General features: G+C 37.8%; 1 protein-coding gene across 1 annotated transcript; it reads right to left on the reverse strand.

Annotated features, from left to right (window-relative positions):
* Window positions 1-11,605: 11,605 nt before the first annotated feature.
* MYSM1 (Myb like, SWIRM and MPN domains 1) lies at window positions 11,606-49,095 on the reverse strand. Its single transcript, XM_079697249.1, has 20 exons — window positions 49,016-49,095; window positions 45,477-45,552; window positions 43,552-43,622; window positions 41,515-41,592; window positions 41,398-41,421; window positions 39,624-39,702; window positions 36,765-36,863; window positions 33,311-34,083; window positions 29,411-29,541; window positions 28,196-28,299; window positions 26,886-26,963; window positions 25,345-25,433; window positions 21,936-21,990; window positions 21,536-21,586; window positions 20,740-20,814; window positions 19,920-20,108; window positions 19,073-19,205; window positions 14,641-14,746; window positions 14,405-14,462; window positions 11,606-12,499 (listed from the first exon to the last, which is right to left on the reverse strand). The coding sequence occupies exons 1-20, from the start codon at window positions 49,078-49,080 to the stop codon at window positions 12,332-12,334; spliced, it is 2,502 nt and encodes an 833-aa protein (XP_079553375.1). The 5' UTR covers window positions 49,081-49,095; the 3' UTR covers window positions 11,606-12,331.
* Between the last annotated feature and the right edge of the window lie 22,994 nt (window positions 49,096-72,089).

The raw sequence follows: 72,089 nt of genomic DNA on the forward strand, positions 1-72,089 counted from the left end.
TAGTATCACGTCATCTGCAAACAGTGACAGATATACTTCTTCTTTTCAAATTTGTATTACTTTTTTTCTCTTTCTTCTCTGACTGCTGTGGCTAGGACTTCTAAGACTATGTTGAATAAGAGTGGTGAAAGTGAACATCCTTGTCTTGTTCCTGATCTTAGAGGAAATGCTTTCAGTTTTTCACCATTGAGAATGATGCTGGTTGTGAGTTTGTTGTATATGGCCTTTATGATGTTGATGTAGGTTCCCTCTATGCCCACTCTCTGGAGAGCTTTTATCATAAATGTGTGTTGAATTTTGTCAAAAGCTTTTTCTGCATCTATTGAGATGATCATATGGTTTTTATTCTTCAATTGGTTAATATGATGTATCACATTGATTAATTTGCATATAGTGAAGAATCATTGCATCCCTGGGATAAATCCCACTTGGTCATGGTGTATGATCCTTTTAATGTGTTGGATTCTGTTTGCTAGTATTTGGTTGAGGATGTTTACATCTATATTCATCAGTGATATTGGACTATAATTTTCTTTTTTTGTAGTATCTTTGTCTTGTTTTGGTATCAGGGTGATGGTGGCCTCGTAGAATGAGTTTGGGAGTGTTTCTTCCTCTGCAATTTTTTAGAAGAGTTGGAGAAGGATGGGTGTTAGCTCTTGTCTAAATGTTTGATAGAATTCACCTGTGAAGCCATCTGGTCCTGGACTTTTGTTTGTTGGAAGATTTTTTATCACAGTTTCAATTACTTGTGATTGGCCTGTTCATATTTTCTATTTCTTCCTGCTCCAGTCTTGGAAGGTTATACCTTTCTAAGAATTTGTCCATTTCTTCCAGATTGTCCATTCTATTGGCATAGAGTTGCTTGTAGTAATCTCTCAGGATGCTTTGTATTTCTGCAGTGTCTGTTGTAACTTCTCCTTTTTCATTTCTAATTTTACTGATTTGAGTCCTCTACCTCTTTTTCTTGATGAGTCTGGCTAAAGTTTTATCAATTTTGTTTATCTTCTGAAAGAACCAGCTTTTAGTTTTATTGATCTTTGCTATTGTTTTCTTTGTTTCTATTTCAATTACTTCTGCTCTGATTTTATTATTTCTTTCCTTCTACTAACTTTGGATTTTGTTTGTTCTTCTTTCTCCAGTTCCTTTAGGTGTAAGTTTCGATTGTGTTTTTTCTTGTTTCTTGAGGTAGGATTGCATTGCTATAAACTTCCCTCGTAGAACTTCTTTTGCTGCATCCCATAGGTTTTGGATCGTCGTGTTTTCATTGTCATTTGTCTCTAGGTATTTTTTGATTCCCTCTTTGATTACTTCAGTGATCTCTTGGTTATTTAGTAACGTATTGTTTAGCCTTCATGTGTTTGTGTTTTTTACATTTTTTCCCTGTTATTGATTTCTAATCTCATAGCATTGTGGTCAGAAAAGATGCTTGATATGATTACAATTTTCTTAAACTTAACTGAGGCTTGTTTTGTGACCCAAGATGTGATCTATCCTGAAGAACGTTCTGTGAGCACTTCAGAAGAAACTGTGATATCTGCTGTTTTTGGATTGAATGTCCTATAAGTATCAATTAAATCTATCTTATCTATTGTGTCATTTAAAGCTTGTGTTTCCTTATTAATTTTCTGTCTGGATGATCTGACCATTGGTGTCAGTGAGGTGTTAAAGTCCCTCACTATTATTGTGTTACTGTCAATTTCCTATTTTATAGCTGTTAGCATTTGCCTTATGTATTGAGGTGCTCCTATTTGGGTGCATATATATTTATAATTGTTATATCTTCTTCTTGGATTGATCCCTTGATCATTATGTAGTGTCCTTCCTTGTCTCTTGTAACATTCTTTATTTTAAAGTCTATTTTATCTGATATGAGTATTGCTACTGCAGCTTTCTTTTGATTTCCATTTACATGGAATAGCTTTTCCCTCCCCTCAGTTTCAGTCTGTATTTGTCCCTAAGTCTGAAGTGGGTGTCTTGTAGACAGCATATATATGGGTCTTGTTTTTGTATCCTTTCAGCAAGCCTGTGTCTTTTGGTTGGAGCATTTGATCCATTCACGTTTAAGGTAATTATCGATGTGTATGTTCCTATTACCATTTTCTTAATTGTTTTGGGTTTGTTTTTGTAGGTCCTTTTCTTGTCTTGTGTTTCCCACTTAGAGAAGTTCCTTTAGCATTTGTTGTAGAGCTGGTTTGGTGATGCTGAATTCTCTTAGCTTTTGCTTCTCTGTAAAGCTTTCGATCTCCATTGAATCTGAATGAGATCTTTGTCTGGTGGAGTAATCTTGGCTGTAGGTTCTTCCCTTTCATCACTTTAAATATATCATGCCACCCCCTTCTGGCTTGTAGAGTTTCTGCTGAGAAATCAGCTGTTAACCATATGGGAGTTCCCTTGTATATTATTTGTCATTTTTCCCTGTTGTTTTTAATAATTTTTCATTGTCTTTAATTTTTGTCAGTTTGCTTACTATGTGTCTCGTCATGTTTAACCTTGGGTTTATCCTGCCTGGGACTCTCTGTGCTTCCTGGACTTGGGTAGCTATTTTCTTTCCCATGTTAGGGAAGTTTTTGACTATAATCTTTTAAAATATTTTCTGAGGTCCTTTCTCTCTCTTTTCTCCTTCTGGGACCCCTATAATGTCAATGTTGGTGCCTTTAATGTTGTCCCAGATGTCTCTTAGGCTGTCTTCATTTCTTTTCGTTCTTTTTTCTTCTGTTCCGTGGCAGTGATTTCCACCGTTCTGTCTTCCAGGTCATTTATCTGTTCTTCTGCCTCAGTAGTTCTGCTATTGATTTCTTCTAGTGTATTATTCGTTTCAGTTATTGTATTGTTCATCTCTGTTTGTTTGTTCTTTTATTCTTCTAGGTGTTTGTTCTTTAATTCTTCTATGTCTTTGGTAAACATTCCTTGCATCTTCTTGATCTTTGCCTCTATTCTTTTTCAAAATCCTGGATCATCTTCATCATCATTATTCTGAATTTTTTTTCTGGAACGTTGCCTTGTTCCACTTCATTTAGTTGATTTTCCTGGGTTTTATCTTGTTCCTTCATCTGGTACATATTCCTCTGTCTTTTCATTTTGTCTATCTTTCTGTGAATATGGTTTTCTTCCACAGGCTGAAGGATTGTAGTTCTTCTTGCTTCTGCTGTCTGCCCTCTGGTGGATGAGGCTATCTAAGAGGCTTGTGCAAGCTTCCTGATGGGAGGGACTTGTGGTGGGTAGAGCTGGGTGTTGCTCTGGTGGGCAGAGCTCAGTAAAACTTTAATCTACTTGTCTACTGATGGATGGGGCTGAGTTCCCTCCCTGTTGGTTGTTTGGCCTGAGGTGACCCAACACTGGAGCCTGCAGGCTCTTTGGAGGGGCCAATGGCAGACTCTGGGAGGGCTCCTGCCAAGTAGTACTTTCCAGAACTTCTGCTGCCAGTGTCTTTGTCCCCATGGTCAGGCACAGCCTTCCCCTGCTTCTGCAGAAGACCCTCCAACACTAGCAGGTAGGTCTGGTTCAGTCTCCTATGGAGTCACTGCTCCTTCCCATGGGTCCCAATGCACACACTATTTTGTGTGTGCCCTCCAAGAGTGGAGTCTCTGTTTCCCCCAGTCCTGTCAAAGTCCTGCAATCAAATCCCGCTAGCCTTCAAAGTCTGATTCTCTGGGAATTCCTCCTCCTGTTGCCGGACCCCCAGGTTGGGAAGCCTAACATTTTGCTGAGAACCTTCAATCCAGTGGGTGGACTTCTGTGGTGTAATTGTTCTCCAGTTTGTGAGTCACCCAGCCAGCAGTTATGGGATTTGATACTATTGTGATTGTGCCCCTCCTACTGTCTCACTGAGGATTCTCCTTTGTCTTTGGATGTGGGGTGTCTTTTTTTGGTGAGTTCAAGTGTCTTCCTGTTGATGATTGTTCAGCAGTTAGTTGTGATTCTGGTGCTCTTGCAAGAGAGAGTGAGTGCACATCCTTTTACGCTGACATCTTGAACCAGTCTCCTAAAGCTAAGTTTAAAATGGGGATAATAAAACTTCCTTCAGGGTTGTTGTGGGGATTAAATGTTATACTGTTATGTATAGCATTTAGAACTGTAACTATAAATGGATGATGCTATTATTATAATACCTTCAAAATGAAACCTTGAGAAATGAAAATGGCTACCCTGTAGATACCATGAAACAAGGATGCTCACCCCAAGATCACACAATGTCAAGGCACTAGGCAACCAAATGATTTACAGTGTTTACACATTCAGCCAGATGTGCAATCTTCTCTGACTTTGTAAAGCCAATCAACACTGCAGGGCTGAGGTCATCGTGCTCATAGACTGTGACGGAGGGCCCTCTAGTGGCTTTAGATATTAACATTTTCATTAAAAAGATTGAAGAACAAATGTAGCTTTGTGGATTTATAAGCTAACAGCAAGGATTTGGGGTTCGTTAATCTTAGATAAAGCTAATAAAGCTAATCTTAGATTAAAGCTAATAAAGGGCTATTAATTATATCACTTCTAATAGTAATTCTTTAGTCAACTTTTCCATAAAAGTCATGTTCTGGGCATTTATTAGATCTTGCAGTTCTGAAAGACAAAATTACATTTTAAATTAAAACATAAATTATATTAGATTTGAATTGCAGATAAAATCTTCAGAGTAGTTCTTTATGCCATGAAATTGAAAATAATTTGGAATCACTCAAAAGGATGGTGCAATAGCAAAACTGTGGTTTTTCTAGACGTAACCTTGCTACAAACTTGACTGTATGACTGGGCGATGCCTTGCTTCATTTCTATGGACCTCAGTTTCTTCATATTAGAAGATACGACTCTAAGCCTAAATGTTCCCAAGGTCCTTTCTAACTTTTAAGATTCTTTGATTTTAGGGCGGATACGTTATCCATTTTCTTTTAATACTAGGGCTCTGGCACAGTAATTTAAAGTCCATTTGAAGATGAATTCATAACATTTTATAAAACCAGCCCTAGCCATCTGTAACAGAGATGGCTAGTCACTAACAAAGATTCGTGTTCTCCTTCCATAGTGTAGAATCTTGTGAAGCAGCTGTGCAATCAGGACTCCATTGAGCAGCCCCTCTTGGCATCAAGGTAGGACCATATGACTAGTTGTTAAAGAAATGTGAGCAAAACCGATGTGTGTACTCCAAGCCAAGGTCAATTATCATGTGTGATTCTGTTCTTTCTCAACCACCTGTCCTCAAATGGATGACACCTGCGCTACTTAGAGTCACAAGATGCCAGAGCCACATGTGAAAGGAATCTGGGTACCCGAATTACCTGTGGGAGTTGAGCTGCTCAGGGGAGCCACCCAATCAGAACAGCTGCAGTGCCCTTTGTGTGAGAAATAAACCTACAGTGTTAAGACACTGAAAATTAGGGGTGGTTTGTTCTAGCAGCTAGCTTTAATTATCCTAACATACTCTCCAAATCTGTGATGTTGCAGTCTAATTAGAGGTTTTGCCTAAAAGGAGTCTCTCTCTGTCTCTCTCTCTCTGGCGGTGCGGAGCGGGGGTGGGGGGTGGGGGGTGGGGTGGTGGTGGTGTGTTGTGACAGGGAGGATTAGTCTACTCATTGTTTTGTGATTAGGAAGATGGTTCTGAAAAAGGTCTTATCAAGATTTCCTTTATTTTGTTACACAAAGGGAGTCTGATGTGGACAATCTTCTGGTTATTGATGGTTCAAGATGACACAATTACTGCTGAGTCCTAATTATGATGTGTTTTGGAACTAAAGAATGTTCAATGATCACTAATCTAGGTAAAATGAACTAAGCAGTGAACTCGCTTTCAGAAACTGTCCAATTCTTCCACATTTTGAGGTGAACTTATTAATGGGGGAAGGTGGGAAAGGAATCATGGATTATACCCAGTAACAGGTATCAGAGTTATTAACTGATAAGGTTTTTGACAGCAAGAAAAATATGGAAGACAAAAGCAAGTTTTTTATTTAGCTATATCTCTGCAAATACTGCCAATATTGTATTTAAGCTAGCATTCTATGGGAAGATAATTGAGAATCAGTGATGTAGAAACACATCAGCAATAGTAAGAAAAACCATTATTACAGTACAAATTGGATTGTGGGACAATGCTGGTCTGGAGCTACAGGCTATGACGCTGGCCAATCAGAAGATTATAGCAAATGCTTAATTAGCAGGAATCCATAACAGCTGTACAGCCTCGTGGAATTAGCACTCCTAGGATTTTATTACACTTTGCCACCTAAATTACTTTCATTTAGGAGCCTGAATTCAAATTGGTTCTGTAAACAAGATGATGAACGTGGCTGTACTACTGAGAAAAATTAGCTTGTGGAAATTGAAAAAAATTTTTGCAGATATTAACAAAATGTAAGGGGTATACAGATCTTCATCTAGCAATTAAGCACCTAGGAATCTATTCAGAGAAATTTTAGAAGTGTGCAAACAAAATTATTTTTCATAGAAAAATGGGAACATCTAAAGTTCATCAGTTGAAAACTGATCAAATTAATTATGGCAAATCTATACTACAGAATGCTATGTACCTCTTGCAAAGAATGCATAGATGTTTATGTGCTGAGATGGAAAGAAGTCCTCAATAAAAGGACATTGAAGATACATATGTACTGAATATACACAAGTCTGATCCTGTTCTTCTGTTTTTGAAATAGATAGGTTTTGCAGAAAATAAGGACTGGGAAGTTAAAGACCAGTTAATGAGTTAATTCTAAGGTGAGAATTTTCTGTTAATTTATACCTTTTGTATCCTTAGTTGACTGAATGTGAATTACCTTCATAATTAACATCTTCATGTACCCTACCCTCTGGCCAAACACTCACCACTCTAAATCTTTTTTCATTCCTTACCTCCATGCCTATGCTCTAAGATCACTTCCCCCCAGAACATCTTCCCCAAATGTCATTTTGGTTTAAAGGCAATCTCTTCCAAGCAATCAATCTCACTGCTTACGTTCTAGAGAATTTTCATTTATCTAAACACCTCTTACCCTTGAAGTCTTACAGGGATTTATAATTAGTTCCAGTTTGTATCCCAGTGTCTTAGCTACCTATGTTAGGTTTTATGTTGCCCACTCACTAGGTAGTAGGTAGTAGGATTCTTGTGGAAAGAAACCAAGACATTCATCTTTGTGCCCCTACAATGCTCAACAAATGTTTGCTGAATTAATGGGGCATTGTTTGTAATTCAGTGTGCATGCTGCTAATGACTTAGAAAGCAACCAAAAGATTCACCACTTTACTTTCAAAATTTTATTTATATAGAATCTTCAGAATGTTTCCCTTTAAATTTTACAAGCTAAAACCCCAAAGCTTAAAATGAGATATTTTATGTCACAGTACATAAAATAAAGTACAAGGAGGAGAGTTCAATCATTTTGAGGAAAAGCTTTAATAATTGTACAAACATTAATATTTACAATATTCTTTATTACAGGTATAGACAACATGGCATATTTAAAAGCACAAAATAGTTGAAATCATTATATTTTATTACAGAACATTCCAAAATTCAAACTGATAAAGAAATCCATAAACACTGATAACATTTGGGGAAAACAAGAGCAACAGGTTTACCAATAATCATAGTAAACTTATACATAATACACAATTTACACATCGAATCCACAAATTTAAAGATATATATGACCTATCTATTTAAATCATGCTACAATCTTAATACTATTTTATAATCCATAGGTTGAAACAAATGTTCTGTGGTAACCTATGAAACAGGAATACAAACTATAAAATCATAATTAACATACTTCTTAATCCCTAAGAGAGTACTCCAGGAAACCTCAAAGACAGCAGATCAGGTATTTTTTGCTGATTAAAGTTCTTATGAATATATTCATAAATATAGTCAAAGGTATAAAATAAAACAACCCAGATACCATGAGTTAATTTTACCTGTTCAAATTTAGTTTGGTATAGAGCCCCTGGCATAATCACAGCTTCTCTGGGATATTCTGACTTTCTCCTGACTTAGGGGGGATGACATATTTATTCTTTGCCTTGTTCCAGAAAGGATTTAAGTAAGGTAGCTTAAAAGATAAGATTTAGAAGATACCAGAAAGCACAAATTATAGGTTAAATGAAAAAACAGAGTTTGGGGGAACAGCACACATAAAACCATTTAAGAAAAGGTCAGGAATTAAGCTAAAGTATATTACATTATTCTCCACAGTGATTTTCTGGAAATATTCCAAAATGTGGTATTAATTTGTAAGAAAACTATTAAACCACTGGTAAATTGGAGATGCAGATCAAATTTCTTTGTTAAATTTTATATTAACCCTGATGAAACAGATGATGTTACAAATGTATGTGATTTCTTCTTCATGCTTGTGAGAAAAAAGTTTTCCTAAATGTCATAATCTGCGACTCTACAGATTTAGTGCCTAGTTCTGGGTAGAGAAGAGCGTAGGTTAAAACAAAAACAAAAACAAAAAACCCCACAACATTTGGGTACCCTGACTTAATTTCTACTGAGAAACCCACCAATTGGACGCTTGTTGATGACCTGAGGATGGTAGCTACCTTCCAGGTGGCCAGGTGTCCTATGGCTCTTCTGTAGGGACAGGACAAAGCATCAGTTCTAGGGCCTCCTGACTGCATCAGTTCCTCCAGGTCCTCCAGCTCACTTCATTAGGACCCAGCAAGACAAAGAAGAAGGTAAACTGAAGAGCAGGAAGCCCACTCAGGTTGGCATGCTGAGACCACAGCCTCCTCTGCTGCCTAGATGGTCTGCATGTCACAGCCCTTGCCCCAGTCCTTTGGGGGAGGAAAGTTATGGAGAGAGGGCTGGGGCAGCATTAGTCAGCTTCTGGGAAATATGAATGGGTTTGTTCAACTCTATTTTTCAGGCCCTGCTTTCAACACATGACAGTGAAGGATCTTGTACCTATACACTGTCAGGTAAGAAGTGAGGGAGTGAGGATGAAAAAAAAGGGCTTGAGGGAAACGCAGGAAGAAAAGGCAGCAGGACATGTGGCATCAGTTTCAAAACTATCGGTTAAGAATAGAATAAAATATCTACCTGAAAACTGAAGTTAGCCACAGCGGCCTATCGTTCTTTGGGGAATGAATGGTCCCAAGTAACACTCCTGAATTTTGGTCACATCAGTAAAGAACAAAGTTCAAGTCTATGGATCTAAAGCTGCAGGTACTGCAATGTTCTTGGCTGTGTGGCAAAGCTCCTCTAGGGTTTGTGAGGTGGGCTTATAGGGGAGAGGGTAGTGACTGCCATTTTCCCAATAGCACCCTTCATAGTATAGGCAGGGCCAACTTATCTATTAGGCACCAGGTCTCAGGCCCATAATACATTTAGAGGCCCCCCAAAATGTTTTAATTTCTTTTAAATTCATAAGAAAAACCCCAAACTTTTAGATTTAAGGATGTGTTTATATATAAAATTCACTTTATACAAATGCAATTGTAACATTAATTTTTAATTTTTTATGGAAGAAGAGGCCTAAGAAGGCAAATGTGTCTAAGGCCTATGAAAGTCATAAAGCTGCTTTGAGGGCCAATGGTTCAAGGCTAAAATTACAGAGGGGTAAGGAGAGTCTGATCTTGTGGGTCTTATTCCACTGATTTTTCTTTTTTTGAATGTTACTTTGGGATTAGATTTTTAAGAGTGCTAGGTCAAATACTAGTGAAGTATTTGTGTCAATTTCCACCAGGCAAGCTGGAAAAGGAAAGTAAATTAAGCTCATTATTTTATTGTCATTGCGCAAAAGAAAGAACCAAATCAGGATGAAGAGACTTGGATGTTTTCAAGTCCCATCTTCACTCTGTAAACATTACTAGAGGTAGGTTTCCCTCTGAGACCCTGCCTCCTAAACTTCCTGCATTACACTACCACCCTCAGCCCTAGACTTCCTCTCTGCTTCTCAAGGCCTGGCTCCTACTGCCCTCAGCAGGCCAAGGTTGGCAGTGACAGGAATGCGGGCACCTGTAGTTACAAAAATGTTTTAAGAATATGACGAGAAAAAAAAAAAACAATGAATGAGGGAGGAGGGGAGGAAGATATCAGATTTTAATCTAAAATTACATGATGCAAAAAAAAATGGGGAAAGATTTATACCAAAATGTTAACTGTGCTTTCTGCTTTTTAAAAAATATTTTCTCATAAATGTACTCTATCATCAGAAAAAAACAGTATTATTTTAAGAATTGTTCTCTCAAAGCTCTAAACTCTGAATATTACCACCTTTGAGAGTTCCTCATAGTATGGCTTAGGTTACTAAATGTGGTGAACCACTAGCATGCAGAGGACCCAGACTGAGAAAAGAACTTTTAACAATTTCCACTATTTTCCAACCCCAATTCATCAATATTACTGGGAAATGTCAATCAAGAAAGCTAACTAATACCACTTTCTAGGATCTGTTCCTGATACAACGAAGAAAGTATGTCAAAAGGAAGGGAAGAAAGGAACAAATCACTACCCTTTTACAGAATTACAGACTTTCTGCCCTTTAATTACAGGTGAAGATTCTGAGGTCCAGAAGGTTATGTGATCTTACCACTGCCACACAACAAAGCTGGTAAGAGAATTAGGGTAAGAACTCAGGTTTCCTGATTCTTGGTCTATAGCTCTAATAAGCCCAGTCCCAAAAGTAACTGCTTTGTAAGTTATGTTTCACCGTTTGTCCTAAATACATATAGAAAAATGGAAAATACTACCATTTTTCTTTAAAAACATTCATTAATTTGGGAACTGGAACATCTCAAAATACAAGCTCCAGGTGGGTAAGTCCAACAATCAGAGTGAATCATAAGATTTTAGACCTGAAAGGATGCAGGGCAGATAATTTAGACCTCAGTTACACATGAATTTAGGCCCAGAGAAGGTAAACTATATCCCCCAAATCACAAGGTTGAGTCAAGACCCAGGTCATCTAAAACTGGCTCACTGCTCCTTCCAATACTGACTTATTTTCCTTGGATATTCATTAAACCAAAAAAGGTAAAGGTACAGAATCATATGCAGATTAGAAGTAATAAAACTGATATTAATAAGAATGCTTGGAGAAAGGACATAAGTCAATTCTTTAGTTAAGAGAAGGAAACTAAAATCTATCAGAATAAATCAGGCAGCATGACCACTAACTTTCATTTGAAAACAATTTTAAATGTAAATCACAATTTTTAGTTTTATTGTTGTTTGAAGATGATGCAAGACCTTTCAATGTCTCAGGCTCATGCATTTGAAAATAAATTCTAAATGTTTGCAATTCTCTGGAGCAGGGTTTGGAAGATAATGGCCAGCAACCTGTTTTCTGTGAGGCTCATGAGCTAAGAATGGTTTTATGTTTTTAAACAGTTGTTAAAAAACATAAAGAAGAATGTCTGATAGAGATGGTGTGTAGCCTGCAAAGCCTAAGTTACTAACTGCCCCTTTACATAAAAAGTTCACTGACCCCTGTTCTGGATTCAGCAAGTATATGAAACGGGGCTGAATACATAATATGTCCTGGAAGGATTTTTTGTTTTTAAAATTAAGTCTGATTTATTTAAGCTTTATTGTAATCTGCCTCTTTCTCCTCATAGCAGGTAGTAGGAAAAAAAAAAAAAGTCTAGTTTAAGGGTTATGATTACCTGTGTTCTAGTTAACTGAGGCTTTATCACACAAATGAACATAAGTGGACCTATAGTTGAAGCTTATTATGTTATGTATCTGAAATCCATACAAAATGTTTCAGCTGAGAAAATGGCATATCCTATAGTAGTGTTGTTATACAATAAAATGGAAGCAAATATCTGTAATTAAAAAACTGGTCATTTGATTCTCTCCTTTAGATCTCTTGCCTGTTTTGAAGATTTTCTCCTGATGCCTCCCCTGGCCTCCCACAGCCTGTCCTTAGATTCATTAAACCAGCAGTTCTCAACGATGTTAATTACGCTGGGACCACCCACCTGTATCTCATTTGCAACCATAAACAAGCCTCACCAAAAAACACATGAAAAGAATGGAAGTGCTCCTCATGAGACAGGAGGTAGCAAAACTGGAATGACTAGTTCAGGGGGAAATAAAAATCTGAGACACAGTGCACTTATCAACCTGAAGACAGCAGGGAGGCCGCCCGTCAGCCCACACCCTGCTGACCGGCGAGGAGGACTAAGCGCCACATATGAAAACAAGTCCAAGTCCGTGTCTCTTTCTTGTCACATGGTTTATGTGGCAAAATTTGGATTTCGTGAACTAGCAAAAAAAAAAAAACCAACAAAGCTGTACCACTGTTAACTAAATTACAATAATTTCAAGGCTATAACTCTGAAAGTACGGTCTACTGTGTCGCGGTTAAGACATCTTACTTTAAAATAGTCACGTTAACAGCGCCTTTGGCTCCACAACACACTTCTCTTCGGCCACTCCGTTCTCTGGCTGGCTTTTGTAATTGGAAAGGAATAAATTTTCTATTTGAGTCAAGAATTCTTCAGCAATGAAGCAATTGGCCACTTTGCTCAGAGTTTTCCTCAGACACTCCAAAAGCTAGTTGAAAAGAAAAATTTTATATTTAAACACAAAAAGTGGTAAGAAGAGGGTTTGCATCACTATCACTATTTTATCCCTTTCCACATCTCCCATTTTCTAATGCTTAAATGAGAATCATTCTCCTTAAAGGTGACTGAGGATAGACTTGTGTTTAATAACTGTCAGCTGAAGTGCAGGAAGCCATTGCTGAGGAATGCTTAGCAAAGCTTGTCCTGAGCCCAGCTCAACAGAAGCAGCGCATTCTTCAGTCTGCTACAAATTGTTTGTGGAACTTCTAGGGGTTCCCAGGACCCCGGTCGCCTCCCAACTGCTGTCCATGTCCTCATCTGCCCGCACCCCACCCCCATCCTGGGGCAGCACCTCTCCCCACAGCGGCCTTAAATCTAGGTATGTTAATCCAGCACCTCCTTGGTGAGTAATTCTTTGAGACTGGGGGGTGGTGTGGGCGTCAGGCCTGCCTCTTGCAGGGCCTGAAGCCGGGCCTCTGACTGGCGTTTGTCCAGGCCCAGGTGCCAGGAGAGCCACACTGGGGCCTCCAGAAAGGGTACCAGAAAAGGGTGAGGGCTCTTGTCCCCCAGCAGCTGTAGGGCCTTCTCACAGCGTGCCCAGGACTCCCCGGGGTCCTCCAGCTCCTGGTGGCACACAGCCAGACCCACCAGGGTCAGCAGAGGGCGGTCTGGGCCCGAGGGGACACCCAGCTGGGCCTGCAGCTGCCAGGCGTTGGCCCAGAGCGCCAGGGCCTCGCGGTAGAGGCCAGTGGAGGTGAGGTGCAGTTACTTTCTGATTTTATATAAGGAGATAAAACTGAAATTGCATATATGATGCTTTCTACTTTGGACAAACTTGTGACTTTGCTTCTTTTTTTAGTAGTTTTATTTATAAAGCCATGAATCCTATGGGATAAAAATCTATGTACATAAAAATACAGGATTCTACCATTTCAAAAATAGAATGATAGAGTCTATTTCCTGGGAAATGCGCACATTAATCTTCCAACAGAGCAAAGAAAAAGTGGCTATAATAGGAGGGGGTAAAAAATATTAAAAAGAGAGACTTCCCTGGTGGCACAGTGGTTAAGAATCCGCCTGCCAATGCAGGGGACATGGGTTCGATCCCTGGTCCCAGGAGATCCCATGAACAACTAAGCCTGAGAGCCACAACTACTGAGCCTACGCGCCACACTACTGAAGGCTGCATGCTCTACGGCCCGCATGCTGCAACCACTGAAGCCCGCACACCTAGAGCACGTGCTCCACGACAAGAGAAGCCACTGCAATAAGAAGCCCGCGTACTGCAGTAAGAGTAGCCCCGGCTAGCTGCAACCAGAGAAAGCCCACGTGCAGCAATGAAGACCCAACGCAGCCAAAAAAAAAATTTTTTTTAAGAAATTTAATGTTAAAATTTTCTATTCCCAAACTGTTACCAAAGGAAAAAAAGAAAGACCAATGTTGCCAATCTTACTGAAGTTCATTATACTCATAGAAACAAAACTAGAAGTGAAATAAAATAATTCAAGACTCTTTTTTCCTACCAGAAAGTTAAGTAAAATTACCATTTAAATTTAATTGTTAGATTTATACTACCGTTTTTAAAAATGATCAATTTGTTAAAGCTAAATGGAAACATGGCACTTCTGAATTTAATAAAATAAGAAAAATGTTCTCCATTGTGTACAATAATAATGTGCTAAGAAATTTATCAGCCAACATGGACAAATTTTTTCTAAAACAGCATTATTTCTATATGCAAGCATGGGCACCAAAACACATTACTGAAAAAGCAATAAAGGAAATACACAAAAAAGTGTATCCACAAAGCGTTAGGCATCATGGGAAAACACATCAATATGAATAGCTTTGGAATCTGTGAGCAATGAAACCAATTAAAGTGAAGGCAGCTTACTTTCTGCAAACAAGTCAGGTCAGAATCCCGACGAAAGATTTTATCCATGGGGACACTGCTGTTGGAAGAAATATGAAAACAAACCAGTGAAACAAATACTATAAACGAATCAGTTTTGTAATAAACTATCACTGATGCCATATATCACAATTTTATATTTAACTTGGGTTTTTCCTAAAATGTGATTTAATGAGAAACACTGCAGATGTGTAACCATCTCAAACCACAGTACATACCTCCGGGATAGCCCGTATTTTTCTATTATCCATTTTGTCTTTTCAAGCACTAATCCCCACCGAGGTTCTTCTAACATCTGTTGTACTTCAAATTTATAAGGTAAACCTAGAAAAGCATAAAGCAGCGCATTTTTACATTTTACATTTTCTTAAATCTCCAATCTCCTTTTAATTACTTAAAATTCCCTTCCGTGTTTTCATAACTGCAGCTTGGCAGACCAGCTAAACAGCACGTTAAACATAGTGGGCATTCATTAAATATGCACTGCCTGGCTGAACTTGGTTCATCAAGTATATTAATGCCAAGCAATTAATAAAGAAAAGTAAAAGTGTCATTTGCATGACAATTCCATGCAAGGAACTGTGACAGGTAAGATGATCACATAATTTATCATCCAAACCAAGACACTTTTGGAGTGAAAGCTGGCACTATTAATAATTGTGCCAGAACCACAGGCTTAAATTGGGATTGACCTAGGCAAACCAAGATATATTCCATCCCAGTGACTTTTTTTTTTTAAACACATGTTATCAAGCTTACAGCACTGCTATGAGGTAGGTAGCATTATTCCTATTTAACAGATAAAACTGAGGCTGAGACAGGTTGAACAAGCTCTTTCCACTAGTAAAGCAAAGAGCTTGGATTTCAAACCCCACCAGGCTTGCCCGACTTCTGAGCCCCCATTCATTCCACCTCCCTCTACGTGCTGATCTAAGACTAGACAGGGGCTAGGTTTAATTCTGGAGAGGCAGTAACTGCACTTGAGTCATGCTAAACTCTGGAGGAAACAAGTCCAAGGGGTAGATATCACGTACATAAGTTACAAAGGAAAAAATAACAAAAGATGAGCCTACTTAGACATTTCTCACATATCTTTCAAAATCTCCATGTAATTGTATTTGCAGTTTATTAAAGGCTCAGCTGATTCATTACCGAAGGCCAATACCATAATAATAATAATAATAATAATAATAATAATAATAACACTTATATAATGCTTACTGTGTGCCAGGCTTTATATATAAAGGTGCTTTTTATATAAATGTAAGACCAGTTACATGAACTAGCTACCAGTGTTGTCCCCAATGTTTTTTTTTTGACGAGGACACTGAGCCACAGAAAGGTTATTAAATACCCTGTTCTTGGACATATCTAATTAGTAAGAGGTAGAGCCAGGGTTTGAACCCAGGCAGTCTGGCTCGAGTTTATGTTCTTAATGTTTACATTATACTGCCTCTCAACTTGCATTTTTGCCATTGTAGGCTTTTCGAGTAAACAAAATGTCAGCAAATCAGAAGGTATTAGGGAAGGTATTAAGAAAAAAATCATAATTCTACTTCCACACAATACAAGCATAACTTGTCAATGTGCCCTAAAAAGGCTTTTTTCCCCCCATTTTTTTTTTCAGGTATATGGAAGGAGAGAAAGGAACAGCAAGCCTGATGATAAACTGATCTTTTTTCATTTCTCAATTCTCTTCCATTTCATTTTCCCCCTCCAGGAACTTAAGAAGAGTGAAACATTATAGTACACAAGCTATTACACAAACTCCTTTTGTGATAACAATCATTTACTTGTTATGTTTTGATTATCTACTAAGCACAGACAATAGTTATGATCGTAACTACCTATTTTAGACCTATTATTTACTAAGCACTTTACATACATTACTGACAGTCTCTACAACCTCCTGTAAGCAAGTTAATAATTTTTTTCTCATTTTACAGATTTGGCAAATGAGAATGAGAGGGATTAAGTAACCTGCCCAAGGTAAAATAACTAATAAATATCAGAGCTGGGCTCTGAATCCAGGTAAGCAACTCCTACTCTTAATGAAAGTAAAAAATGAGACTAAAAGAGAGGTAAATAAACAAATACATTTTCAGTCTGTGCTCATAAAAAGACCATGAAAATACACACACATACACAACACATCATACACCTCTATTTGGTATTCAGAATATTTTCTAAGTTAAAAAAACAGCACTAAAACCAGTAAAAATTTCTTTTTGTACTGATTATTTTTTGATATGCTTATTATTTTTTTTATTGAGGTATAGCTAATTTACAATGTGTTATTTTCAAGTGTATAGCAAAGTGATTCAATTATACATATATGTACTGATTATTTTTATCCACTAAAGTGTCAGAATAAAATGAATCACTAAGTATATTTCTGGCCTATTACAAATAGAGAAAATGATTAACCATTAGACATACTATAAAGATAGGATTTGGGTACACACCTAATAGAGGGGGAAAAAAAAAGAATGAATCAATGAATGAACAAATAAATAAGTAAAGGATCCAGTTCAAAGTACTGTAACACAAGGTATCCCAGGGCTTCTAGGAAATTTTAATTCTTGAACCAGAAGGTTTCCAAGAGGAACAAAGAGAAGAACCAAGGATTAAGACCTAACAAGCAGTATTAACAATGGTCAAGTCATGTAAGAGGCAGCTCTGCCCAAGAGAACTTTCTGCAATGATGATAACGTGGAATACTTGTGTGTTGTGACGGCAGCTTATGCGAGAATCCAGGACTGTGCCCGCTAATCTTTCAGGTGATTCTTTCCTGTTTGGGGTAGTCTGTTCACACACAGGCATCAGTCTTTATCTTGCTAAATAATAAATCTGAACCTTCTACAAATCTTTGGAGTCTGCTCTCTAGGCAGCTTTCTGCTCTCTGGTACAATGTCTTGCAAATTTAGTTGCCCTGGTCTCCTTGCTCTTACCTCCATCACCTCAACTCAGAGTCTGCTAGGCTCTGGGTGGGTTTCTCCACCTTGTGCCACACCTGGAAGTTCTTTTAAGTCAATAAGCTAGGTTAACCTGGGCTCATTTTGTTGGTTTTCCATCTCTCAGGAATCATATTCTTTCACTGTTTGATATTATATCCTAAATACCACTGTTCTCTATATTTTGTCCAGTTTTTTGGTTGTTTCAGACAGGTCCTTGTTACTTCATTTTGGCCAGCAGTAGGATTCTAGGAACTAAATTTTAAATTTCATTTAATTCTAATTAATTTAAACAGTCACACGTAGCCACATGTGACTGTATTAGACAGCATCAGAGTAGAGGCTCACTCCCCAAATCTAGCAGAATGTGACAGTAAGACATGGTTTAAATTGAGAACAAGTTCATTGTGATTCTTCCTTTTGTTAACTTTTTGTAAAATTACACTGGTGTAAAGAATGATGTATATATGTGATACGTTAAAAATGGGCGTTTTGGACTAAAGTTAATGTCAATACTATTCATTCAACAAAAACCTATAGAGCCCTGACCACTCCTTAGGTGTAAGGCAATTGATTAGGTACTACAGGAGATACAAAGAAGACATAGCTCCTGCTCTTTGGGGCTCACAATTTAGTGAGACAGGCTAAATAAATAAATTATATTAAAACACGAAAGCAACCACGAAGGCAGGAAACAAATGTTGCAGGTGCACAAAGAATAGAGCAACTAATAGTAAATGACACGAGGGGTGGTAGTGCTGGGGTCTTTACCAAAGAGGGTATTTTTGTGACATTATAAAGAGAGGGTATCTGACTGACATTATTAAGAATGAAAAAATTAATTTGTTAAACATTCATTTAGTACCTACTTTATGCCAGGCCCTGTGCTAGAAACTGAGAATAGAAAAATGAGTACAACATCATATCTACCTTCAAGGGGCTCATGAGCTAATGGGGAAGAGTATAATGTAGAGTGACAGTATCCAGAGAGGACAGTCAACTAGAGCAGTGGTATTAAGGATGAAAAGAGAGTATCCTAGAGATGTAATTGTTTCCTCTAATCTTTTCCTTCCATCCACACTCGCTTTTTACACTCCCGTACTTTTCCTAGTCTGCTACACTAATTCTCTATCCAGCCAGAGTTGACAGGAACAGCAGTGGACATAAATCCCAAAGGAACCAAGTCATATGATGGGCTAAACCAACCAAATTCTTTCTTGAGAGAGACAGATATAAAAATAGCTAGGCACTGTTGAGCCTAAACTGGGAGATCATGGATAGCTAGTGGTAGGGTGGTCATTATTCTTTATTATTATTATTTTTTCATTTGAATGTCATTGCAGAGAAAGCCAATCTGCATTTATCAAGAATTTTCAAGAGAACAGAAGAGACTTTGTCTGTTTTGCTTACTGCAATGTCTCCAGGACCTAATACACACACTGCTTGGCCATAAGTTTTCTCTACATTGTAATGTTTTTGCCCAGTGGCCATGGTAACACAGTGGGAACTTTAATGCAGAAGGAAATCATAAAAGGAAAGAGGGTGGCTGTACTACATGGTATGCAAACAGTGATTCCCTAGTTGAGGACACAAACTTTTCCATCAAATTGCTTTCAACAGCTATAAATTCTGTGATTTGTAAGATTCAAAAAAAAAAATGAAAGTAGAAGTAGGATTGTTTTTGTTGAAAACTTACGATAAGAGCCATCTGGGCTAATTTCATCACTTATAACCAGGCAGGTAATCTGAGAATAAGGTAAAGGATTATTTCTATTATAAGGACTAACAATCATTCCAATGAACTTTGCACCGCCTCTGGAGAAGTAACTCTACAATTTAAAAAAAAGTATAATTAGTTTCAACCACATAAATTTAAAAGTCAGTATTTACCCATACCAACATTTTAAATGTTCTTCCTCATTTTAAAATTCCTCCAATAGAGGAAAAGGGAATGCAAAAGTGTGTTAAAAACTTCACTTCCAAACAGCAACTAAATTTATTCCATACCCTAAAATTTTCAGGCCAAAACATGTCCAACCCAACCTGAACAGATCCCTTTTTTAAGATCACCCTTAAAAAGATCACCTGGCCTGCAAAATCTATATTTGCCATGAATACATTTACAAATTATATTCACTAGCCCCTCAGCTGTAATCTTTATCTATATGGTAATAATTTACAAACAGCTGCCTACAGCAGAAACATCCAGATATCAAACATAAAATTGCAGAATAAAGCAAAACTCTGTTTTTTCCAGAGGTGCAAAATATATTATATTTCCAATTATTTCAATTGTACCCAGTCCCTGTCTTAGTTATCCCCATCATTTTTAAAGGCTCTGGGGGGAATTATCACTGTTACTTTGATGTCTTATCTATATTAAACAGAATAGCTAATTTTCTAAATGTTTAAATAAACATGTATTACTCTTGTAATCACTTTGCCAGAAATGTTAAAAGTGTATTTATTTAACAGAAAACAACAAGAGGGGAGAAAATGTGCAATTATTTACAGACTACATACAAAAAGACCTATAAACACACCTGGTATTTGGCTTGAGTGTCAATATCTCGTAAGGAAGGATTAGGATCAAAGGCAGGATGAGAATGATACCATCCAATAACACTATAGCCCCTGACAGCCAAGGTTTCCGAGGCTTGTGTTTGTGAGACGGGATCCATCTCACACTGTAGTCCTGTACTCAGACTGTTACACGGTTCTGCTGCACAGACCTATAAAGGATTAATCCTCAGATGATTATACTGAAATCCTGTTAATTCTATTGCTTCAGTCCTTTCATACACAGATACAGAAACTTTTTAAAGCCAAGCCTTTTATCTACCTATATAATAGGCAGCCTTTAACTTGCAAACGAATTACTCTCCAAAAGTGTGATTGTATGCAAGGAACTCAAAAGCCATTTTCCTACTCAAGACAAGTTACGGGTTAGTTTTCCAGGTCAGCCTGTATATTATCTGTATAAACACAGTCTTTTGATGACCCCTATTACTTATGATAATAATTTCTAGCAAAATGATGTATACCAAGTTTCAATTATAAGGTTAGAGCATGTTTCCTGGTCTCTGGTCTCTTAGGAGTTGAAGCTTTTCACTTTTCACATTGCAAAGGCAATGAAGAACTAAGGCCTGGTAATGTTCCCTCTTTCTCAGTGGTAAAAGGAAACAGGTGCTCAATATATGGAATGTTCAGTCACCTCTGGGAATATATAACTGTCCACATTTGCATATTCTCATTTATATCATAGATAAGGTTTATATGTTAATTATACACACTAAAATCTATAAAAATATTTGGTATGGCAGCAGGACTAAATAATTTTAAAATTTTTAAGAGAAAACTTACCTCAACTGTCTTATCAACTTCTGAGTATCTTCCTCCTAACAGACCAATCACTTCTGCCATAGAAACATGAGCATGCTAAAAAAAATACAAGATAGACTTAGCCCAAACATACAAACCAAACCCACCAGACCAAAAAATCAGAATAAACCTCACTTATCATAGAAGAGTCATTTACAAGTATGGTAATTATGCTTCTCTAAAATGAAATAGCATAGTAGAGGAACCAGATGCTAGGCTCAGCACACAGAGACTTAAGATTTTAGACCTATCTGTACTGCCAGCTGAGAGACTTTGAACCAAACACTGAAACACTCCAAGATGCCATTTTTTTCATTTACAAAATGAAGATACCATTTGCTCCGCCTACTGAGGAAAGGTATCATAAGGATACAAAGTAAACATCACTCTGGGTCCTCCTATAGAAAACACCATAAACACACACAACCATTGGAGATCTCTGTAGTTTAGTGCAAAACAAGGAGTCTCCAAATTATAAGAGTTGTGCTTTGTTGCAGTTATCTAGAAGGCAGCAGACAAGAATACTAAGAAATTAAAATAGGGTTAATGATGATAAACAGTCTGCAAAAACTCACATTAATTTATTTTCTCTAAAATATGGAAACATGCAATTGTTTGGCTTTTCTCCAAAAGAAAAGACTTATTTTTTAGATTCCTTGTAAAGGAGGATAGTTAAGATCCAAAATACACGTCTTCCATACTCTCTCTTATGCCTGCAATAAAAATACACAAGAATAGAAATCAGAATAACTAAGTAAACACAATATAATATCCTTACCAAATCCATTATTAAAAGTGCTTCTGAAGCCACTTTCACCTGAAATGGCTCCTGAAATAAAAAAAAAAAAAAAAAAATGGGGGAGCATAAAAATAGAGATTTTGTTCTTCCTATCGGAATGCCCACCCTTTTCTCCTTTATCTATCACACCAAGTTCTCACCACCAACCAAGGCTCAGCACAAAACAGACGTTTAAAGAAATATATGTATAAATTCAAAGCCCTAGCATGGAGAAATTCTTTTCTCATTTTCCATCTGTATCACTCATCTGACTTTCAGCGTACCCTGCCTTATCCAACCTTTCTTATACACATGCCTTGCACACACAGAAAAAGAAGAAATATTTCATGTCTGAGAGGAGGGTATTATTTACGGCCATTCAGTGATGAATAAGTAGTACCTGCTTTTCTTCACTGAAAAAATTACAAGGTATCAGTTGGAAGGGATCGAATGAGCTGGAAAAGGAAAAAGAAAAAAAAATCATTCCTAATATAATTTCAATAACATAATCAGGAAAATAACATTCATTTACAAATTTGAAAATGTGTACCAATAATCTAAACCTAAATTCTGTCTGAGTGAAAAAAATATTAAACTAGGAGAACTTCTTGTGATACAACCCTTTTGAAAGAAGCACTGTTCTTTCGGACTTGATTAAAACTTTGGGAAACAACATGACCTTTGGGAAAAAGTAATTTTGTTGTCTTAATTTCTTTTAACACCCAAAGAGGAGAACATTATAAATGGCCAGACATGTGTCCTACACTGAAAGTAGGTTTCAAAAGTTCAATGAAAACCTAACCCTGACATAAGATAGGAAAGCAAGTTCAAGAAAGATGGAAGTTTCTCAGAAACACTCCTGTCAGTACAATGTGTTCAACAGAGTAGGGACTCAGTAAGTATTTGTTGAATGAATAAATGACAAACAGTTCTGTTAAAGAAATTAATGGATATCGAAAGTTCTATGATAAACTCATCTTTTAAAATGAAAAAGTATAAAAGATGGAAAGAGGGACGCCTAAGCAAGGCTAGATACAAAAGCATGTGCAAATCTGACAGAAATATTAGAAAGGCTTTGACCAATAAAGAATTGAGGTTTGAGAAAAATATTTAAAGTGTTTTTAGGCTATGGTCAGAGAAAACAGACAGCGAATATGTTCATTTTAACAACTGGAAAAGAGCAGAACTATTTAGTTCCTATTCTACCAGACACTTAGTGCTAGGAGATCAGACACTTTGTTTTGCTGAATACTGTATTGCAAGTACCTAGAACAGTGCTTGACACAGAGTAGGCATTCAAAAAGTGTTTGCTGAATGAGGAAGATCTTCAAGTTAGAAAGTGCTTAGTCAATGCAAATAAAAAGAACTGAAAGGTCAAGATAGATGAGAAAATAGAAAGAAAGCATATGCATCCCAGAGCACTTTGAAGAACCATCATGTGAAACCACCATCAACCCTTTTTGAGGAAACATAGAGAATGAAAAAATTATTGGAGGACTAGGAATAGGCAATTATTGGGCCTGTTTTCAAAACACAAAAAAAGAAGCAGAGGAATTAAATGTTGAGTATCAGGAAAATTCTAGAAAAGGTTATTAAACAGCTGATTTGTGAGCCTTTAGCAAGTGAAGAGGTGACTACTAAGAACAATAATGGGTTCATGAAAATATAAGTCATGACAGGTACACCTAAATTTCATTTTTGATAGGAATGATCTGCTAGAAACTAGCAGACTCATAAAGACTCAAATATATTGTTACTAAATGTAAGCAAGACATCTGCTATGATTATTCTTCTGCATAAGATGAAGAAATAGTTAACTGTGGTAATATATAGCTCATTGAACAATGATATCTGAGGTTTACATTTATCTCAGTTAAACATTTTAATCAGTGATCAATTGTAGAAAAGGCAAGCTTATTGAAATGTTGATTCAAAGCTACGAAGAAAAGTGGATCTGGATTCAAAAAGGTCCTCACAAACTGGAAGAATGACTTGAAATTACAATTAAGTATGTCTCACATTTAGATTCAGAAAATCAAATGTGTGGACACTAGATGAGGAGTCCTAACTTATGGACAACTGTATTTTCTTACATAGTTAATCTCATTTAATTTATTCTCACAACTCTAAGTTTTGATTTTAATTTTAGAGAGGTGATATATAATGTAATGGTTAGGAGTATGGATTCTTAAGCCTTAATGCCTGGGTTAAATCACAACACTACCATTAACAAGCATGGGCAAGTCACAAAACCTCTTTGTGCCTCTCAGTTTCCTCATCTATAAAATGGGAATGATTATATTAACTACTTCATAGGGTTGTTATGAGGATTAAATGAGTTAATATATATGAAGTGCTTAAAACATAGCCAACAGTGTTAGCTATTATAGATATTATTTTATAAATGAGGACCCAAGGCTTATAAAGGCTTTGTGTAACTTACCCAGGGACATACAACTGGTTGAGTATTAGGGCTCTTTCCATTGAAAATAACCTAGTGGCATTCCTGGATGTCTTGTTTTAAAGGGACACTGACAAAACTACAGTCTAGGGCTTCTCTGGTGGTGCAGTGGTTGAAAGTCCGCCTGCCGATGCAGGGGACACAGGTTCGTGCCCCGGTCCGGGAAGATCCCACATGCTGCGGAGCGGCTAGGCCTGTGAGCCATGGCCGCTGAGCCTGCACGTCCGGAGCCTGTGCTCCGAAATGGGAGAGGCCACAACAGTGAGAGGCCCGCGTACCACAGAAACAAACAAACAAAAAAACTATAGTCTATTTCATGGGTCATCTGCAGGAAGTGAGGGTCTATAAAATCAAGGCATTTAACTTATTTGGTGACCCTTAATGTTACAAGTTAAATATTTTAAATTATTAAAGAAAAAACTAACATTCAGCATCAATCAAAGAGAGAACTAGTCATTTCATGAGGTTACCTGTTCATAATGTCTAAGGAGTTAAATGACCACCTGTCACAAACAAGGCCCCCTTACAACATATGTTGGATCCTATATTCACTGAACATGGACAAATGAACACTTTTGCTCAAGGTCTCCCAAATTAGTAATCAGTGAAATAAAAAATTTCAGCAGTATTTTTATTTATTTATTTATTTTATTATTTTATTTTATTTATTTATTGTTTCTGGCTGCGTTGGGTCTTTGTTGCTGTGCGCAGGCTTTTCTCTGGTTGCGGCGAGCAGGGGCTACTCTTCGTTGCGGTGCACAGGCTTCTCATTGTGGTGGCTTCTCTTGTTGCGGAGCACGGGCTCTAGGTGTGTGGGCTTCAGTAGTTGTGGCACACAGGCTCAGTAGTTGTGGCTCGTGGATTCTACAGTGCAGGCTCAGTAGTTGTGGCACACAGGTTTAGCTGCTCCGCGGCATGCGGGATCTTCCCGGACCAGGGATTGAACCCGTGTCCCCTGCATTGGCAGGTGGATTCTCAACCACTGCACCACCAGGGAAGCCCCTTCAGCAGTATTTTTTTTTTTTTTTTTTTGCGGTACGCAGGCCTCTCACTGTGTGGCCTCTCCCGTTGCGGAGCACAGGCTCCGGACGCGCAGGCTCAGCGGCCATGGCTCACGGGCCCAGCCGCTCCATGGCATGTGGGATCTTCCCAGACCAGGGCACGAACTCGCGTCCCCTGCATCGGCAGGCGGACTCTCAACCACTGTGCCACCAGGGAAGCCCCAGCAGTATTTTGAAACTTAATGTGGACAATGTAATGTTGCAATATCAGATAGCCCTTCCATAGATTTTCTAATCATTTGTGATAAGTTTAAAAAAAATCACACTTATATAATGTCACACTATACCTTTTTGTTGGCCTTGGCACTTTTGAGGATTTACCAGGTTTGCATTTTTCCTCTTCTCTTCTTCTTGCCAACTCCTCAGCAGAGAGATGCTAAAAAAAAACCATTTGATCAGAGTCCATCAACCACTGAGAGGGAAAGTTAATAAAGAGACACCACAGCATAAAGCTAAAGAGCACAGATTCAGCAGACAGAATGCCTGTCTCTGCTACTTACTAGCTGGGTGACCCTGGCCAAGTTACTGAAGCTTTCTGTGTTTCAGTTTTCCTCATCTTTAAAATGAGAACAATAATAGTAATAATAACAATGTCATGATGTTATTGTGAAGATTAAATGAGTTAATGTTTCCAAAATATTGACAATAATGTCTGACACAGTAAGTCCTTTATAAATATAAAATAAAATAATTCTCTTTCATTTCATTTCTATTACCAATCTTATATTCCAGCCCTTATGAACTATGTACCTTTTCCAGAATATATCTGGTATTTTCCTATGTCTGTACCTTTGCTTATGCCTCTCCTTCAGCTTGGGGTTGCCTCATCCACATTTCCACATTTTGAGATTCTCCTGCTCATCCTTCAAGTCACAGATGAAAAATCACATCTTCTGTGAAACCTTCCCTGATCACAACCTTTGGGAGGACCTTATATTTCTTGGGACCAATCTCATGGAACTTACCATAGGTTTTATCTTTCCTACTAGAAATGTAAGTTCCTGGTAGGCAGGAACCATGTGTTACTAATTGTTGTGCCTAGAATAATGCTCAGATGTGAGGCTGGGGGCAGGGAATGGGGAAGAGAAAGAAGAGAACTAACATTTACTGAGTACCTGGTGCATGCAAAGGCTTACTGAGTACCGAGTATTAGGACCTTCATACATTTTATTTCACTTAATTCTCACAACAATCTTTGAGGGAGATGTTATTATCCACACTTCATAAATAAAGCCCTGAGATTCGGTACAGTTACCCAAGGTAACAAAGCCAGTAAGTACACATTCACATATTATTTCCATTTGACTGCACTGGTTGTTCACAAACAAATTATATATGCACAGAACACATTTGTGTGTGCACGCGTGTGCGCGCACATACACACATATACTCACTGCCTATGTTTCTTTTTAGGACCATAATTTTTCTTAGTAGAAATAATACTTTAATATTTGTAATTCAATTTATGTCTAATGCATGGAACAATATTTTAATTGGTATATCAGAACATCATTCAATGACTTTACTGAAATGAACAGGGCACAACTCCCTGGCACCTTGGCAGATATTCTGGAGCTAGAGACCAGAATATAGAGACAGATAATCAAAATTCTGAAAATTAGTCAAACTCCTAGTTAACTGTATCATCAGTGCCTTCTCTGTTGTTTACTGATGACTTCTAGACAAACAAATTAACATGGGAAAGAGACATATACATATATACACACACACACATAAAACAAGTGTAATATATGTGACATTAAGATATACAAATGTATACTGACAAAACAACTTTCACTTTTGAGTCACCTGAAGGGATCAAAGTTACCTCAAACGTTTGTCCTTCTAAGTCTTTTGCATCACACCAATTTCCCCATGGGTCTCGGACCCTACGTCTCCTTGTGCGCTGTGATGAAATTAAAAATAAAGCAAAAGGTCACAAGACTAGCTTGGAGAAATCACAGCACATTAATACACAAAACCAAAATGATAATTTTCTAAAATTCAATTTCTGCATTAAAATACTATAATACCTGATCAGCAATGCCTGACTATATTTTATTAATTTACATTGAATAGTTAGTACTCTGCTCAGAAATAAATCAGTGATGATTTTCTAAATTTTATTTCAATTTCTCTTTAATTTTCATTTCCTTTCACCATTTGGGAGTTACAACTCTAGGACAAGAATATTTTTTAGGACCAAAAAGAATCACCATGAAAATTATGGTAGAAAACTTGCAAGAACACATAGCCAGAGATACAATATTGAAAACTAGAAGCAAAATAATTATATCTCAGGCTTAGGAAAAGATTGCCTAGTTAATACAAATAGTAAAAAATTATAAAGTTGGTTGACTGGATTAGTAATATCCAGTTTTGCAAACATCAGTACTGAAGCCTTTAAAATGGACCGGCTGCCAGAAGCCAGTGTATGACTAGCACCACCTCCAGCAACTGTATATGAAAACATCCTTTCTTAAAAAAATAAACTAGGTAGAAATGGTTTACAGCCTAAACACTGAGAAAAATACCTACTCTATCATCTATACTTTTTCCATTTATCTTACCTATTACCAATTTAACCTATTTTATCAGTAAAGTCAACAAGACCACAATATGACTCTGCCTTTTAGGAGACTTGTTGGATCACTTATTTTCAAAATAAGATGCATGCATTTTAAAATACTGTAAAACTCACTAACCTCAAGAATTAAAAAATAAAGGCTAAAATATTTTGAATGGTACTTCTACAAAGCTAAATCTTACGGTAAGAATTTTCAGCAAACAAAAAACAAATGAAAGAGAAAAAAGAGCTAAAATGTATAGTTTTAAAAGATACATTAGATACAGAAATCAAAACAAAACAGTCTAAGACCACTTTAGCGAAACATCATGCTTCTGCGTGAAGTTTGTGAGTGAATTTTTAAATTTTGGGGGTTTGTTTTTTGCCTCATAAATCAACATGAAACTGAATGGAAACCAAATAAGTGAATGGCTTGGGTGAAATAAAAGCGAAAACCTGTTCTTCTACTAGATGGCCATTTGTTAAACAGGGGAAGAGAAGTAGGCATATCTTTCTTAACAGGGTAAGGAGCAAACAGGAAAGATCATTTAGTGAGAGAAGGGACTGCTTACCATAGACTGCAGACGCTGGGCAAGCTGGTACGCTTCTACTGTGTCTTTTCTGTCTCTGATTCGTACTTTATCAACTGGTTGTGGCCTGTTATATACAGCCTGTTCTATTGGAATCCAGGAAAAAAACAATCTATTATTTTGTGGAACTCATTTGTTAAATAGGAAGGTACACCTATGCTATTAATTATAAGCCAATATCTAAGTTTTTTTTAAAAATATGAGCTTATTTCCACAATACACATTTGATGTGCTACTTGGTAGTTCTCACATAAAAGTATGCTGTTATTATAAGGAAATCTCAATAAAATGAAACATTTAGGAAATGGGTCATTTGTTTAATTTCTGATTAAATGAGTGCTAAGCCCACTTTGTTAACTTTGCAAGTCTAATACAGTAAACATGATTTCATTTTTCTTTTAGTGGCTAAGGAAGGTATGACACCTTAGTTTTCCTGTAAAGCCAGTCCTAATACCGTGCTTTGGGCAAACAAGGATGCTGAAATGTAGGACAGATCCCAGGGCAGACTATAAATTCTCTCTCTACATGAAATGAAATAATCTCTGACAGGAAGTTTTCTGGTTGTCTTTTCATAGACACAGAATACAGAATACACTCCTCTCAAACTACGGGTTACAAGATTCTAATTAACTTATCACTTTGCAACTATAACTATTATCTTTCTTCAAAATTGTCATGTTAATTCAATAAAAGGGAGGAATACATTTAAAAATATGCTTAAATTTGAGAAAAACTAGGGTGAAAGAAACTCTATCACGAAAAATATTTTGGCACTTTTATTACATTTAAGTGTAGAGGTTCATAAATTAGTTTCTTTATTTAAACACTGCTAGACAGTATTTCTAGCATTAACACAGTATTTCCAAACCAAATGGGCTTTGATTGGACTTTTCATAAAATTACTTTTACTTGACAAAGAACTGCATCCTTAAATCATTTCTACCAGTTAGACTGAATATTCTTCCTTTAAAATCATACCACCAATTTTCAATGTAGGTTAAAAGGAAATATAGTTTATCAACAGAAATGTTTCAAAACAAAATCTCAATAATACATTTATTCTATAACGTTATAGCATCTTTCTGTATTCTATATCTATAATAAGTCTAACTTGAATTCTAACTATCAAAGAAATTAATGGGTGCTATAAGGATAAAAAATGTTGAGTAAAAGATGTTGTTGGGTTTTTATTTTTACCACATCCAAAATTGATTGCTCCTATCAACTCGAGGTATGTATGAATCCGTCCAATACAATTAACATCCCCACAGTTCTTCAGGCCAGGACGTACTGAGGTCTTATTTAAGTATTTCGGTTTGCATATCTCCCTAAGAGATGGAAGTACAATTATTTTGGATAAATAAAAACATAAAAGAAGATTCCTGGGGGAAACTTTTAATATTTGAAATATTTTTAAAATGTACCCCCTCTCAATATGTAATGTGTACAGACAACGTTAATACATAATACTCAAGTGTACTTTCTTTTCTGAAATAAAATATCTTTCAATGATACAGTAACTTACAAGTATACTGTGAGTTTTACAAGTATCATATCTTCCCCAATATTAAATTCAATAGATTTCAGTTATCCCAGGACTCTGAAGTTAGAGCGTTATTTATCTACAGATCCAAATGCAAGCCTGAATCTTTGAATAAAAAGGGTGTATTCATAATATATTGAAAATATTTAGTATTAGACACTCTAATTTTTAATAAATTGCTTAGGTTCATTTACTTTTACTTTGCTGGACAACATCTTTTAATTATAAGCTACCTTATAAATGCTTAAAAGTTTTTAATCATTATGCTAGTAAATATTAAGTGCTCTCAGTGGAAGACAGAAACGGATACTACAGGGCATTCTAAAGGAATCAAGAAACGCACAAAGACTATGAAAGAATTAAGAGGTTTCCATAACAAAACACGTATTTACTAAATATACTTAATGTACCATGTTAGATGGTACAACATAAAGTTTAAGTAACAGAGAACTTAATAACTGTAACAAACAATTACTGAGTGCTTAAAACAGATGTTGTACTAAGGTTTATATACAACTCTACAAAGCAGATTTTATCATTCTTATTTTAGAGGAAAGGAAACAAGTAGGTGAGAGGGATTAAAGCACTGACTTAAGGAAGTGACAAGATTCAAACACAGACTTTATAAACCAAGTATTCAGATATATCATATAACATAGGTATTTCTTAATCAATCTTTATTCTACAAATATTTATTTTGTGTCCTATACACCAGGCACTGTTCTAGGCACTAAGGATACAGAGATGAATCTGAAGTTCCCGAACTTACAGACCTTACATTCTAATAGTCAATAAGTTAATGAATAATATATACTATGTAGTCAGGTAGCAGTATGTGCTAGGAAGACACAGTAAGAAGGATAAGGGGATAGAAATGTGTACAGACTATTTTAGATAGGGTGTTTAGGGAAGGCCTAAGCAGAAACCAAATTGAAAATCATAAATTCTACAGTAGTTCAGGGAGGGTAAAAAGTAATCTGTGATGTGGGAGGGTATCAGAAGTTCCATTACAAAGGTGAGATTTCAGTGTATCTTGAAAGAAAAGTAAACAGACTGTGCAAATGAAGGCAAGAAAGCCGGAATGGGCATGGTATACCCAGCTACCAAAAAACTATACGAATCTATAAACTGTACTCGTCTAATTAAAGATTATCCAAATTGAAAGGCTTTAAACAAAGAGCTTAGTACTAGTACAGCACTGAACAAATAGTAAGGCCTCTACAAATATCTGTTTATGATATAATGATGATTCACTCCTTCAATCTGCCTCTGTATTCCAAGCATTATTCTAAGCACTAGGGACGTAACAATGAACAATGAACATGGAGCCTACATTATCATGGGGGGTTGGGGAGAGAGGAGACAACACACAAATAAAAATATAATATTTTCAGTGGTAATAAGTTCTATAAGATACATAAAATGCAGGGTTAGAGAATGAGAGGGAGGAGATATGTGAGTTACTGTAGACACGGGGTGGTCAGAGAAGGCCTCTTATTTCCCTTGAGCAGAACTGAAAGAGAAGAGGAAGCAAGATTCACCAAGATCTGGTGGGGGGAAAACATGCGAGGCAGCATGAAAAGTCAGTCAAGGCCCAGAGTTGAAAGTGTGAAAATAATGGGTCAAGACTGCAGTCTCTGGAATCACCTTCACCTAATGTGACCTGGAACAAGTTCCTTTTCCTCTCTGAACCTCATTTTGCTCATCTGTAAAATGAGGACAAGGCTGTCAAGAGGACTAGAGATGACTTAAATACAATGCACTGCATTTGGTAAGTATTCAATAATGATAGTGATTACTATTTTAATAAAATATTCCCCTAAACAGGGAGTTAACTGCATGTGCTTTTATGGAAAGGATCTTTTAGCAACAAACAAATCTAGCAGGACTTTTTTTATCTTTAAAACTTTAACTCTTCTATTTTTTTAATACTGCCTCCAGTCTCTAAACACTCTCTTCTATTTCTGAAGAGAATAGGTTTGAGTTCCTGTTCAAAACATTCCTTTTTGCTTTCACACTGTTTGGCTAAATCATCATACTGAAACAGCAATATTTAACTGTTTTCAGGAACTAAGGCAAATGGCATTAGGAACCTACTGCCATATAACTTATGCTATCCATATAAATTATTCTGCCTCATAAATCCAAAATTCAAAGTAACAAATGAAATTTGATTACAGTAACATTAAGTAGTCACTGATAATTTATAGACACTTTCAAATTAGTCATTATTTTGTAGCACTTTTATTTTGGCCATTCATGCTCTTATTTCCAAAAACAGAATTAGATACCAACAGAGATTTAATTTAATTTGTCTTTTTTAATAGTGTGACTTAGGCAATGTGGAATAATGGAAAGAGTGATTTACAGAGCTGAGACTTGCACTGAAGTCCTTCTTTTGTCAGCAGCTGGTCTGTATAATTCAAGGCGGCTCCCTAAACCTCTCCTGACCTCAAGATCATTCTATCAAATAGAGAAAATACCACCTGCCTATTTTACAAGATTGTTGCGAGGAGTCAGATGACAGAGAAAAGCTTTCTGTAAACTATAAAACAGTATGCAAATGTCAGGAGTGGTTCCTTATAGGTATTCTTTACTTTGATACCACTCTTACCTAGAATTTTCCTAACCTCAACCATCTGCGAGATAAACGAGAGTCAAGAACAAGAAAAAAATCTTTCTTTTAGAATAGGGCTATCTTTAGATTTCAAAATACTTAATATTGTGTGGGTAAAATGAAAGTTACTAATTTATGAAAGTTACTAATTTAGTAAGCCTGGTTGTTTTCCTTTGGTAATCTTCCTAGGTTACAGCAGAAGCCCTCTGTAAAGATGGCTCTACACAATTCTGTAGCTCCTAAAGCAATAAAAATTATGCATGTTTGATGATGTCTTAATTAAACTATTATGAAAAATGCAAATCACCTTCAGAGCACTTAAGCTAATAAGGTGGGAAGTTTTTGGTTTGTTCCCCATCCCTGAGTAAATAATTCAAATAAAAGGCACTGAAAATTTAGAGGGTAAACTTAATTCAAAAAATTCCTGTATCCTGATGAAGGAATTATTAACACATTATGTCACAAGTTCAAAGTTGAAAGCATTTAAGGCAGCTATGTAGAATGGTTTCTGAAATCTAGCTACATTTAATGATACTATCCTGTCACCAAAGTTTCCTCTCTTTGTACCTCAAAGTACATCATAAACTAAGAAAGACATTCTCCCCCCTTTTCCCATGCAGTTAGTGTTTTCTATATCTTCCTAACATTGTCCTAAGAAATTGCTTCTTAAGGCAATCATCTATCCCTTTTCTTCTAGGACCACAGACTCTTAAAGAACAGACAGATGGGTTAAGATAGCTATAGATGACAATATTTACCAAAACTTTCAAAAGATTTCATTATGAGAAATTGTAAGTTTTGCCTATTGAAATATATAATATGTTAAAGCTCTCTGGAACACTAGGAATATAAAATACTAAATTCTGCATAGGCTTAAGTAAATACTCTAGAGTATCACAAGTTTTAAACCAGCACCAAAAATATAATTTTTCCTTACCACTGGTCCAAAATATAATTCCTAATTTTCAAATAGCGTTCTGGTGTTTTAGCTTGGCGTCCCTCAAAAAACTCAGGAATTGCTTGTTTTTCTTCCTCTTGAATGATATTTCTATCAATTTCTATTTCTTGTTCTGGTGGCTTAAGCTCTTCTTCCTCATGGCTCTCCTCCTCCATTTGGCAGGAAGAATGAAAAAGCAATTCATTATCACTCAAGTCTTTCTGAACTTCACAAGGCTCTAGAGAAGGTAACTGCCTGGCATCATCTATTATTCTATTTCCATCATGCTTATTACAGTTTGTCATCAGTTTATTACATTTCTGATCATGTAATTCAACTGATTTTTGGTCACTGGTGTTGTGATTTTCAGTCCAAAATGTATTTCCTGAGCTTGAAAGTGTTTCCATTTCACCTTGCTTTATATTCTGAAGATACTCCTTGGAAGATTTAGAAATGGGATCTTCCTGGCTGTCAGAAGCAATGAATTCTCCTTTACTGGTTTCACGACTTTTATTTTTAGAGATATCTAATAAGAGATCACTGCTAAGATTCTTTTGGGGAGCTTGAGAAGTCAACTCATCTGTCTCATCTGTGATGTCTACTTCTTCATCATCAGATAACTTTTCAATTTTTACAGCATTCCAGTTGGGATCAGCACGACCCCTTAAACCTGATGGTGTCCATGCCTTTGTGCCTTCATCTTCATTTTTCATCTGAAAACCACTGCTGTTTTTCTGATTTGATGTTTCCTTCTCTGGACCATCTGATTTTACCTTATTAAAAATCAAGATAAAACCTCCATAATATTAGCATTTTAAAATGTAATCACTGGCACAAAAAAATAGGATAGATACAAAATTATTAAACTGAGTACATGTCAATGGTATATTATACCTTTATTGTGCTTTTCTTTGAAGGGTTTACAACTGCATTTTAAATGTAAAAGATCATCATTTCAAATTTCCATAAATATATTTGACTCATTCATGGTCTGGTGATTTTTATTAATCAAATAATCATGACCTACTATTCAATACTTAATTTTCAATATTAAGTTTAAAACAGGAATCTGGCTCAGATCAGCCATACAGAATGAACCAAACAACCGTCATACAAGATATTCTCTAAGATATTTGTAAAGGCTTATTTCTCAGAATGTCTGATACCTCAGCTGATCATTTTTTATAATGCTAAAAAACCCTTTAGTTAAAGAAGTCTATCTCACATATCTTCACTTAGTAAATTAAAATCATCTTTTATTTAAATACAAAGACAATAGAAACAAACTGGTTTTTGCAGGTTCATTTAATGTAGCTCCAATATTACAGAACTTATAATTTAAGGCATAAAATTATCTATCATATCTGCTGTTATAAACATAAATATCTTGTAATGCAATAAGGAAAAGAAAATAAATGTCAATGAGTATATATGATTTGAAATAAAACCTTTGTTACATATAGAGTTTTTGAAAAATCTTGTACGACTGATATACCCAAGGGATGACAGCTTCCAAAGAGAGATTATTTATAGATCCTTTATCACAATAGACTCCCAGGATCTCATATTTGAGGTTACCTGGCTTACTATGTAGAGGAGAAGGAAAAGGTAGCAGGAGGGAAAAGGAGATTTGGACATTCAGCCTGAAATAGCCTTTAACAACCATGCTATTTATTTGAAGTCTCCAGTTTTTAGCTTAAGAATTTAGATAAAATTTTGCATTATATTTCATTATATATTGTTTCTTTTAATATTAAAATGTACCCTTTCACCTCAAGCCTTTGAGTAAAACTGACCCTACAAGATGCCCCGCACATTCTAGTCTGAGAAGCATGGGAGTAAGAATAACTAAATTAGGCTTATTCTGTTCCACAATACCTTAACCTTAGCAGGCTGTCTTGAAAATGCTTTTGCTGATTAAGAGGTAGTAGATGATTTATTTACAATGAATCCATTCCATTACTTACTTCCTATGCCCAAATGACACTAAGTTAGATAAATCTTGTATACAGGGTAAACCCCATTACAGCTGATCCTTGAACAAGGGGGTTAGGGGTGCCAACCGTCCACACAGTTGAAAATCTGCATATAACTTATAATTGGCCCTCCGTATACGCAGTTCCTCACCATCTGCAGTTCTTCCACATCTGCAATTCCGCACCAGCAGATTGTGCAGTGCTATAGTATTTACTATTGAAAAAAATCCACATAGAAGTGGACCTGCTCAGTTCAAACCCTATTTACATTAAAAGAAAATGTAGCGCTTCCCTGGTGGCACAGTGGTTCAGAGTCTGCCTGCCGATGCAGGGGACATGAGTTTGTGCCCCAGTCCGGGGGGATCCCACATGCTGCGGAGTGGCTAGGCCCGTGAGCCATGGCCGCTGAGCCTCCGCGTCCGGAACCTGTGCTCCACAGTAGGAGAGGCCGCAACAGTGAGAGGCCCGCGTATCACAAAAAAAAAAAAAGAAAAAAAAAGAAAAAAAAAAAGAAAATGTAAATAGGGTCAACCTTATTTACATTAAAAGAAAACACCAAATTTCACTTAAGGGCCAACCCTATTTACATTAAAACACTAAATTTCACTTAAGATACTTTCAAATTCTACATAATTATGTTTTGAGAACTCAAGCAGAACATATTAGAAAAATTCTAAGTATCAAAACTACATGGTTGAATATAGCACATATTACTTGAAAGACTAAGGAACTAGACCATAACTGTACATTTCTGAACACTGCAATTTATTAAAGTTTTCAGACAATTCTTCATAATAATTGTACAAGTTTCATTGCTATTAAAAAGATTTTAGGATCATGTTAGCATTTTTGGCCCCTAAGCTCTGATCATTCTTAAAAGTTTAATGCAAATATTTGAAAAGAAATTTAAATTTCCAGGAAACAATGACCTCTAAGGTTTTCTCTTTGGAATATTATTTGCTTTATAGGACGTTTTTGTTGCTTTTTTTTTTTTTTTTTTTTTCTGTGGTACGCGGGCCTCTCACTGTTGTGGTCTCTCCCGTTGCGGAGCACAGGCTCTGGACACGCAGGCTCAGCGGCCATGGCTCACGGGCCCAGCCGCTCCGTGGCATGTGGGATCTTCCCAGACTGGGGCACGAACCCGTGTCCCCTGCATCGGCAGGCGGACTCTCAACCACTGCGCCGCCAGGGAAGCCCTATAGGATGTTTTTGAGCAATTAATATTTTGTCCTATTTAACTGCATGAAATTAAGTGGAGTAAAATAATAATACCTATTTAATAGCAATACTCAATACATTGAATATATGCTTTGAGATTTCTGAAGACAAACATTTATAGGGTACTTTATGGGTATAAAGTACTTTCACTATAAAAAACTTTGAACATTAAGACTTTAATGCCTGAATTAAAGAAGTATTTCTGCTTATTAATTTTATTTATTTTAAATATTATCACTAGGGTATTTTATTCTGCTTACCTTATTTTTAAAGTACTGTCTGGCATAACTCTTCACTTGTAAAACAGTGCGACTTCCAATTAGCTTTGCAATTTTGGTCCACCTTCGGCCAAATTTAGCCTATGTTATCAAAATGGAAAAGAAATAGCTTTTGATTAGCTTACTTAATATTCCAAACTACTGCCATATTTTAAAAAATCCTATCTTTATTTATTTTCTAAAGCACACAATGAAGCCTCACATACAATACATAGTTAAGACTCCTAAAATCAAAGCCCACATTCTTCTTTTCAAATCTTGACTTCTGAAAACAGACCAAAATGATTTAGAAATTTGTTTTCTTTTCATAGCTACCTAAATGAAGACCCATCACTTCTATGTATTCCTAACATTATGTATTAGTAGTGTACATTATGATGTTCCAAATTTAAGATAACTTAAAAGAAAGTGCCTGAAAGGGAGGCAGGTTATATCTTCCAATTATAGAATCAACTGAATATGTTCTGACACTAATTTCAAAATATTTTTTTTACCCAGATTCCGTCTGTTACAATAGCTATTACATGTTCCATAGCAGATACTTCTACACTATACAGATACCACAGTAAACTGACTTACAAGAGTGAATCACAAATGAAGCGACCTGCAACCAAGATCTCCCTACACCCCTCCACTGTCAAAGGCTGTATACCTACTTATACTGAAGCTGTGCAGGGAAAAACTAAGAACTTGAGGGAGCTCTGGTGTGTTCTGCAGTACAGACAGGAACACATTATAATTTTAAAGCGAGACAGGATTTTTAGGTATCAAGCCTATCATTTGATACATACATCTCCTTTACATTATCTCCAACACAAGATATTCTTTACTTCCCGAAGTAGCTCAACAATCCTTTTTTAGAATTCTTAAAACTATTTAAAGAAAAAAAACCCCACAGAAACCCACATTTCAGAGAAGCTGATTCCAGGGCCAGATTTACAGGTCAGACAGTCATGACTTATGGCAATAAGTCATCTTCAAAGTTCTGACCTAAATGATAAACCTTAATTTATACACTTATTTCTGATTCATTAGAAAATCTGACATATGGACAATTTCTTAAAACTGAAAGTACTTCTGAGAAAATGATTACTAAGTATAAATTAACTATTTAAGATTGTTCTTAACTAATACCTAACTGAGATCAACTTACTGAAGATTTAGTTATCTGTATTGTGTGATGAAGGCAAATAGGTGACTTGGTAGCATGGATCACTTTTGGAAACAGGAAGGATTTGGATAAAGTTTGACTAGTTAGGATTGCAGGGGCTTGGACACTACGAAAATTGGAGAGGGGACACTAACAAGAGGAGCAAAGAAAACATTTACCAATTTAAAGACAGAGCAAAGGGACGAGACAGAGAAGGAAAAATCTTTCATCATTCAGTACCACATAATTTCCTTCTCTCAAGCCTGACAGAATTCAGTCTATAAACAAATGATACTAATAGGTTAAAAGGCTGGGAATACAACCAATGGTTCCATGTATTTTTGTGGGAAAATATTCTAGTTTTAAAGTATCTATGTATATAGATAGATAGGGAGATAAAGATATAGATATCTACATATGTACCTAAATAAATAGACACTTGCTTTTACAGGGACAAAGTATCTTTGGAAGGATATACAAGAACAGATGACAATGGTTACCTGAGGCAAAGAGAACTAAAGGTTGAGACGGGAGTCACAGGGAGACTTAACACCCTACGACTTCACGTTACCATTTGAATTTTGAACCATGCAGATACAGCCTTTATAACTACCACCAAAGTCAACAATAACCTAAAAATTCACAACCCGTGTGTGTGTATGGGTGTGTGTGTGTTCTGATCTTTGGTAATGAACAAAACACCAAAGTTGTCAGCTATCTTAAATAAACGACTAGTTAATTAGATTATATAAATGATAATCATGCAACAGACTAAAATACCAATATAAAAAACATCAACAGTACAGGAGAAAAATCTCAGGAGATAAAACCCTCAAAACAGTTTATGTATTTATATAAAACATCGCAGAACATAGATGTCATGGTGATGTTAACTATAAAAATACAAACACATTTTATTTCCTGTCATCTGCAGAAATATTAACAATGATGTTTCAATTTGCATTCATGAATCCTACATAATGTTACATAAATATTCTATATACGTAATATATAATTTCAAAATTAATTAGTACAATACTGGGTAACATGTAAGAAAAAGATATAATCTACTATTGACAGTTAAAAGAAATTCCTGCATGTTTTGTTAAGCTTCATTATATTACGGAGTTTTCTCATAATTAGAAACTTGTGCACATATTTTTTTCCATTATGCAACTTGTGGACATTTAAATAGATCTCAGTGAAACATTCATGCAAAAGTAATGTTACTGGTCTTTAATTACATCCACTAAAATATTTAGACTGTGTGCACAATGCCAAATATCTGAATTAAAAAAAAAAACTCAGCTGATCACCCAGACGGTTCCAAATATACATGTTTTTTCCCTAGAGAAAAGATCAGGTAACCAAATAATTTTGCCTTTTAATCCAGGTAGTTGGTGTCATGTATGCAGATATAGTACAATTTCTTGGATTTTATTAATACAAAAAAGGGGTGAAAATCAATATTGATCCAAATCTATTTTAATATTTTATTTACTTAGGTATGAGTTAAAAGGAATTCTCTTATGCTACACTACAAACATCACTCTAACTACAGAAAAACTATAGATATGATCACTGTAATTAGAAAGAAATTTCCAGTCTCTATAAATTAATTTAACCTTATAATTCTATCAATATTTGCTTCTAGAATTATTTTACTATAAATTAAAAATTGCTCTATTTACCAGCCCTTGTTCAAACAGCTCTTTTTCTTCTATTGTCCACTTTACTGAGTAACTGGCTGGTTTTGTAGGAGAGTGTACCCTGAGGGGAAAAAGAGGAATTGCAAAAAAAATTTCTGAAATGGAACATTCCATATTTATGCAGCTAAAGGTTATACACAGCCATGGGCGACATTTAATACTTTGAATCTAAGAATTAAAAAGAGAAGAAGAAGGCTGCAGTCTCCACCTGGGGGAACAGATTTGCCCTGTCTTGTATACTTCTCTAGCTCAGGAAGATAGGAGCCCCCAAAAACATAATCCTTGGGTCTGAGTGAAGATAATACTAAAAGACATCAAAGGAAGTCAATATGATAACAAATAGGCTTCCTCAGACTGGACACAAAGCAGCAGATGTTAATATATTTCCAAATCCAGAGTTTAAACTGGCTTGTCAATTGGCATGTCAGAGTTTAAATTGGCTCCAGAAATATCATCTCTCTTATTCTTCTATGTAAATCTATGTAAATATCAAGCCAGAACACAGGTAAAAATACTATGACATTACATTTATTGCTTTTGAAATGCAGGACATTAAGAAATTAAAAATAAAATAGTGATGAAACTCACTAATTTAATTCAAGCAAACCATTCATCTTTTCATTGACTTCATTTGGTTTCTGTTGTTTGTTCAGCAAAATGCAAAAGCCAAAGTCTGCTCAGGGCTCAAACTGTTGGTAATTGGAAATCTACCCTCTAAGGGATTATAAACATGAAAGTTTAGAAACACTAAATAACATCAAACTTTCTTCAATTGTAGGGAAAGGATGTTTATAAAACAGTTAATACTTAATTTCTCTAGATAATTTTTGTGTGTGTGTGTGGTACGTGGGCCTCTCACTGCTGTGGCCTCTCCCGCTGCGGAGCACAGGCTCCGGACGTGCAGCCTCAGCAGCCATGGCTCATGGGCCCAGCCGTTCCGCAGCACGCGGGATCCTCCCGGACCGGGGCACGAACCCGTGTCCCCTGCATCGGCAGGCGGACCCCCAACCACTGCGCCACCAGGGAAGCCCTCTAGATAATTTTTGAAAGCCACAAATTCAAATTAAATTTTTGTTTGAAACGACTGAAAACTAACTGACAGGGCAACAGAAATCAAGTCAATTCCTAACATATTAAAGGGCAGCTTTATAAAAATGTTCCCCACAAATCCCTAGAAAACCACCTTTTTGTAGGGCCCTAAAAAAATTCCGACAAATAAATAACATAATAAAATTATCTTGTGACATTCTAACATCGGTACAAGAAATTTTGACTTTATATTTTTGTATAACCCAAGGTCAAGAGGGCTTTTCCACAGGCCAGCTATTAACTTTTTGCTTAATTTTTCCATAACTTTTAACTAATCAAAAAGATTTTAGGGGCTTCCCTGGTGGCGCAGTGGTTGAGAATCTGCCTGCCAATGCAGGGGACACGGGTTCGAGCCCTGGTCTGGGAACATCCCACATGCCACGGAGCAACTAGGCCCGTGAGCCACAATTACTGAGCCTGCGCGTCTGGAGCCTGTGCTCCGCAACAAGAGAGGCCGCGATAGTGAGAGGCCCGCGCACCGCGATGAAGAGTGACCCCTGCTTGCCACAACTAGAGAAAGCCCTCGCACAGAAACGAAGACCCAACACAGCCAAAAACAAATAAATAAATTAATTAATTAATTAAAAAAAAAAAAAAATCTCTCCATATCTTTAGTACAGTTTAAAAAAAAAAAAAAGATTTTAAAATATAAAACATAAGTACATACATGATTTTTGCTGGTTTCTGCAGACTGCACCACATGAAAAAAGAAAATAAGGAAGCTTGTGAAGAAGTTTTTAAAAATACAATTCAGACTTTTAAAAGTATTATAAATTGATTTTACCTCTTCATGTATTTTTTATCATCTTCCTTTTGATCAAGCCAGAATTTTCCTGGAAGTGACTTTTTGGATAAATAATACCTGTGTAATTATTAAGGAACTTTAAAAAAAATAATAAAGTCCTATAATTTTTATGCAACTTAAAGTAGGCACTCACATACTTATGAAAGTCACACTTGAATTCTAGCTAAACCAGGTCTGCAAAAATTATGACAAAAATGTTTATACCTCACAGGGTTGTTATATGGATTAAATATTACATGTGAAGTCACACATGACACAGTACCTGCACAAAATGTGTGCTACATAAATGTTAGTTTCTCTTATCTTCCTTATTTAGTGGCTAAGAGAAGATATATCCTTAATGTTTTATTTAAATCTTTTCTCCTAAAACACATGGAGAATGTAACAGATGAATCTGATTGGTTATCCAGGGTAATTTTAGGAGTATTTGCTTTCATATTTCTGCAAGTAACAGAGAAGAGTTTAGGGTTGCTCTCTATCCTAATAAAAATAACAAATGCTTGGGTCAAATTTACCAGAGAGTCTCCCTCTCAGACATTCTAAACCTAGCCTATACTGCAATACTTCAGATTAGTCTGAGATACTCTTCACTCAACAAACACTGTATTTTGTGTACATGTATTGTGTACATGAGGCACTATGCTAGGTACTAGGTGCTGAGGACAAAGAGAAAACATTATTCCTGTCCTCCAAGAGCTCACATAGCTTTTACTCTCATTATTTTGTTTCCAAATCTGGAAATGAACCAGTGACTACTTAAATATTCATTAATCTAGAACGGCACTGTTCAACATATTAGCCAATAGCCACATGTGTAGCTACTGAGTACCTGAAATGTGGTTAGTACAAACTGAGATGTAAGTATAAAATACACACTGGATTTCAAAGAGTATAAAACAAAGAATGTAAAACATCTCAATAATGTTTATATAGTGATTAAATGTTGAAACAATATTTTAAATATACTGGGTTAAATAAAATGTTATTACAATTATGTGGCTACTAGAAACTGTAAATGATATGTGACTTGCACTATTTTTCTACTGAAAAGCAATGATCTAGGCTATAACTGTAATGTTTGGGGAGAGTTAGAGAGGAAGAAAGCCTAAAAAGGGTTAACCTATGATAACTAAAGGTACAAAGACACCCTGAAAATAACATAGCGATAACTGGGAATAAAAAGAATAGATATTCTGGCTTAAAGAGGAGACAAAAATCCATGAAACACAGGTGAGTTGAAAATAAACCACTCACTACTTATTAGAGTAGTATCAATAACCTTTATAAATCAGAAATCGTTTTGTTCAATCCTTTCATTTTATATATAAAAAAATGGAGTCCCAAAAAAGTTAAGTTGCAAACATCACAAATAGATGAAAGAAATAAGGACAAGAAGCCAGTGGCTGAACTGTGAATAAGGACCTACAACTTCTGGTGGAAAAAAATCTTCCTTCTATAGTTTTATGCTTTTTACTTGGATTGCTCCCATTAATACCTGTAAATCGGTAGAGTAAGAAGTGAGAACTTTTACATATTTTAATTCTATGTCCTTGGACAAATTAACATCTCATATAACTGAAAATGGAGATTTAGACTGAATGATCTGGACTTCGACTAGAGATTCTAGCTGATTTAAAACTCTCTACAGGGAATTCCCTGGCGGTCCAGGGGTTAGGACTCCATGATTCCGCTGCAGGGGGCACAGGTTCGATCCCTAGTCAGGGAACTAAGATCCCACATGCCACGCGGCGTGGCCCAAAAAAATTAAAAAATGAAACCCTCTATAATTTCTACTCAATATTAAGACAGTATAAAGAGTTGGTTGACAACAGAAACTCAAAAATATTGAGCCAGATCTCAAACTTAGTGGTAAAACAGAATAGGCAGGTAACACATTATATATATACTAGCAGTTATATACTATCTAGTAACTAACAGTGGTCTCTTCTGTAAGTTTTGCATTTATGGATTTTTAACCCTGAAATCTTTACTTTCCTCATAATCATTAAAGGATACTCTTCTTCCAACAACATTTTCTCAATGACAGCTCTGTTCTCTTCACTGATGGTGCTATCCAGAGTCCAAGGCTATTAAAAAAAGGAAGAATAAATTTCTTTATTTACTGCTTTTTGAAATTATCTTCTGTTTTGTTAAATAAAAATACACAATACAATGATTACAAATGAATAATGCTACCATTTACTGAGCACACAGACATATCTTTGATTCCCACAATAATGCTATGAGATAGGCACTACTTCTTCACAGATGCATCCATAGAGGCATTCACTGACATTTCAAGCAGGAGAGAAGAGACTTGAGCCTTGGATTCCAAGGCTCAGGCTCCTACCCATGATAAAGTAATAATGGCTATCCTGTATGAGGAACTATTAGGCATTGGGCATTTTGCTAGATACTTCACCTATTTCCAAAACTCACCACAATTCTTTTTTTCCCTTAAGCCACAATCTCTCCTTAAATAATCATACTCTTTTTTTAACTCTCAAAACTTAAAAATTTTCAGCCCAGGTCTCTTCTCTAAGCTCTATTTAGACTGTTATAACTAACTGCCCACTCAAAATTTCCACTTGGATCTCTAATAGGCTTTTTTTTTTTTAAATAAATTTATTTATTTAATTTTTTTATTTTTGGCTGTGTTGGGTCTTCATTGCGGTGTGTGGGCTTCTCACTGCAGTGGCTTCTCTTGTTGCAGAACACAGGTTCTAGGCACATGGGCTTCAGTAATTGTGGCACATGGGCTCAGCAGTTGTGGCCCGTGGGCTCTAGAGCGCAGGCTCAGTAGTTCTGGTGCATGGGCTTAGTTGCTCTGCAGCATGTGGGATCTTCCCGGACCAGGGCTCGAACCCGTGTCCCCTGCATTGGCAAGCGGATTCTTAACCACTGTGCCACCAGGGAAGCCCCTCTAATAGGCTTCTTAAACTTAACATATTCAAAATAAAACTCACCATAACATACATTCACCTGCTTCTCCCCCTGCCTTCCCAATTTTGTAAACAGTACTACTAGTCACCAAGCTATTACAGCTAGAAACCCAGGAATCATCCTGGATTCTTTCCTTTTTCCTCAATCCCCACACCCAATCTACCAAGCAGTTCTACCTCCAAAACATAATTCAAATCTGTCAACTTCTACCACAACCTTAGGCCAAGCCACCACCAAATCGTGCTTAGATTCCTACCAATGTTTCCTAACTAGTCTCTTTGATTCCCCTCATTTGCCTTTCCAACCTTGTCACAGCTGTCATTCCCTCCCCTTTCCCACTATATTCTAGACACTGGGTTTCAACCAGAGCCTTTGTGCTATTCTTTCTGCCTAGAATATTTTTCATCAATTCTTCACATATCTATTCCTGTTTTCAACTTAAACGTCACCTCCTCAGTTTCCCTCACCAACTTTATCTAAAGTAGGTTCCCCACCTTGTAACTCTCAGTCAGCATCTTGCTTATGTCCTTCATGATCTATAATTAGTCTACTTGTTTACCACCTGACTCCCCTTTAGAATATAAGCTCCTTGAGAGCAGGACCATGTCTGTCTTGATTACAGGTGTATCCTCCAAACTTGGCCCAGTGTCTGGCACATAGTAAGTACTTGATAAATAACTGTTAAATGAAGAAACGAAGCATGCAACGATCCCGATTTTTTAGATGAAGAAACTAAGGTTCACAAATCTGGTAAGTGATAGAGCACTGATTCATACCTAAATCTAACTGGTTCCTAAGTTGATTCCCAAAAGGCCATTTTTTCAAAGTCAAAAGAAGAAAGAATAAATTCCTTCTATTTTTAAGTTAAGAAAAAGGTTTCAATATATTACCTCTGTGACTGCTGAGAACTAGCACCAAGTTTAAAAAAAAAAAAAAAAGAGGTACTCTGGGTACTGAGTAATAGCTTAATGCACCTGATATTCCCATAAAATACTTACAATAAGACCATTCTCAGTTCTCCACGATGAGTCAAGATAGTGGTCTTGTAAAACAGATGCTGTATTTTCATCACTTCTGTAATAATTAAGAAAATGGGTATGAAAGTGAGATTATACCAGTTAATGAACATAATTTACAGAGCACAGTGATTGGAAGGTTTCAGATGTTAAGCAAATATTTAGTTCCTTTCCCCTCTTAACAGATTTAACATTGCAGATGCCTGCTCTACTTTTGGCCTGTGAAATATATAGTGGCTTTAAGCCACCCTATTTCAATTGCTAAATATCAGACTTCTCCTTCTCCCAATAAACTTCATTAGGGAAAAAATATCTCCAGACAGCAACTACAACATATTCTGTGGCTATGAACCAACACTTCAGATTTCTTTTGATGAATATGCATGTGTATATAGGAATTCAACTTTACAATTAATTCTTTTAGTTATATCTGAAGCATAGAAGCCACCCATCAACAGTACCACCCTCAAAATGAAGAAAAAGCAAGGATAGAAGAACCAAAAGAAAATACTCAAAGGAGGACAGTACAGTGAAGAGATAAGAAATGTGATGCTTTAGTAACAACTCACATAAAAAAAAAATTAACTTGGGTTACTTGGGGGCTTTTCTATGTTCATGGGGGATTAAACTTTAATTCTCACTCTTTTCACTAATTAGAAGTTTCTAAAGTCACACTGTTCACTTCATATGGAAAAAGCCTGAAGAGTTAAGTTTGAGGAGGCCCAATCTGTGATATATAATTAAATTTAATATTTGCTTCTGTACATTTTGAGGTTATAAAGTCTCCTAGTTACTGACTTTTCTCAGTCTAGTGTAAAGAATTTGTACCTCTTAGACTGCAAAAACCTATCTACAGGTTTAACTCCATCTGGCATATATATAAGGTTTACTGTCTGTCTCATCCAATAAGAATGTTAGTTCTATGAGAGCAAGGACTTAGTTTGGATGACTGCTATATACCCAGGGCTTGGCATATAAAAGATAATCAATATTCGCTGAATGACTGAATGAACAAGATAGGTGGGGCATGGATCACACAGGTCTCTAGAAGCTAAGGAATAAAGATTTTATCATAAAGCTAATTGAGGACTGAAGGGAATAACATGATAAGATCTGGATGTAAGAAAAGACTGCTCTAACTTCAGAAAAGACTAGAAGGGGGTCAAAGAGACAAGAAGTGGTTAAGATGGAGTGATTTATATAGATACTAGAGAGAGGTGACAGTAACTCAGACCTAAAGAACAAACAGTGTGAATAGGAAGAAGTGAACACATTTGAGAGGATACTCAGAATCAACAGACTCTGATAGAAGGAGAGAGGTAAGGAAAAGGGATAAAATCTAGGTCTGTGCCTTGCATGACTGAGTGGATGGTGCCACTCATTGAACTGGGGAACTTGGAGAGGCAGGTTGGGTAAGGAAAGTTTCTATAAAGTGAAGCTGAGGTGCTTGTGGAAAGTCCAAGGGCAAATAGATTCAGAGAATTGGATAAACGGATGTGAAGCTCAGGAAAGAGATTTGGGAAACATCAGCATGTATTGGGTGGAACTTAAGAAACTGTTGTTTTTGTAAGTCAAAAATGGTGGAACGTTGGGAAATTTTCATATGGTCCAACTTAACAGAAATTTAAGTCTTGAGAGCTGGACTGTGTGGTTAGTGAGAAGTCTTACAACAAAAATCCCTTGGAACGTTATGATTTAAAGAATAAGCAGAAGAAATGGAGGATGACAAAGAAGGGAAACCAAAACATTTCAACACCATCTTCTAACTTTGGTAACCAGCACTTAGCAAGGACTTAAAAGTGTTTTCACTTAATCCTCAAGGGTTCCACAGATGTTATAATCAGCTGTAACTACACAATTCAGAGGGGCAACTAAGTGTTCACTCACACCAAATGCCATGTGATCGGAGCCCCCAACACCAAGGAGCAACTTTCACCAGAATATAATGTTAATGATGCTCTGTGGAATTGTGTAAGGCAATGGCTCTGACCATCAGGAACCAGTAATCTGTTATTGGTTGCCTGAGACTAATATGATTACAGGTGCCACCAGCAGACTTAAGGCTCAGCAGAATAATGAGAATGGAAAGAAAAAGGAAAAAGAAAAATAAAACACAATCAGAAAAGTAAAGAAGAACCCATGGAAAGGGGTAAAGCCAATGCTCTCAAATGATCTTTAGTGTTTCCAAGGCCAGCTCATTTCTCTCTGGACTGCAGATAAGAATCCCTCCCATTTATTTCACAGGCTTATTGTGAAAAGTAAATCAAATCAAGCATGTAACAGCACTTGATCAAGATTAACTTGATCTACACAAATGTGAACAATGATTGTTATTAAAGGCTTCCTGTTCGTTTGTACAGACTCGGACTGCTTTGCCTAAAGATTTGAGAGAGAATGACTAAATGAACTTAGTCACTCCTCACTTTTATAGTGGTTTAGAGTTCGGGAGAATTTACAGAGGCGCTATTATCAGGTTGGACCATGTGAAATTGCTATTTTATAGGTCAAAAATGGTCTAAGATTGGCAGTTTTACATGGTTCAACCTAGAGACTTCTAATGAAGTTGTTCATAGTTACAAGCAACATAGATGGCTGCGTTTAGAACTGAGGTCTTCTGATTCCTGACCAGTCTAGGCCTCTTCCATTGCTAAAAGAAGATTCCGAAAGCACATTTTTAAAATGGCATGTATCAACTTCTCTCTCTGCAAGCGAGGAGTCAAAGAGCTAGATGTCTCAAGCTGGAGGATGCTGTTTAAAATCACACTGGCCTGCTCTGCAGGAATTGGTACTAAATAAATTATGACCCCCTCACTGGGTCCTCAAAATACTATCCCTGGTGGGATGGTAAAAACACATTTAAAGAGCACCTACCTTATGCTAGAGCACATCCCATAATTATTTCATTTGATCTTCACAATAACCGTACATAACATGATTGTCAGCTAACACATGAGCTGAGGCCCGAGGTCACACTGCTAGTAACTGGCACGGTCAACCCAGAGCTGTCCAACTCTAAAATCCAGCCCCTTTCCTTCAAGTCACGCTGCTTCTTGGGAAGTTTTTCATAACTATCCCTACATGGAAAAGGAAACCGGTGACCGGTGGGGATAAAACGACACGCCCAAGGTCACACGGCCTGCAAGCGATGGAACAAGACTCCTAAGCTCGGGTACTGTCCAGGGGCCGCCCTTGTTCTAGTTATTGTTGGGCGGAGGCAGTAATGGGAGAAGGAATCTAACTGCTGAAAAGTGGACAACGTGCTAGGCGCGGCCGGCGCCCTCACAGCATCCCGGTAAAAGGTTAAAGGGCTGTCGGTCACTAGCCTCTGGTACCCGCCCCCTGGGCTCAGGAGGAGCCGGCAAGCGGGATGGGCGAGGCGTCTCCCTGGCCGCTAGGAGACCCTGGCCCAGCCGATGGTCTTCCGCTCCCCTGGCCCCTGCCGGAACCGCGGCCTTTCTAGGATACTCTCCTCACATCTGCGCCCCTCCTCGTCTCTGCAAGACCCAGTCTCTACGCCTCACCCAGACTGTGCCGCCGCTGGCACCACGTCCCCTTCGATATCCACATCCGCCTCTTCAGCCGCCATGATGGGACCTGACCCCAGCCGTCTTCTCGAGAGATCCCGCGAGAGGTGGAGGGCCTGAAGGCGGGATCCTATGCGTCACGGGGCGGAGTCGAAGCCTCGGCCAGCCCTTCCCATGCTCAGGAAGCGGGGCTTTCAGAGAAAAAGATGCTGCGGAGCCCTGTGCCGTGGTCCTTTTGACTTTTGTTGACTTGTAAAGACCTTGGCAAGTAAGCCAGGCTTGGGTTTTGAAGAGACCGTGCTCTTGCATAAATTCTTTGGCGCCTCACTTCTCTGATTTGTAAAACGGGGATAATAGTAAATATCTAGTGTGCTGAGAAGATCAAGTCAGACCTACTTTGAACTGTGAAGGTGGCAACAGTGACCCTTACTTGCTGGTTTTCTTTCTTTCTTTCTTTCCTTCTTCCTTCCTTCCTTCCTTTCTTTTTTTTTTTAAGAGAAGGATTATTCAGCACTTATTGAAGTGCTGAACAACATCTTTTTTAAAATTCAAAAGAACATTTAAGAATGTAACTTATGATTGCATATTTTATTTCATAGAGATCTTTACAATTAATTTAAAAATCACTCTCATGACCATTGATCTTCACAATAACCCAGTGAGGTAAGCAGGACTAGTATTATCCGTCACACATTACAGATGAGGAAACTGAGGCTCAGAAAGCTGAAATGACTAACATAAAGGATAGACAACTAGTCAAAGACAGAACTGGGACCAGAATCTAGGCCTTTTGACTCTTTATGAGTACTCACCCTCTACAGATCATGTTGTTAGGAACTGTGAAAGACAAACACCATTTCTCTCAGAGAATTTATGGCTCCTCAAGAGATTAGATATTGGCCTATGTATTCTTCTACCTTCCATCTATCACTCACATTATTGTAGCTGTTCATTCACTTGCCTCCACCGTTGGATGGTGAATTCATTAAGGACAAAGACTGTATCTGCTAGCCTTTGCAGTAGTCCATATACTACCAACATTCAACATGGTGTCAGACACACATAAGGTGTGCAATAAATATTGAACTGATGAATGAACCAATCAGTTAATGGAATGAGTTCACTTCCCACACTGTTGTGAGTTTGTCCCATCTCACCTTTGTGCTCAAGCCATAAGATGAGCTGTACTATGAATGTGATGGCAGAAGATGGAGAGAAAGTTTTGTAAAGAGGGAGATCCAGTGCTCAGAAACTGAATAATGCTCCATCCTTAGGTCACCCTGAGGGTGCTTTTCCTGTTGCCAAAGGGCCTTTCCAATGACCAGTCCCAGTGGTAACCAGCATGCCTGTAACAGAGTAGGCATGCTAAGATATTTGTTGGATGTAATTTACAGCAAGTTTAGATAGATGGATATAACCAGATGGTCAAAAGAAAATAGATGCTTTTCATTGATCTTTACATAGCAGGCAGGATGGGAATGCTGGTAGTACTGTCTGGATACACATGATATCAAATGCCTTCTAGACCATGACACAGAATACTGTGTGAAGAGCATCTCCTGCAACACAGAACTGAAGGCTTTCTGGCCCAGTAACAGGCATCAGTAGGCATTAAAATATATGTGGAAGGAAGGAAAAGAAGTCCTGCACAGAATTCAGATATGCCCCAAGGCCTTTGATCTAAAGGCCTCCCTAAACAGAAGGACTAGTCTGAAGCCTCTCCATACATACCCCACACTATGCTCTTGGTTTGCTGGCTTTATGTGAAACAGGCTCCATAAGGGTCTAGCCCAACCTCACCTGCAAGGATACAGCTATAACCCCACAGTCGGGTGGACTCCTGAGGCCTGGTCTACTATTTATAATTCCTTGTTCTAGAGGTCTGCAACTCTGTGACTTGTTTAAAGACCTATTTTCTCACCCATTTTCTGAAAAATTCAGAATTCAGAATTCACAAATATTTATAATCCTACTGTACTCAGTACTAGGGAAATGACATCGAACAAGATGCACTCAGGCTCTGCTCTCATAAAATCTATCAAACATGCAATTTCAAGATGATGTAATAAGTTCTATGATGGAGGAGTTACAGGCTGCTATGGGATCATGGGGGGGTGGGCACTTATCCCAGAATAAATACTCTCCTATACCACATTTTTGAGGATGATATTCATCAGTTAAAATTTGAGAGTAATGCTCTAGACTCTGGGGACTATGAAATAGAAAACCCTGTCCCTAACTTGGAGGAAAAAAACAATGGAAAAACATTAGAAGAAATAGTGTCTGATACTTACACAGAGCTTAAAGACAAGATCTGAAGGGCTCAAACTGTTTCCAGGTAAACTTAACTACATTTCCCCTCCCTCACCAAAAAGCTCAAGAGTACTTATAAGAATACAAAAATAGGTAAGCCAGACAGAGAAAGAAAAATATCATATGACATTGCTTATATTTAGAATCTAAAAAAAAGAAGAAAAAGATACAAACTTATTGACAAAACAGAAAAAGACCCACAGACATAGAAAACAAACTTATGGTTACCAAAGGAAAAAGGGTGGTGGGAGGGATAAATCAGGAGTTTGGGATTAACATAAACACACTACTATATATCAAATAGATAACCAACAAAGATCTACTGTATAGCACAGGGAACTATACTCAATATTTTGTAATAACCTGTAAGGGAAAAGAATCTGAAAAAGATTATATATACATATTTATAAGTATATGTATATATCACTGTGTTGTACACCTGAAACTAACACGACATTGTAAATCAACTATACTTCAATAATTTTTTTTTAAATACAGAAATACCCAGCACCCAATAAATTTCAAAATGTCTGGCATCCAATTATGAGACATGCAAAGAAGTAGGAAAATATGACCCATAATCAGAGAAAAAATCAATCAACTGAAACCCACCCAATACTGTCACAGTTATTAGAATTAGCACACTAAGGCATTAAAATAGTTGTTATAACTGTATTCTATATGTCTGTATGTTAAAAAAGTTAAGTAGAGATGTGGAAACTATAAAAATAATGAAACTGAATTTCCAGAGACGAAAATTACAATGCCTGAGACAAACAATACACTGGGTGAGATTAATGGTAAATTAGACATTGCAAAATAAAGGATTAGTGGACTTGAGCATATAATCAAAGAACTATCACTTTCATTTTAGAGGTGAGGAAACCAAGATTCAGATAGAGTTACATAGCTGAGTACCAGAGCTGGGATTCCAACCCAAGTCTTTCTCACTCTACACTTACTCTGTTATATTTTCATTTACAACAGAAAGAATAGGGTATTTTGCAATACTATGTGTGATATTTTCACATTTGGTTTAAGAATAAATCACAGTCAGGTATCTCTGATTTCTTTGAGGTGCTGAGGTCTAGAAATGAGTAGAAATTTTATTCTGAAGGCTGGAAAGCTGTCTTGGGTTTCAGATTTTCTGTCCCCCATTAATACACTCTATTTGATCCTTTGTTGATCCTAAAGTAGAATTAGTAGGAGGTACCATACCTGTAAATCCTCCTGAATGCTGTTAGAGGAACATTCAGTCAATTAAGTGTCTGTCTCATATCTCAGCTACGTTGTGTTTGAATCCTTTGGAGAGCTTATTCATTTCCTTTTTCCCCATTTCTGGTGAAAAAAGATCACTGCATTTTTATTGAAAAAGCAAAGTATAATGGCAATATTAATCCATAAAAGCCAGCATGTTAATATTCATTCTAATTAGCTCAGATTTGTAACATGCTTTAAAAGTGGGAAGTGTCATACAACTGTTCACTAATGTTGTTATTACATTATGATCCAAACTGTCAGCTAAATGATTGCCAGTGTTTCAAAAGAGTTCCCATTTTAAAAATAAAATGGCCAGTTAGTGGGGAGGAAAACCACTTTATCTAAATAGAGGTGAGATAATAGATGAATGTAGACATAGAATTATAGGCTACACTTGGCAAGCATTGGTATGGCTTGAATTGTTCCAGGAAAGCAAGCTGCATTTTATTTTATTTTCCCTCCCCAATTCCCTGAAATCACATAAGGTAGCTACCGAAAAAGCTGTTCTCAATATGTTGTAAGGAAAGTCTGCCAATACACTTCTTACATTTTAATTACAGTAATGTTACATTCATCTTACGTTACTCGGAAGGAGAAGAAAAGATGCCAACATTAATGAGCTCCTACTGTGTGCCATGCATTTTACATACATTATTTCCTTACAGCCCTTTGAGGCAAGGAATTGTTATTTCCATTTACAGAGGTGGTAACTAAGGTTCAGACTAGCTAAGCAATTTACCCAAGGAAATGTAGCTTATCATCTTTTCATTACATCATGCTATCTCAGGTTGGGTACTTATAGCATCATTCAGAATTGCATCTTTTCTTCTCAGCAGCCCCCAGTGGAAGGATTATTCCTCTTTCTCAATAGCTCCAGGAGGATGAGTGGGGCTAGCCAGGCTTGGGTTTCGTGCCAGCCCAGAAGCCAGGTGGACTCAGTTCCCCCAGCACCACACGGAATAAGAGGAATGGTGGCTCCCCAAACAAAATAAGGGTACCATTTCCAGAGAGAGGAGGAATGGCTGCTGGGTAAGTAAGACAGCAGATGCCCACTATACTGTTCCATGTTGCACGTCCCCTCTGTTCCCCCAAGCCTTGGATACAATCTATGAACCACTACAGGCTCATGTTAACATTGTTATCAGGCAAATTATTCAGTCTCTCCAGTCTCCTGCTTCTTCATTTGTAAAATGGCCTATGAAATAATCTCTCCTGGGCTAAAATTCTTTGATCCTGCTCTTATTCATCTCACAGACATTTATTGAACATTGTTATGGGCAAAACAGGGGGATGGGAATGTCGGAGTTTGCATGGGTTTATATATAGTTCTCTGGACCACAAACAAAATATGCCCTCTACTTTAAATCTGCATCTCTTCCCCCATTCCCAGCCCGTTCACATTCTCGAGGGCACTCTGCCTCTCTCCATCCCTCCCCTCTCCCTCCCTCCCTCTCTCCCTCCTTCCCTCCCTCTGAAAGGGCTGATTCTGACTGGACTCTGGTCTTCTTTTGCCCTTTTGAAACTCTGGCTCAGAGTTGCCAAATCCGATTTTTCTTTTAAGACCAGCCAGAAATCAAGACTAATTTGTGAAAACCAATTCAAGTTTTTAAAAAATGCTGTTGAACCAAACAAACACTTATGTGGGCTATATCTGACCTGCAGTTTGTGACTGTTGTCCTAAATCCTTCGCTCATACAAAATGTAATGCCTCAGTGTTTTTGTTTTTGTTTTTGTTTTCACATATGCTTGTCCTGCTATTAAAGACTTCTTAAAGGCAGGGAAAATGCTTCTGTTCTTCTTCTTACCCATGACATCTAGCACAATGCCTGGTACACACTAGGCACTTAATAATTGTTGAATGGATGAGCGAATCAAGTGGAAAGAATAAGGCCAGAGTTTTGTTTTAATTGAAAACAAAAAAACTTACTTTATAAACACATAATCAATGAATATTTTAAATGAGAAATATATATGGCAATTGAATTATGATCCTGACCAAAAATACACAACCCAATAGACAAGGGGAAAATTATAAACCTAAATAGATTCCCAAAGTCCCTTTCCATTACTGAGGGAGAGACACATGAAGTTCTATTGCCTGATTATTTATTTAGAGTCTATACTTTTGGGGTGAACCAAGGGGAGGCAGAAGATAAGTAATTAAATTGAGGAAAATAGTTCACTGTGTATTGATCCTAAAGGACTGTTTAAGAGCAACACCTGTGCTGACTCTCATTTCTATAACTCACATGTGATAGAATCCTTGTGCACAAAATCCAGTCCAGTGTCCTTCACTTCATCATCTTGGTAGCTCCATTTCTATGTGAAAAGTCAGCTTTAGTGTTATCTCCTCACTTAACATCTTCCTGACCATCCACATACAACGCCCCCCCCTTCCACGAGCCTAAAGCCATAATGCATGATGTGTCAGGGTGCCATCACTCCGGCATGTAATTGTGACCCTGCCCATGTCCACACTAGCCTGGGGCCTTTTTTGAGGACGGGGACCATGTATAGGTTATCCATGCCTAGCACTTAGTGGATGCTCAGTCAATGTTTGGAGAATTGCATCAATGACATATCCTCTATATTAGGAAGCATATTACCTCCAGAGCTCCAAGGTATTCAGTTCAATCCAGTAAGTGTTTATTGAGCACTTATTATGTGCCTGACACTGTTCTGAATGCTTGGGATATGCCAATGAATAATAAAGACAAAGTCCCCTACCTTGGTGGAACTTGCATCCTAGCAGAGGGGAAAAGAAAATAAACCATGAACATGTATTAATTAATTGTATATTTGTTAGAAGTGGTTGAGTGCTAAGGAAAAAGAAAAAAAGTAAAACAGGATAAGGGGCTCAAGAGTTAGAGTGGTGGAGGCCTGCAGGATTAAAGAGGGGGCTCAGGGTAGGTGTTATTGGAAAGGTGGCATTTGAGCAGTCTTGCAAAGCTGAGGGAGTTGCTCATCTGATGTCAGGAGAAAGGGTTCAGGTGGGAGAAGCAGCCAGTGCAAAAGACTCCAGGTGGGAGTGTACCTAGTGGAGGCCAGTGTGAAGGAAAGTGAGCAAAGAGGAGAGTATTTGGAGAAGAAGCCAGACTTGTGATAGGACCGCATTTTGTAGAGCTTTAGGTGTCATTATAAGGACATTAGTTCTCATGCTTAGTGAATCTGGGAGTTATTACAGGGATCTAGAGAGATAAAAGACAGATTTTAGCAGTATGAGTTCACTGAAATTTACTTAAGATTGCATACTGAGTGGTTGATAATATATTTAATGTTTCTTAAGAAACATACAACATATGTCAGATTTCTTAAGAAAAAATTCCCATCAAATATAATGGATACTTTTGTCAAAATAATTCCTTTTTTCCAGGATCATGTATGATCACCTTTTTGTCTCTGCTGACTTGGTTTTCAATACACCTGACTTATTTTTCCTTTTTTCACACCACATTATAATGTCTCTTTTTAACAGCCATATCAACTGCTTGAGAAATAGACTGACTGCCATAAATTTTCCTATTAATTTAAAATGTGTGTTTTAAGTATGGAGGCTCCCTAAAAAAACTAAAAATAGAACTATCGTATGACCCAGCAATCCCATTACTGGGCATACACCCTGAGAAAACCATAATTCAAAAAGAGTCATGCACTGCAGTGTTCATTGCAGCACTATTCACAATAGCCAGGACATGGAAGCAACCTAAGTGTCCATGGACAGATGAATGGATAAAGAAGATGTGGCACATATATACAATGGAATATTACTCAGCCATAAAAAGAAACAAAATTGAGTTATTTGTAGTGAGGCGGGTGGACCTAGAGTGTGTCATACAGAGTGAAGTAAGTCAGAAAGAGAAAAACAAATACCATATTGCTAACACTTGTGTATGGAACCTAAAAGAAAAAAATCGTTCTGATGAACCTAGGGGCAGGACAGGAATAAAGACGCAGACATAGAGAATGGACTTGAGGACACGAGGAGGGGAAAGGGTAAGCTGGGATGAAGTGAGAGAGTAGCACTGACATATATATACTACCAAATGTAAAATAGATAGCTAGTGGGAAGCAGCCGCATAGCACAGGGAGATCAGCTGGGTGCTTTGTGACCACCTAGAGGGGTGAGATAGGGAGGGTTGGAGGGAGATGCAAGAGGGAGGGGATATGGGGATATATGTATATGTATATCTGATTCACTTTGTTATACAGCAGAAACTAACACAACATTATAAAGCAATTATATTCCAATAAAGATGTTAAAAAAATTTTTACATTAAATACATTCATTAAAAAATAATAAAATAAAATGTGGATAATAAGACCTACTCACTGCAAAGGGTTGGTATGAGGATTAAACTTTGAGTCATTATATATGAAATAACTTCATTTTTTCTGAAATGTTATACAGATACAAGGGGGAAGCTTTCATTAACACAGATATCTCTGTTTTGCATTAAAAAATGTACCCAACCTGTGGATTATACCAGGAATTAGCAAACCATGTCCTGTGGGCCAAACCTGACCTGCTGCCTGTTTTTGTAAATAAAGCTTTATTGGAACACACATGCACAAAATAAAATGTGTGTTTTAAACTCATAGAAGAAGAGATCAGATTTGTGGTTACCAGAGGCAGGGAGTGGGTGGGGAGGGGGGAAGGGGGAGCTTGGTAAAGGTAGTGAAAATGTATAAACTTGCAGTTATAAGATAAATAAGTACTAGGGATGTAATGGACAACATGATAAATATAATTAACACTGCCATATGTTATATATGAAAGTTAAGAGAGTAAATCCTGTGAGTTCTCATCACAAGGAAAAAATGTTATGTACTTTCTGTAATTTTGTATCTCTATGAGATGATGGATGTTCACTAAACTTACCGTGGTAATTTTATGATGTATATAAGTCAAATCATGATGCTATACACCTTAAAAGGTGCTGTATGTAAATTATATTTCAATAAAACTAGAAGAAAGAATACCCAAGAGAAAAAAATTAAAAAAATAAAATGTGCGTTTTGACTCCACTGAGGGGGCCTTAGTCTATATGGTGTATGCTGGTTACTCTGCTGGATTCAGTAGCTGCTGAACAAAATCTTGCCGGCACTGCTAAGAAGTTCATACCTAATATAGAAACTTCATCAGAAAGCAAGAAGACAAATGCCATGAGCCAGAGGTCTGTGCCTGGCACCGTGGAGGTCTGATGGGGCAAGGCTAATTCTGTGCAAGTTAGGCAAGAGAGACCTCTTCTGCATGGACTCATCCTCTTAGCCCATCTTTTACTCCAGCTGTTGCCATGGCAACGAGCATCACACAGGTATAATCTGATAGCACTACGTATCTCTCATTTTCTGTACCAGGACTTCTCTGACTCATGCACAATCTGGGAAAGCAAGGATGTTAACATCCCATAAGGCAAATAATGACCCATGGGGAGCAGGACTTGATGAGTAAATACCCCTCTCTTCTATCCCACAGGTAATAATTCTGAAGTGCATCCTGTGCAGATCCTCAAATGATCCCTGTAGGATGGAGCCCCAATTGCTTACAGAAAGGAAAAAAGCAATAACTTACTCTTCTATTGACTTGGTCTTCTTCACTGTTAAACTCTTTCCAGTCTCCTTCATAATCTTTGGGACTCAGATAAATCACCCTCTTCAAGCCCTGGTCTCACACCCTTTTTTCCTGGGGAAGCCCAAGCTCATACACTGGTGTTAGACCTGGGTTTTGAAAGTTGAGCAGGAGTTTTCCAAGTACAGAGACAGGGAGAGCGCATCCCAGGCAAAAGGAAAAAGCAGGAGCAAAGACAAGGAGGCACGAACAATACAGGCACATCCAGAGATTTGCAGTAACCAGCTGTGGCTGAAGCATGGGGTGTATGGAGGATGTGAGGAGGAGAAAATTCCTAGTGGGAAGGTTTGTTGATTGAGAAATACTTATCAGATATACTAAGCTGAGAATATTGAAAAAACGTTCCCTCAAAAGTTTTGTTTGCTGTTTGTTTTTCATCATAAGCACCTGCATTGTTCTTCATTTCTGGGAAATCAATGGCCCATGGACTGGATAATAAACTTCAGCCATGCTGAAAGTTGAAGACAAAGTTGAATATTTGGGTGAAAGACCAGATTCTGGAAAATAAAACTGCTCTTAGTGTGCATATTATCTACAGGTATGTAAAACAATTTACAGCTGTCTTATTGTGACCAAAAGAGGGGGACCCCCAAAAATTTCAAGGAAGTAAAGTAAATGGAAATGAATTGTGTAATATGCATTGTTATTAATTAGTAAAATAGCAGTGAATTTCATTGTTTTATTATGGTGAACAAAAAGTTTTACAAGTGCTTTTGTGTAATAATTCCCACCTTATTTACTTTTATTTACCCATTAGGTCTTAAATTCTTTAACTACAAATACTCTTAGGGAGGAGTGGTACATTTACATTTGAAAAGGAATTTTGAACCTCTTTATTTTAGTACTATGTTCTGATTTATACAGTAATGACCATATTTCAACAAATCTTAACTTCATTATAATGAATAGTAAGTTATTCCCTTACTTTATATGCCATTAAAATGAAAAAGCACCCACATACCACAACTAGAGAGCAGCCTGCGCCGCAGAGAAGAGCCCACGTGCCACAACAAAAATTCCGTGTGCATCCATGAAGATCCTGTGTGCCGCAACTAAGACTTGATGCAGCCAAAAAAATAATAATAATAATAATTAATTAATTTTAAAAAAATGAAAAAACACTGCCAATTACATTTTGACATGCTGTCAATTTTAAGATGCATCCTGATTTCAGAGATTTGAGAAAATAGGCAACGTAAATTAGATGTCTGCAATTTCATTTCCCTTGCCTGATTGTGAGCTCTGGGGGAGATGGGAATTTGACTTGTTCAGCTTTGACTTTTTCTACACTGGTACAGTTCCTGGTACATGTATAGTTGATATGTATTCACCAAATGTTTGCTGAATTAAACTAAGTAGATCTCTATCTATCTTTACCCATGGTTGGTATCCTACCACAGACTAGGACATTCCTTGGGATGAGAATTTCATCACCCATCTCAGAACCCTGCATAACGTAATGACATAGACCTACTACTAGTCAGCATCAACAAAAATGTCATATTACCATCTTTTTGTTTATACTCAGTTAAGAAGTCAAAGTGTGTGAAGATTTTCCACAATGTGTTCTATGTATGTTTGTCTCCATGCCACAGATCATATTCTATCACATTTATAAGAAAACCAAGGCCCTCTTTTAAAAAATCATTGTTTATAAGTGGTAGTAAAAATAATTTTAAAAGTACAGATATTGTGTTAATTGTTTACACGGGAGGGTGTGTTTGGGAGGCCACATGCCGTTTGTAACTCTTCTAAGCCTTTGAAAAAATTTACGTAGAAAGAAAAAATCGGACATCAAGGAATTATTCATATACATTTTTTGTGGTTTTCATTTAAGGCAGGAAGGGTTTTTTCAAGGTTTTCCATGCTTTGATTTGATTTAATTTCATGCTCACTGAGGCCCATTTCCATCGCAGCCACCGACACCTTGAAAATCACACCTGTGATTTTCCCCTGCTAAGCAGCCCAGATGATATTTGGTAAGAGGCTTGGCATCTAAGCTCCATGTCTTAGAAACAGACCTCCCTGCATTAGTGAAGATTCCGGGGCATTCTTCTTACTGATCCGACTAAGCCTTTTTAAAATATACTATGACCACGAGGATTTTTCAGCCTTAGTCTGGATCTGGCATAAAAGGAACTGGGGACCTTGGAAGGCTCTGATGCCTGGGGTGCAGCGGTTACACCTCATTAGCCCCAGAGCAGGGGCTCCTTTTCCCCCCTGCCCTTGTGGTCTACACCTTCCTATCCTGGCCCATGGCCTAGACTGCCCACGCCTCCGGAACACAGCACTGCCGTCTGACGTGCTTCCCGGGAGAGTACAGACAGACACACACCCACCCTCATACTACCGCTGCAGGGATCTCATCTTTATTTTTATTTTGTCTGCTCACGGCTTGTCCTAACTTAAGAGCTTAGGTGGATTCTCTGAATGGAAAAGATGATGTTTGCCGGAATGAACAGTGAATGGAGGAGTGGAAAGTGAACAGGAGGGAATTCTGGCTTTGCATTTACTGGCATGATGCATTTGAAAAGTACTCATCCTTACTGGGTCTCTGTTTCATCATCTGTAATGGTGGGGAAGGATCCCTACCTCGGAGGGCTGTTGGGAGGATGAAATGACATGAAACAAAAGGAAATAAAGATAATGTAAGTGGAAAAGCTTAGCCCGGGGTATGACACAAGGTAGGTACTTAACAAATATTATACTTCCTCAGGCGACAGTTGTTCTTGGCTATGGCTGTGCTCTGAACACAATGCGTCTGGCTTTGACCATAATGTCTGCTGTAGGTCTGTGTTCAAAACAGTCGCTCCTTCAAATGGGCACTAGCTTGCCTGTGAGGTGCAGCTGAGAATGTCACTGGGGACCAGGCCTTTGCTGCCTGCCTGGGGAGGAGAGCTCTGCATTTCTGATTATCATGGCCCTTTGCTGTCAGTTGCTGCTTGAGATGACTGATATGGTCTAAATTAAATCTGAGATCAGACGGCCTTGCCCACATCCTCCCCATTCAGTGAGTAAGACAGACAGACTCTAAAGCTGTAGAATGATTTAAACACGAAATCTGAGGTCTAATAATTCCCCTTCAGGTTGTGCAAGCCTGAAGTTTTAAAATCACATGAGAACGATTTAAGGGAAAAAACACTCATTTCTGTTCTTGGCAAACACAAGCAGCTAATGCTTTGCTAGTCTGGTTTTCTTAAATGATCTTTACTTAGAGAAGGATCCATTGCCCAAAGAGAGTATCTGGGTCAGGAATCTGCCAGTGGAAAAGTGACTGGCAGATGCTCTGGAGTTCAGATGGTTGAGGGCTCAAAGGCCTGCCCCGGTGTGTGCTGGCCTCAGAAGGAAGCCGGGCTTTAATATGCCTTTACTGGATCTCGATGCTCCACCCAAGGATCTGGAAATGAAGAAATCCCTTTGTGCATTTGTCTCCTTCCCTTCAGATGACATATCCCAGCAAAGGGGTAGGGTCTCTGCTTAATACCCCTTGTCTTCTCTCTTTCTCTATTTTCTCTCTGCTTCCTTTCCCCCTTTCTCCATCCTTCTCCTGCCTCCCCTCTTTGAGTAAAACCTAGAGCAAAGTGTCAACTCAGAAGGGAAAGCTCTCTGTCTCCAACTCTTATGAACTGTGTGACCTGGAGCAAGTCACTTAACAGCTTTGAATCTTTTTAAAAAAATATCTTGAAAAATAGGGGGACCATATTTTTCATGTATCCAGGCATTTGCAAATTAACTTATTAATCACATATCTACTAAACACCTTTGGATGCCAGGCCCTGGACTGAAGATACGGGGGATGTGGATACAAAGGTGATTAAAATACAGTCCTTACCCGATGGGTGATCACACTACAGTGGAGAATGATACTCAACTCACAGTGCTGTTTCAAGAATTAAATAAAATAATGCAGGTTAAAGTATTTTGTGAACTGAATAGTTCATTATGAAAAGTAAAATATTAACACTTCTGACTTCCTTTTAGAAACTTCTAATAGGCTTAATTTCTGCCATCAAAATATCTCCTTGGGTTGACCTAGACTTTCAGATTGCAAGTCCTTTTGGAACTCGTGGAATAAAGAACACATGGCCATTATGTTAGGTACGATGGACGTTTGACATCTCCTGCAGAGACCTAAAGTAAAAGGGCTTAAATACTGCAGAAGTGTCTTTCTTTCTCATGTAACAAGCCATGCATTGGCAGACCAGGGCTGATGTAGCAGCTCCTCCTTGGGTCACTCAGTGGCTCCCTAAGGTATCGCCCTTCTTGGGATGATCCAACCTGGCAGAATCCAAGGTGGCTACCAGCATTACAGCTGAATGTCAGCCAGCAAGGCAGAGGTAAGAGGCAAAATGGAGAGTACCCCTTCCCTTTGGGAAGTTGCCTACCTCCTTCTGCTTATGTCCCATGAGCCAAAATTTAGAATTAGGTGACCTCACCTACTTTCAGGGGAGGTTGGGAAATGAAGTCTTTACCCTGGGCATCTGTCCCACCCCACATCCAAACTGTCAAATGTGTCCAGAATCCAACCCCTTCTCACCATTACCCTGTTTTGACTATGGTCCACGTCACCATCCTTCTCCTTTGAATGACTGCAGTAGCCGCCTAACTGGCTTCCCTGCTTCTACTCTTGCTCTCCCCTGAAATCTTCACTCAGCACAGAATGAATCTTTTAGAAGTCCGATTTTTAACTTCTTCACTCAAAACTCTCCAATGGCAGGTAAGACTCTCAGAATGAGATTCCTGTTACCTGTGACCTTCTCCCCTCCTCCCTCACCCACTCCAGCCACACTTGCTTCCTCGCTGGTCCTCAGGATGGCAGACACACTCTTGTAGGATGCTTTTTACTGGCCATTCCTTCAGCCTGGAAGACCCACCAACTCAGATATTTACATGGCTTATTCCCTCACCTCCTTCAAAACTATGCTCAAAAGTCACTTTCTCTTAGAGGTTTACCATTACTACCCTGTTTAAAATGGCAAGCCCCGTTTTCTTCCTCTACCTATCTACCTTATGTATATTTTTCATATTAGGTACATTTTCTATTATTTGGTATACTTTACTTATTTATTATCGTTACTGTTTTTGTGTATCTTCCTTTGCTAGAAAGACAGCTCCATGAACACAAGGATTTTTATCTTTCTTTTAAACTGATGCATTCCAGCACCTGGTACAGTGCCTGGTACCTAATAGATACTTAACAAATATTTGTTGAATATAAGATTGAAAGAAGAGATGGAGTCAAACCCAGTTCTGAAATTTGAGTGCTGGATCCACTTTGTCTGAAATAAGACCAATTCTAGATTTTTAAGTTCCGCAGGTCAACAAATTCATTTAAAAATTTTATTTACAAAAAGCTGTTTATTTAACTAAATCAGTTAGAGTTGGGATTTTGTTATTTGCAAGAAAAGATCCCTGGCCTCCAGAGAGAGCTGATATAGGCTGGGAAATAATGGAAGACCTCTCTGAGGAAGTAACAGTTAAGCTGATGCTTGAAGGCTGAATAGGAACTGATCAAACCAGGATCAGGGAAGAGGATGAGCAGTGCAGGGAGAGTATTCCAGGCTGGTAGGTGACGGAAGCCCCAGGGCAGGCAGGCATTGAAAGCTGTCTGTTGAGACTGAAATATGATGAATGAGCTGGAGAAGGGTGTGAGATGGAGCCAAGAGGTGAGCTGAGGCCAGATCATAGGAGGGCCATGGAAGCATGAGGGAAGATTTTTAATGATATTCTGAGGGCAACGGAAAACACATTACGGGTTTTAAGCAGGAAAGTGACATGATCTAGCATATTTTTCTAAAAGATCACTTTGGGTATTGGGTGGTTAATGTATTTGTGTGTGTGTGTGTGTGTGTGTGTGTGTGTGTGTGTGTGTTTTGGGGAGAGTATTGTGAAAGTGGGGGAGATCAGGGATCCAGATGAGGTATGATAGTTGTTTGGATGTGAGTAGTGGCAATAGAGAGAAGCCGATGAAATTGAAATACATTTTAGAGGTATAATCAACAGGATTTGGTGACAGATTGGCTATGGGTGTGAGGAAGAAGGAGGCAACAAGAATAACTCCTAGGTTTTTGGCTTGAGCAATGCAAGGGATGCAGGTGCTGTTTGCTGAGACGTGAAGACTGGAGCTGGAGCAGGTTGAGGCAAGCCCTCAGTCAGAGGCAACGTGGCCTGATGCAAAATGCTTCTTGGCTGAGTATTGATGATGCTTTCTACCATAGTTAGGCACTGATATATCTTGAATATATTTGTTGGACAATCAATTTATTGCGGCACATTAAAATTCCTTTTCCATGAGAGAAAATTAAGGACAGCACTACATTTGCTCTATTTTTCTCTGCAAATGATGTAGCTGAGGTAAATTCCCTCAGAGTAAGAACATGATCCCAGCCAAGAGGTGTGTCATGCGTGGATCGCGGTGGGTGCTGAGGGCAGTGATTGTTCTTAGAGGTGTATTCAAGGAATAGTTAGAGCACCCCCTGCTGGGGAGGTTAAAGAAGGCCTCCAGCATCGCATGGGGCATTGGAGTAGATGGTCTTTGTGGTCCTTCCAACTTTGGGGTTCTGTGATTCAGTGGGATAGCCAATGAGAAGGGTAACAGGAAGCAAAATCTGGAAGGGATGAAGGAGGCCCCTGGGATGAAACAAGTTACTAAGTGGTTTCTAAGAACTCATTCATGTCTTAAAAGTAAGGCCTTTACTCCCTTAGGGCAGCCTTGGCTTTTGAGCCACCTCTGTAGACTTACCATCTTCCCAGTATCAAAATAGGAATACACAAGTGGAGGTTACAATTTTGAAATAGTATAACATTTTTTGGAGTCTAAATTTAGGGTGAGGGCAAGGAAGAACATAAAGTTTATTGCCAGACAGACTGAAGTTTGAACCTACTCTGTCATGTACCAGCTGTATGATCTTTAACAAATTACTTAACCTCTCTGGGCCTCACTTTTTCCTTATGTAAAGTACAGTCATTCCTTAGTATCCAGGGGGAATCATTTCCAGGACCCCCTTGGATACCAAAATCTGCTGATGCTCAAGTTCCTTATATAAAATGGCACAGTATTGCATATAGTTTACACACACCCTCCAGTGTACTTTAAATCATCTCTAGATAACTTATAATACCAAATATAATGTAATGCTACGTAAAGAGTTGTAAACACAATGTAAATGCTATGTATATGGTTGCCAGTGCAGCAAATTCAAGTTTTACTTTTTGGAATTTTCTGAAATATTTTTCAATTATTCTTGATTTGAAGTTGACTGAATACGCAGATGTGTAACACGTGGATACAGAAGGTCAACTGTGGAGGAATTTATAGTTCTTGCCCCATAGGATTGTTGTAAGGACCAACTGAAATGGATTCTGGCATGGAGTAAATGCTTAAAAAACATTAGCCTATGAGCACTTGGTGTTCAAACGACCTGTTTTACAAACATCCTAGAAACTATAGAAAAGTTTGAAAAAAGCATCACTTAGGATAAACATTTTAAACTTTTTTTCCATGTGTTCTTTTGTTCTGTACATTTGTATTATATAGTTATGATTATATTGAATTTTGTATTCTGCTATATTAGTCTGCTTGGTATGCTATAACAAAATACCATAAACTGGGTGGTTTAAAAAACAGACATTTATTTCTCACAGTTCTGGAGGCTGGGAAATCTACAATCAAGATGTGGTAGATTTGGTGCCTGGCAAAAGTCACTTCCTGGCTTGCAGACAGCTACCTTCTCTCTGGGTCCTCACATGGCCTTTCCTTAGTGCATGCTCCTGGAGAGGGAGATGGATCTTCTTCTTCTTCTGATTCAGGCACTAATCCCATAATGAGGGCCCCACCCTCATGATCTAATATAAACCTAATCACCTCTCAAAGGCTCCACTCAAATACCATCACACTGGAAGCGAGGGCTTCAACATAAGGATTTGCGGGGGCGGGGACACTAGCATTCAGTCCACAACACTTGCTTTTTCCCTTAATACTATTAGACTGTTAACATTCTCCCTATTATTTTTTGTTGTTGTTTCCTCAATAAGAGTTTTATTATTTTTTAATGATAATCTTATTGAGACATAATTCATATACCATAAAATTCACACTTTAAAGTGTTTTATCAAAGTCACAGTGTGTAACCATCACCACTATCTAATTTTATTTATTTATTTATTTATTTATATTTAGCTTTAAGATCTAATAGGAATTCTTTTATTTTTTCCAGCTTTATTAAGCTATAATTGATATACAACATAGTACAAGTTTAAGGTATACAACATGATGATTTGATACATTACATATTGCAAAATAATTATCACCACAGTACTAGCTAACACCTCTATCCCATCATATAGTTACCATTTCTTTTTTGTGGTAAGAACATTTAATAAGTTTAGCAACTCAACTTTCAAAATATAATACAGTATTATTAGCTTTAATCATCATGCTGTACATTGGATTCCTGGAACTTGTTAATCTTATAACTGAAAGTTTGTGCCCTTTGACCAATATCTCCCCATTTCTCCCACCCCCCAGCCCCTGGGAGCCACAACTCTACTCTCTGTTTCTCTGAGTTCAGCTTTTTCAGATTCTACATATAAGTGATATCATACAGTATTTGTTTTTCTCTGTCTGACTTATTTCACTTAGTATAATGCCCTCAAGTTTCATCCAAGTTGTGGCAAATAGCAGGATTTCCTTTTTTCTCATGGCTGAATAATATTCCAGTGTGTGTGTGTGTGTGTGTGTGTGTGTGTGTGTGTGTGTTGTGTATCTCATATTTCCTTATCCATTCATCTGTTTTGTTTTGTTTCTTTAACTCGGGTATAGTTGTTTTACAACGATGTGTTAGTTTCTGCTGTACAATGAAGTGAATCAGCTTATATGTATACATATATTCCCTCCCTCTTGTGTCTCCCTCCCACACCCCCATCCCACCCATCTAGGTCACCACAGAGCACCGAGCTGAGCTCCCTGTGCTATATAGCAGGTTCCCACTAGCTAGAAAACCATAAACGAGACGAAAAGACAACCCTCAGAATGGGAGAAAATATTTGCAAACAAAACAACTGACTTTGGATTAACCTCCAAAATATACAAACAGCTCATGTAGCTCAATATCAAAAAAAAAAAAAAAACACAACCCAATCAAAAAATGGGGGGGAAGACCTAAATAGACATTTATTCAAAGAAGACATACAGATGGCCAAGAGGCACATGAAAAGATGCTCAACATCACTAATTATTAGAGAAATGCAGATCAAAACTACAATGAGGTACCACCTCACACCTGTCAGAATGGCCATCATCAAAAGTTTTACAAACAATAAATGCTCAAGAGGATGTGGAGAAAAGGGAATCCTCCTGCACTGTTGGTGGGAATGTAAATTGTTCCATTCATCTGTTGATGGACACTTAGGTTGTTTCCATATCTTGGCTATTGTGAATAATGCTGCAATGAACATGGGGGTGCAGATATCTCTTCAAGATCCTGCTTTCATTTCCTTTGCCTATATACTAAGAAGTGGAATTGCTGGATTATATGGTAGTTCTATTTTTAATTTTTTGAGGAACCTCCATACTGTTTTCTATAGCAGCTGTACCAGTTTACATTCCCACCAACAGCGCATAAGTGTTCCCTTTTCTCCTCAGCCTCACTGACACTTGATATCCCTTGTCTTTTTGACAATAGACATTCTAACAGGTGTGAGGTGATATCTCATTGTGATTTTGATTTGCATTTCTCTGATGATTAGTGATGTGGAACACCTTTTCATGTACTTGTTGGTCATTTGTATGTCTTCTTTGGAAAAATGTCTATTCTCTGCGCTTTTTTTTTTTTAACCAGGCTGCGTGGCACACAGGATCTTAGTTCCCTGACCAGGGATTGAACTGGTGCCCCCTGCAGTGGAAGTGCAGAGTCTTAACCACTGGACCACCAAGGAAGTCCCCTGCACATTTTTAAATTAGGTTGTTTGTGTTTTTGCTATTAAGTTGTATGAATTATTTATGTATTTTGGGTATTAACCCCTTATCAGATATATGATTTGTAAATATTTTCCCCCATTCTGTAGGGTGCCTTTTCATTTTGTTGATTATTTCTTTTCCTGGGCAGAGGCTTTTTAGTTTGATATAGTCTAACTCATCTATTTTTGCTTTTGTTGCTTGTGCTTTTCGTGTCATGTCCAGGAAATTTCTGCCAAGAAGTTTTTTCTCTGCGTTTTCCTCTAGGAGTTCTACAGTTCAGGTCTTATGCTTAACTCTTTAAACCATTTTGAGTTAATTTCTGTGAGTAGTGTAAAATAGGGGACCAGTTTTATTCTTCTGCAGGTGATTATATCACTATCTAATTTTAGAACATTTTCTTCACCTCAAAAAGAAACTCCACAACCATCAGCAGCCATTCCCAATTTGCCCCCTCTTCCCACCCCCAGGCCACCACTAATCTACTTTCTGTCTCTAAAGATTTGTCTATTTTGGATATTTCATATATATGGATTCATATATATGACATTGTACAATATGTGGTGCTTTGTGACTGATTTCTGTCACTTAACATAATGTTTTCAAGGTTCATCTATGTAGTAGCTTGAATAAGTACTTCATTCATTTTTATTGCCAAATAATATTCCATTGTACTATAGTTTGTTTATTCATTCTTCAGTTGATGGACATTTGTGTTGTTTCCATTTTTTTGTTTTATGAAAAATGCTGCTCTCAACATTTGGATTGTCTCTATTCTAAATTCTGTGTAGACATATTTTTGCATAGCACCCATGGATAATTTAAACTAGTGTTTACCTAATGGCTTCCACACTGTTGGACATTTAGGTTGTTTTTTTCTGCCATTCTAAATATTTAAAGTCTAAAGTTTACTTTAATGGTTATGTCCTAGTGGTTATATTCATATTTATGGTGCTCTCATGATTAATATAGTTACATCCATTTTACTTGCTTAGTCCTTGAGGCTGATCTTGCTAATAGCATTTTATTTTTCTTCCTTGCTACCATCTTGGTTCCTGATGACTGGTCCTAGAGCTCCTTGCAAAAGTGATTTGCACCCTATAAATGGACTTTTTTCTTGATCCAGCTCATCAATAATTTCCCATCCATGTCAGTTATAAGCAGAACCAATCATTATACTCCATCCCTTTAGTCAGAACAACCCAAACTGAGTCAGTAGGAGTTTTTCTCTGGAGCTTTTTCAAACTTGCTCTGGGGAAGGAGTCCCTCAGTATCTGGCCATGGAGCTGCCAGAATGTGAGTCCACATATAGAATTCTGGTCAGAAAGAATGACACCATTCCATACAGGTGAGGGACAGAGAGAGACAGCACTGATGAGGTTTGAATCTGTGGCTCCAGGCGTCCCTGAGGTCAGATACATTCCTATTCTTCCGTGGTTTGACCAACGATCCCCATCGTTAGATTTTTGTTTAATCCACGTCAAGTAGGATTTCTGGACAGAATCTTTATTTACAACTTAACTTAAGGTGGGGATACAGTCCCATTTCTCAGGAGCATTCAGATCAAATGCCTAATGAACACATCCACAATTAACAGCAAAATGTTAAGGGTGGATATGTTTTCTATAGATATTTTTCTATTGTGCAATATGGTTGAAAGAAGATGGAACTGGATTCATACAGACCTGTCTTCATATCTTGTCTCTGCCACTTATCAACTGTGTGACTTCAGGCAAGTTATTTAACCTTTGGAAATCTCAGCCTCCTCCCCTGTAAAACAGAGATGATAGCCCCCTCACAGAGCTGTGGTGGGGCTTAACTAAGATAATGTATATTGCGATCTATGTTAATACGTATTACTAGAGATTCATTTTCCATCTTCAGCAATTCTTTTGCCTAAGATTTTATTAATAAGGCAATTGAGGAATACCAAATGCAATGGTGAAATTCACCCATGAGCTAAGTCATAAAAATTTTTCAAATTTTGTGCTTACACTTGAATGCTCAAAGAAGACGGTTATCAGAAAACAATGTCCTCAGTGCCTCTGCTTTCTTCCCTACACAGCATTCTGGTTGTCTGTTCCATTTCCCCACCTCTAGATGCATTGCCTATGAGGCAAGTGCCTGAAAGTATTTCAGTTAGAGTTATATGTCTAGGACACAGGTGCTGATTCAGAGAAGGCTCCCAATAAAAACATGCTGGATGAATGACTTGACGGATGAAGGAATGAATGAATTAAAAATAATCATGAGGAGGAGGTGGGAAAACACCATATTTGTCACCTTAACAGAATTTCCATTCTCTTTCTATGTCTTGAGCAGCAAGAATGATTGGAAGCAACACAATAGTAACTAAAAATAAATAAATAAATAAATAACAAAGGCCCAACAAATTTAATAAAGCAGATACACACTGTTGGCTTCCCAGGGGTAGAAGTCATGTTTGAGTTGTGTACAGGATATGATGGCAGTCTCCAGTCTCCAGGGTTTTGTTTACCATCTCGCTTTTGGCAGAAAGTTGTCTTGATCTTTGTGAGAAGTAATGTAAGCAAACTGTCAAACATGTCATGAGAAAACTAGCAACTTACCAACCATGATTATAATTGCCTTAGTTTGTTTGTAAGTTTGAGGATATTAAACACATTATTAGCAACACGAGCAAGAATTCCATATCAGTAACAGTACAGGGCAAGTTGAGAACCTGCTTAGTACCTAGCCATTTACTCTACTGATTGTCAGAGCTGTAAGGGAGCTTGGGGTCCCTCTGCAATGCCAGTCCCAGCACTCCCCACTATTGGTTCTGGACCAGTTGAGTCATAGAGAAGGCAATGAAAATAACAGATCTGGCCTAGAGAAAGTAGCCTCAACCTGAAGCCAAACTAGATTCCTCTTTACTTATCAACCCAGTCACAGGTAAGTTCAGCAAGGCAAGTAGCCCTCACCACCAAGGAAGAGCCACTCACCTCACAGAGGAGAAGGAGGAGAATGCTCACAGGTCACACAAAAAAAGAAGGAAACAAGGGCAGGCCGTGTGTGAACAGCAACCTTGAATATCTTAACCTTGGCCAGTACAGGACTGTAGACTGATTAATGGAGCTTAAACTATTGGCAAACCACCAATCACTAATAAGTTGGTAAGGGGCAGAAAGACTGGAAATCTTACTCTAGCAGAACGTTCTGGCTATCTATTTCGGCTTAACAAATTGCCCTGAAATGTAGTGGCTAAAACAACAATATAGTATTTTCTCTTAGAATTCTGCTGTTGACAGGCTTAGCTGGCTGGTTTTTGCTCAGGGTCTTTCACGTGGTTATCATTAGAGATGGTGGCTGGTACTGGGGTCATCTGAAAACTTCTTCACTTATGCCTGGCACCTGGGATGGGATGACTGGTCCAGTGGGGGACTGGTGGGGCATCTCTCCTCCACTGCCTTCTCTACTCTTCTGGTGTGGGCTTCCTCACAGCATGGAGGACAAAAAGTAATCAGTACATGGCAGAAGGCACAGAAAATTTTCTAAGAGGCCTGGGTGAAAACTGCAAGATTTCTTTTTTTTTTTTTTTTTTTTTTGCGGTACACGGGCCTCTCACTGTTGTGGCCTCTCCCGTTGTGGAGCACAGGCTCCGGATGCGCAGGCTCAGCGGCCATGGCTCACGGGCCCAGCCACTCCGCGGCATATGGGACCCTCCCGGACTGGGGCACGAACCCGTGTCCCCTGCATCGGCAGGCGGACTCTCAACCACTGCGCCACCAGGGAGGCCCCTGCAAGATTTCTTATGACCTAGTTTTATGAGTCCAACAACATGACTTCTGCTGCATTCTATGGTCAAGTAAGAGATTGAGCCCGGCTCAGATTGAGGGGATGCAAATTCAACTCCACCTCTCATTAAGAGGAATAGTACAAAATTTGTGGTCATC

This window comes from Hyperoodon ampullatus (genome assembly GCF_949752795.1).
Source record: "Hyperoodon ampullatus genome assembly, chromosome: 2".
NCBI classification, from domain to species: domain Eukaryota; kingdom Metazoa; phylum Chordata; class Mammalia; order Artiodactyla; family Ziphiidae; genus Hyperoodon; species Hyperoodon ampullatus.

Bases quoted from the DNA above. Each gene is read 5' to 3' on its own strand.
- MYSM1 (XM_079697249.1), bottom strand. From the start codon at position 49,080: ATGGCGGCTGAAGAGGCGGATGTGGATATCGAAGGGGACGTGGTGCCA. The intron at 43,623-45,476 runs GTAAGTATTTTA...TTTTTTTAATAG, and splicing joins GAACTGAGAATGGTCTTATT to CCTTGGACTCTGGATAGCAC. The intron at 14,747-19,072 runs GTAAGTTTTCAA...ATGCTTTTCTAG, and splicing joins TAGCCCAGATGGCTCTTATC to GTTTACCTTATAAATTTGAA.